At 35.8% G+C, this 72089-nt stretch overlaps 1 protein-coding gene across 1 annotated transcript; it reads right to left on the reverse strand.

The window, feature by feature from the left end:
• Positions 1-237: 237 nt before the first annotated feature.
• LOC140775299 (protein HUA2-LIKE 3-like) lies at positions 238-39162 on the reverse strand. The gene is made up of 12 exons (XM_073118501.1): positions 38748-39162; positions 36583-36659; positions 24963-27080; positions 18622-19096; positions 12607-12715; positions 12408-12520; positions 12141-12328; positions 1894-2368; positions 1349-1799; positions 964-1137; positions 740-785; positions 238-658 (listed from the first exon to the last, which is right to left on the reverse strand). Exons 1-11 carry the CDS (start codon positions 39159-39161, stop codon positions 760-762), a joined length of 4620 nt encoding a protein of 1539 aa, XP_072974602.1. The 5' UTR covers position 39162; the 3' UTR covers positions 238-658; positions 740-759.
• Between the last annotated feature and the right edge of the window lie 32927 nt (positions 39163-72089).

Here is a 72089-nt window from a genome sequence, read left to right on the forward strand (position 1 = left end):
AAATAGAAAAAGAAAGGCGAACTCGAATTTAAAACAAATCAAGTTTACCAATTGGAACAGTATAATTTAGAATAAACAATGCAAGCTTGACCCTTTGACTCAGGTTTAAAACTAATTTCAAGACAAGCTTGATGCAGCTGAATCGACCAAGCTCGGTTCCATTATACCCCCAACGACCCACCAGTCATTTTAAATATTTGAATCCAAATTCACAACAAAAAGGCTAAAACAAGTTCATAGTTCTAACCAAAATCTTGTATTAACTTAGGCTATGTATATAACTGAGGCCCTATCATTTAGGAAAAAGGCCTGATAAATTATGTCAAGAAAAAGACAAAGGACAATGAATAAATTAGAGACCAACAAGGACACTTCTAACTTCTATTAGATTAACAGAGTAATCTACGGAAGAATAGAGATTGATACACCAAGGTCCGTCGTTGTAACAGAGCTCTCTTCCCACAACCAATCAATCCTTCCGCTTCTGCATTTGCAGAATAGAGCTAAAATACCATATGTACAAGGAGGCGGGATGCAGCTTGCATCTTCCAGTGGGAATTTGCTGATTATCCCAGTTTCTGTGGAAGAGGTAAGGCTTATCGGAGCTCCATCAAAACATCAGAGCAATCCACTGAATTCGATCGCATGCCATCAAGACCTAAACAAGACCAAGTCAGAGAAGAGATGTATAAAGGTAGTTGCATTTATAGGTAAAGATCGATTGGAACTATAAATATACCATTTACAATGCTACGGTACTTATCTCGGTCTCCAGTAACCAGGTGCTGCCAAAGCAGAGAAAAGATTTAGAATGTAATAAACAAAGCTGTGTTAAATGTGCTTTGGCCATGTCATGCTACAGGAAGTTGGTACAGAGTAAATTTGGCTAAATCGCTGAATAGAAAAAATTGTAAATGTGATAACAGAATCATAAAAAAGATTTGACTTCCAAAATTAATCCACCTCCAGACACTTGTGAAATAGGACCCTCTATTGCAGGTCGAGAAGCAGGTAATGAGTAACTCGACATCCTGGGAGGAAGAGACCACACAGGGCATGTAACTGGTGAAGGATCTGATGGTGGTCCATAGTGTGGAAATGGATTAGGCGATGCTTCAATTTTATTAAATGAGGGAGCTGCATGATTCATCATGTGAATTTGGTCAGTATTTTATACATAAATAAATTCAACTAATACAACAGATTAAAGCCATAGCCTTTCATAATGTGATTAGAGGACAACTCAAACATCTGAGTGTTATATAGAAGACTTCCACAACTATACAACCGCGGAACAGATAACAGAAGTTCAATATTTATAATGCTAATTAACAATGAGAAAGACTACCTGGATGTATGGCAGGGTTAAACCTGCCCCCCTCAAATTCCATCGGTTGCCTGAAACCTCTGTCGCCATAGATATTTCCTCTATCATGCACATTATACTGATGATACCTCTCAGAGAATGAAGGACAACTTCCCCAAGGCTGTGGCCTTTGTTGTGGTTCAGCTTGAACATAGGAGAACTGATTTGAAACCATTGGTGGGGGTGGGGGTGGCTGCAAATGATAAGCATTATTTTGCAATTGTGGGGCTGGCTGAAAATTGTTTGCAGGATGAATAGCTGGATTAGGAACAGAGAAACTGCCATAAGATACAGGAGCATTGAGAGATGCGCCAGGGGGTGGCATCTGCACAGGGTTTCCTCCATATCCAGGATTATGAAACTGCAATGATTCTGACAGAGTCAAGTCTGAATTCAGGCTGCGACCAGACTGAGATTGTTGATTTTGGAAGGTCTGCACAGAAACATCATGTCAAAATGGATATAGTTAAATCATACCTCAGAACAATTTCCTTCCGTAGGGTAAATCATAAGGCAAAAAAAATTACCTGAGTAATGCTCGAACAATGCAACTTAACTGGATCAGCATGAGCTTGAGAATCTGCTACAGGTTGAGACACAATAGAAATGTCAGCAGGGCAAGTGGAAACTAGTGGTGGAGGAGATGATGGCAGTGGGGGCGGAGATGGTGGCGTCTCATTGGGTAGAGGGGGAGTGAAGTCTGGAGCCTGATGTTGATCTGATTGATTCTCAGCACATTTATCAGATGTTGCAAGTTGACTAACAGATCTCACTTCAGTTTCAAAGGGAGGAGCTACATCCTCCATCTCAAGTTCACCATCAATATCTTCCAAGATATGCCGATGCTTCTCGGAAGAATTTTGAGTTGTACCTTTCTCATTATTTATGTGAATATACCTTTCCGGAGTAACAGCCTCAAAACCCTTTTCCTCAGAGGGACTTCCTTCCTCGTCTTCAAGTACACTTGTATGAAGTAAACATGGAAGCTGAAATCCGGTGTTGCTGATCAAGATAACAAAAAGTGAGAAAAATATATTGAAAGCAACAAAAATCCCTAAACCTACCCATTCAAGCAACTTTAAGTTGAGCAAAAACACTATCAACCAACATTGGTACCATCATCTACTGTCAAATGAGCTCCCTCGCTCACTTCTAGCTCATCTCAATCTTGCACATGTATTAAATAAGCAAGATTGAGTATAAACTTTGTGGTCATTATTTATCGATCAACCCTCAAGGTGAGCTCTAAGCTTCATCATGAAGATACCACACATGAGACTTAATTGTTGCATCAAATACCACACCTGAGCTCTAAGCTTCATCATGCTATCTTTCTATCTTGAACACAAGACTGAGGCTCATGAAGATACCACACATGAGATATAATTGTTGCATCAAATATCATACCATTGAAAGTAACACTAACTCTTAAACAATACAACCAACATATATGAGGCTTATGCCCTCTTTAGTCACCATTATCACCAAAATATCTAATGTTGTCGTAACTTCTTGTCTTGGCTTATTGGTATGGACACTACATTAAGGGACGTGTACTCACACACAGGTGGGCAGTCTATCTAGTGGCGGTTTGGTTGGGTGACTAGTCGTAAGGGAGGGATTTTACATGAGAGTATTTTAGTCTTTTGTTCTAGGGAGCTTTTTAATCTTTTGTCCTTTTTAGAGTTTGCCTATAAAAAGGCATGTTATGTTATCATTTGGGCTTGATGAATATTTTAAGATTTTGAGCTTATCAAGTTTTCCTTTGTTGGTAGATTCCAATAATCCATTGGTGTATCCCGTGGGCTTGTCTCCTTTATCTCCATTGAAACTCTAGTTCTACATCAGTTATGGTATCAGATCTAAAAGTACTTAGTTTATGAACGTTTTGCCTCTCAAGTTCTATATTGCACCACATTTCCTCTTCGCTCAATCAATCGCCTCACGAACACCAAAGTGCTATGGAGTCCGATGCACAACGAGCATGATAAGTTCCAAATCCAAATTGCATGAGGAAATCACCATTAGCGAGGGACAAAAACATTGTTCTTTTCCTTAATTATCTCACTGTTTCCTTAATATTTCGTCAAGTCCTGTTTTATCAAAACTACCCAAACAACCAAACCTTCGAAATTTCAAATTGCCTTTTCTTCTCTTTTCAAATTTCTCTTTTCCCTCCAAATCAATTCCAACCCAAAACCAAAGTTTAATAACTAAACCCGATCATCCATTCAAATTAGACTCAACTAAAGTTTAATCACCCAAAAAGCCCAAACCTACAACCCAAACTTATCAACCCAACTTCAGCCATAACCAATGTTTTGAAAGGCAGCCACGAGTAGCGTGCAGTCACTCTACTGCCTAGCAACAACATGAAAGGCGCGCGACAAGGCGACTGACGAGGTCTAGAATTTTTAATTTATAAAAATAAAAATTAATCATATATAATATAGAATATATACTAAATTAGTAAATTATTAACATAGTATATAAAAATTTTTTAAGAGTGCACTACACCAATATAAAATACTAACATAGTATATAAAAGTCTAATAATATAATTTTTTAATATATAATAATATAGTTTATAAAAAATAATAACAACACTTGCTCTCTTCTCCTATTGTCATATTTTATTTCCACTAGTGTGACACACCCACTTAGTCCACTTACACCCTCCTCAACTCAACTCTATTTTCTTTTCACTTACATGTCAAAACCACCATCGGAACTTTCCTATCCTTCCCCTCTTCTTCATTTTCCGCTTCACTTCCTCTAAACCAAGCGCTTGCACGCAATACAAAACCAAGCTCTTGTAGGTAAAACAAGCTCTCAACTTTCCCTCAACCTCACTAGTGAGGAATACGAAGAGAGAGCGAGAAGAGTGAGAGTGAAATAATGAGAAAGAGATAAAGTCAGAGGTGGTGCCGATGGCCACTAGTTGGGATGTGAAAAGTGTAAGCAAGTGAGATTGTGAAAGAGAGAAATTATGGCCACCTTCTTCATGTTGTTTTGCCGCCACTTGTCGCCGATCGAGAGAGGAGCTTGCCACTTGTAGCCAATTGAGAGAGGAGGCTGGGTTAGGGCTCAAATCTTGGAAAGAGGAAAGGATGGACGATTGGAAATTTTTTTAATGGTTAGTTATCAAACTTGTTACTTGTACCCGACCTACTAGACCGATTAGACTCATTTATTCTGCCAAAGCGAGATGCTTGGCCCGCCAAGGACGCCAAGTTAGCCCAAATGACATTACACCACCACATTGCCACTATGCAGGGCAGTCAGTGCTCCTACCCCACCAAGGTGGCTGATAAGGCGACCACCATGGCCACCTTTCAAAACATTGGCCATAACCCAATCCCTTCTCCTCATTTTCTTTTCACTTAACCCGTTAACCCATTCACGTGCTTCCTAAGCCTTGCACGTGACCCTCTACCCAAACCCTCTCGTCTTCTTCCTCCAGCCAATCTCAATACCCATTTTCCCTTTCTCATTTTACTCCCAATCTTCATAGGCGCTGATTCACCGAGGTCTTTGTCAACACCAACACCACCAATACTCGGCCTCCACCTCTATGATCAGCACTACCGCTACGCAAGCCTCTATCCATCGGTCACCACTTCACCATGCCACCATAATCACCGCTCTCAAGCCCACCACTACAACTATCTTTTTGCCACCACCGTTGTTTCTAGCACCAGTATCGTCACTCCGTTATCCACACCTCCCCGACACTCTCTTGTCGATCCCTTTTGCTACGATCACCTTTGACTTTACTACCGTCGTCCGCATTGCCATCATAGCCAGGTCACCACATTGCCATTTCCTCTTACTACTACTACCACTATCAATGCTCACGGATCTTCATAGAGGCCTTCCTATAATCTACCACCGTTTGTTATCATGTCTATCATTGCCGCTACTCACCTACTATCACTACTCGCGCCTCTTCCACCTGCTGCGACATCAGCACCTCCACCTGTTGCTGTCACATCGACAGCTCCACCAGCTGCCGCCACTACCACTTTAGCACCTATTGCCACCACCAGCGCCTCCACGTATTGCCACCACCGCTATTTCCTCCACCTACTATCGCAGCCCCATCCTTCCCCTGCTGCTGCTGCTGCTGCAAGCGTTGGTCCACCTCCATCTTGCTATGATAGTCACGGTGCGCACCTCCAACGGGTACATCGAAATGGGTATCATCCTTCGTTGTCAATGTTACTTAATCATCTTTGAGCTTTGTCTTAATTTCTGTGGAAATATTACTTTTGAAGCATGAGAATAACTGAGTGCCACTACCACCAAGCAATAGTCATTTGCTTTACATTTTTGTTAAATACTAAACTTGATATTAATGACATTACTAGCTTGATTAGTAGGAAAATCTTAACATCCGAGTGACTATTTTTGTTACAAGGAGTGTACTACTGGATTGCAGTTAATTGTGAATTTGTAACATTTTCTTCTAGGTAGAAGTTTCTTTAAAATCAGCCTTAGTTTATTTAGTTGCTTACTATTTGAGATTCACTGCAGTCTCTTATTATATATTAGTATTAGTTTATCACATTTCTCCTTGCATTATCATTATAGAAAATCTATTTGTATGAACCTACATAGTGGTCGGGTAGTTTCAAATTCTCAATCCCAGTCTATTAAGGAACCTAACACCACAGATGATATTGAAAGATTCATTCAGGAATCCTTTGAGAAACATGCCACCTAACTTGACAATATCAATACCCCTCTTGAGGCTTTGGAAACTTGTCATGAGATATCTAGAAATGAGAGTGATGTGGAAGCTTCTAATATGGAGCTACACGTGCCAACCTCAACTTTGACATCCCATGACTTGATCCTCATCAACATTACCATGGAAGAGTTCCTAACCAATTCCCACAACAACGTCAATATCAATATGAAATTGTGGATCCGAATGTTAATAGATCTAAAAACAACACAACTTACGAAAAATATTGAGACCCTAAAGATCAAATAATGAAAAATATTAAGGTGGATGCTGCTATGTTTGTTGAGTAGATGGATCCAACGGGTATTGGATTCGAGAAATGGACCATTCTTCCGATGGTATAACTTGTCTAAAGATCAAAAAGTTAGATTTGCACAAATGAAGATAGTCAGATCTGCCAATTTACTTTGCCAAAGTACTGAACAAATTTTAATCCGAAGAAATCAACCCCCGAATATTGATTGGGTAGAAATGATAGAGAAACTAAAAGAAAAATATTTGCCCAATTCTTATCGTAGCTATTTATTGGACCAGTGGAACAATTTTAGGCAAGGGACGAGATTTGTAAGCAACTACATGCCTCAATTTGAAGAGCACATGTTAAAGTGCAACATCTCTTCCTAGAAACAACCCACATGCATCATCCTAGTAAGGCCTTAGACCTTGGGGAATAGGAAAATGTAGTTGAAGAAGACAACGCCGATGAACAAATTTATGAACCAGAACTTGATGCTATGCATGATAGTGGTGAGGAACATACCTTTAAGGACCATCCTGTTGGGGTTGTCAGATGCACATTGACTCAACCAAGGGAAACTGATAATTGGTGTTGCAACACAATTTTTCACACTTACTTTTAATGCGGGACTAAAGGCTGCAAGGTAATTATCAATAGTGGAAGCTGCATTAATGTAATCTCTTCTAGTGTAGTGTCCCGATTAGGATTAAAATCTACTCCTCATACAAGTCCTTACAAAGTATCTTGGGTCGACATAGAGTGTTGTCTTGTTCCTATCTAATTTCTTTCATACAAAGAAGATATTTGGTATGACATCATGCCAATGGATGTGGGGCATACTATCTTAAGTCGTCCATAGCTGTTTGATCGAGATGTGACATTTTAGCTTATCTAACTTGTGTTCTTTCATTTTTGAGTGTGCAAAAATCATAATTAATCCTATGCACCCCAAACTAGCTAATAAAGATAACAAAAAAGAACACTACCAATCAAAAGGGTTTGTACATCATAAATCTCAAATAATTTGAAAAGGAAGCGAACCAAGGTACCATTGTTTTTGCCTTATTGGCCTGCGAAGTAGAGAATCACATTATTACCCCAACTTCTGAAGAACTAGCTCCTCTTTTGGCAGAATTTCAAGATATTTTCCCTAAAGATTTGCCTGGCCATTTGCCACCCATTACGTGATATTCAACATGCCATTGATTTCGTCCCCAAAGATTCTCTTTCTAATTTGCCTCGCTACCAAATGAATCCCGCTGAACATGTTGAATTATAATGACAAGTAAATGAACTGTTAAATAAAGGATTCATTTATGAGAGCCTAAGTCCATGTGTTGCCCCTGCTTTACTTACAGCAATAACGGATGGTTTGTGGCGTATTAAAACGTATCGAACCTAATGCTTATATTATAGATATTCCCTCTAATTGTAGCATTAGTTCCACTTTTAATACCGAAAATAGTGGCCTATAAACCTCATGTATCCATCCCCCATGATCCAAATATATGTACTTTAAACCCTACCAATTACCCTTATCCATCCACACAAAAAGAAAAGATAAATGCTATTTAGAATGAACAAATAACATCTCACGCAAGTGTTCACCGATTTCTAATCTAATGGAGAGACCGCCAAAGTCTGATAGCATATGGATCACGCGTGAGGAGCTTCAGCAAATAGATCCTAACCGCTAGGAATTCTACTAGAGCCACCCTCAGCTACACTCAACAAAGACGAGGTTTTCTCACCCTAAGAGATTTGATGAGGACATCACATTCAGAGGAGGACAACCCATTCAGTGATGCTTTGGTTGGGTGACAAGTTATGAGGGAGAGGTTTTACATGAAGGTATTTTAGTCCTTTATTTGAGAGGTTTTACATAAAGGTATTTTATTCCTTTATTTGAGAGGTTTTTTTATTTTTTGTCCTTTTTACGGTTTGCCTATATAAAGGCGTGTTATATTATCATTTGGGATTGACGAATAGTTTGAGATTTTGAGATAATCAACTTTTCCTTTGTTGGTGGATTCCAGCAACCTGTTGGTGGATTCCAGCAACCTATTGGTGGATTTCGTGGGCTTTCTCCTCCTTCTGTATTGAAACTCTCATTCTACATCACTTATGATCATTATCACCAAGTAAAGTTCATCCACAATATAGGCACATATCATTGTTGCAATCACTGCTTTTCAAAGGCAGCCATGGCGGCAGCAAACATGGGGCAGCAAGCCAACTACCTTGCACTGCGCCTAGGAAGCCTGCTAATGGCGAAAAAGCCGCCATTTATTATACAGCAGGCTGCCTTGTCATTTGGCAGCCCGACTTGCGCTTTTGGCAACAAGAGAGGCTTACAAGAGTGAGTGGAGAGGCCACGTTCTTGCCGCCATCATCTGCTTGAGAAGTGAAGAGTAGAGAGGTTCCTATTCTTCTTTTTCTTCACTTCTTACCTCTCTTCTTTCTATCTTTCTTTTTCCGTTCCTATTCTTCTTTTTCTTCACTTCTACATCTTTTCTTTTTATCTTTTTTTTTCTCTTTCTGCCTTGGGAATCTATTTCTCCTTTTCTCTCTCTGCTTTAGGAACCCACTTCTCTTTTCAAAGCATTGTGGGTTCCCAATGTATAAGTTGCCATGCTCAATATATATATGTATACTTAATTTGTGACTTTTTGTTATGGTTGTAAATTACTAATAAAAAATTTATATATACTATATTGTCTTTTATTTCATATATATATAAAAATGCTAGACCAACTTGGTGCCCCGCCTTCCGCCTAGGCTTGCCAACCACAGTCGCCTTTCAATACACTGGTTGCAATTGCCTAACTCCCATAAATGTGAGGGGTTAGAGTTGATAAAAGCACAAAAATACATTATAAGAAAACTTAAATCGAAGTTCAAGACATTGGGTTACTAGTTATATTCTTAATTTTGAGTATGTATGTATTTTAGTCAGATTTTATTAGGGTTGTTCATTAGGATTTTTAGGTTAGTGGTAGCTTCTCTCCATAGTGTCCTATTATACAAAAGCAATTATCGGGCTTAAACATCCAACAAATGATAGATTTATAAAAAAGATTTGGCCCCCGTTCACTTTAAGATTAACTTTTTCCCTGTTCTGAAATAAAATATCTTAATTCTAAAAATAACAACTGAACATCAAAGCTTTATTCCATAATACAAACACAATTCATCAAATTATATCTTATTCCATACTAACTGAATTACTAATTTATTTTTCATTTAACTACAAATTCTCTTAAATGTTTTATCATAATTGATCACTCTTCTCTTCTCTCTCTCAAACATCTTATCATTGTCTTATCATTATTCATCACTCCTCTCTTTCCCCTCTCAAAGACCTATTTATGGTAGTTAGTGAACAGTACTATATTTGTATATAACAATTGCATACCTATTTTTCAAACATTATACACCAACCTTTCAATCATTACACACCTACTTTTATAATGCATAGTCAATGACAAATAGTTTAATTTGATATCTCAAGCAACGCACACCTCCCCCCCACATTACACAAATAGCAACAACTTCTCATGCATTGCACAAATAGCGATCAAGCATTGCATAGATAACAACCTCTAAAGCATTGCATGCGTGGGTAGCGCAAAACAAAAGCATTGCATATATATCGAACGATAATGTATTGGATGCATCCATTGCATACATAAAGCCTGCCTATATATTGATCTATCCCATAATCTAATTTATATTAAATTAAAGGGTATTTTTATAATTTTAGGAAAATACACATTTTTCTATCTTTTTCATCACTTTATATCACATCAAAAATAATTGTTACTTTTATTCCAAATATACAAATAATATAGAAATAGTTATTCCTATAATAAAGGCTTTCTTTTGAGAATAATAAACAAGAATACTTATTATAGAATTGCCTTTATTCTTGAAGTGAATGTGGCCTTTTTCTTTGGTGTAGTTGACCTCTCTATTTCTCTTTAGTTCTCTTTATCTTCAGCCATTTCTAATTTCTATAATATTTTCTATAATATTTTCTACTTGATAATCTACCGAAACATAGTAGGACCCTTTGCCTTAAGTAGATTTGGTATCAACGCAAATTTCCCTCATCACTTATCATTCTCTTCTCTTCCTAGGTTCTCTCGTTCTATATTTTCTTATTGCCATCACATTACTTAGTGCTCGGTTAGACAGTAAATCAGAATTTTCTTTCTCAAGACCATGAAGATTGAAGATATAAAACAAACAATAAATCATCCATTGTATTAAAAAATTTAAAAAGCACTATGAGCGATCACCATGGACTGCCCCACATGGCCTTATGCAGCCTAGCAAGGTAGTGCAGGTCACATAGTTGGGTTTTGGCATCCGATTAGGCAAAGGCAGCCCAATAGCATTTGAGGCACAGATTAGCAGGTGAGATGAGGGTTAGATTGGTGGTTTGGATTGGATAGTTACAGAAAGAAAGGACCAAGAAAATCTCTAACCCTGAATTCCCTTTATTGTTCAACTCAACAAACCTCTCTCTCCCTCTCTCCCTCTAACAGGGATGACTATTTAATGTTACTCTCCTCTATCTCCCTATCTCTCTGCCTTAACCACCTCCCATTTTCCATCATTTGCAACATGAAACCATTGCCCACATCTCTATCTATATCTCGCTCATTCTCTCTCCACCACATCTCTACGAGTCTCTCCCTACCAGCTCTAGTTTCCACCACCTCCAATATCCACCATCTCAGCTAGGTGGCTGTTTTAGGTTATGGGGGCTGCTTTACATTGCAAAAGGTAAATATATGGTGTACCAGAAAGACTTTGCTAGAATTGACATTTAGTCCCCGTTTGGTTCTGGGTTATCCTTCTTCATCTTCTAGATTAAGAAAAATTACTCTAGATTTGTAGCAAAACATCAAATTTTCCCCACTCTAAATTAAAAAAAAAAACTATTCAAATTATTCCACATATAAACCTAATTATAATTTACCCTTGATTTGGCTAAAGTTATTTTAAAAATTCTCTCTCCTCTCTCCTATCACCCACCTAGTCATTCTATATACCAAAAGTTTTCCCTCAATTTTCTCACATATCTCCTCCCCTACCACCCATCTATCTCATTCCTTATTCAAGAATGTATAGCATACTTACAAGTATGCAGTGCATACCAGCAAGAAATTCAAATACTTTAATTTAAATTTATGTCAAAAAAGTGTATTTGAGTTAATTTCACTTCTAATTTGTACTTTTAGCTCAACTTTATATCACATAAAAAATAATTAACATACCACTATTCTAATTTACAATCAAACATCAAATTACCCTACACTAAATAAATCAGAGGTACAATTTTAAAAGTAAGAAATTAGAATAGCTATTTTAGATTTGCACTTAACCGGGAACCAAATGGGTCCTTATGGTTTTCTTGCTTTCATAATTGCTTATCCTATAGATTACAATTAGATCTCCATCTTCAAAGTCTTCATGAAGATGGTTTCTATCGCCATATTACATTATATTATCCTCACCCAAATTATTAATTGTTTTGTTACTGATCAGTTACAGATATATAAGATTTGACCTAAACCATGGTTTCCAGAATATATCCAAAACTGCAGTAGTGTGAAGGAACAAGCCACAAAGGTCTATAAGTATAATGTCTAGGATTCGCATCACATAAAACACAAAGATAAGACAACTAGCATTCCCTTCAAAGATAAGTATATCATGTCTATAAGTATAATAAAGTAACATTAACATAAAGTGATATGAAGGTCAAAGAACCAAACCTTCCATATTCGTCAACAAGCATTCCCTCCATCTCTCTTAAAGGATCATTTATAGCCCTCTCAGTCCTTGTCGGGCGTCTAGAAGAACCAGTACTGAAAGATGATTCATTTATGGATTCAAGCTCCCTAATATGATGACGAATAATGAATTCTGGGAGGGTCTTCCTTTCAAGCCATAACCTCAGAACCTATAGGCCACAAATAGTAAGGTATAGATCACACTACAAAAAAAAAAAAAGAAGCAATTCATCCTAAAATAGCACTTGCCTTGAGGCACTGCCTACGGTTCTCCCATGCTGCATTTCCAGGAGGTGCAACAGCAGACAACAAACGCGGAAGTACTGATTGGACAAGAGAAGGGTAAACATCCGCAGCTCCACCTAAAAAATTTTACAAGATCCATTAGACACAAGGACTTGCAAGAATTACTGAAGGATGTAGATCCCAAAACAGTATATACGAGTACCTTTTTGGCTGCGAGAGCATTGAGTTATTGAATCCACAAGAAAGAATATATCTACCCTCTTGTAGAAGTTTGTTTCCCTTTCCACATTCTCAAGAAGAATATCAACTACCTAGATAATCGATAACATTGCAGCAGAGTAGAGGAAGGTCAATATCAAACAAAATAACCTCTTGCAGCCAAGTAATGCAATCATGTAGGGAAACATCTTGATGCTCAATATGCTCATAACTTTTTCTGCAGAATGCAGTCATCATATACACAGCTATTATTCAACCACAGAAAGCAAATACAGAAGGCAACATGTTACTGATAGAGCCGGCATAAATAATTAGGACTTACCAATAACTGTCAATACCAAAAGCTCAGTAAGACTCTTTTAACATATAAACGCAAAAAGCAGAATCATGTTTAGCCTCAAAAATATTCATAGGTTTGCAACAACTCACCTACATCACTACTCAACCACACGACAGTAGTGTGGTCCATCTAAGTATTGTAATGAAAATGAAAGAGGAGCCTCAACAAAAGTAAACCCAACGAGCTGGAGCATTTTCTAGATAACGGGAACAATATGCATTTCCTGGACCTTGACATTTATATTCAGAGGGATCACAGATCACTGTATTACTAGTATGCACCTGATGAGGTGCTTAAAATGTCAACTAGCCTAACAGTCAGCATATTTGTGCAATATTTCTCGGTTATGAAAAATAATGGCCATTTCAACAAAAGGAACTAAGTATCAATCAGAGATAAAACATAAGAACCTAGTACCAACCATTACAAATTTAGTATCACATTAGAATGACTAAGAGTTCTAGATCTCACAAAGATTGTTAATGTGAGTTATCCACCTGAAAGGCAACATCACATTGATGAAAAAAATATAGTGATACAAAAAAGAAGACAACAAAGTTACCTATCTGACTTATTATAAACGGTAATACTTTTTCAACATGATGTGCTGCTGCAGCAAGGATGAATCATTGAAGATGTACATGAGATGCAATGTTTAGTTTGTTGTCAAAAGTATTAAGAATCAAATTATGTGGGCCAAGTTGTTCATAGTACCAAATAGAAGTTGAATAAGAATGTTTGATCTTCATTTTGACTGAGTTTGGGCAGCTTAAGCAGTCCACATGGGCCTTTCTGAAAAAAAATGTTTGCACCTTTGATACGAATTATTTGGGTTCTCAATTTTGGTATGGCCCAACAAAGGCTGTGCCGACCACCAGCCGACACAGTAAGTGCCACGGCACTTGTCAGCCATGCCACAAGAGAAGGAGAGTAAAGAAGAAGAGATTCAACCTATAGTAGCCATGCCATAAGAGAAGGAGACTTGTCAGCCATGCCACAAGGCTAACAGCACTTCACTCTTCATTATCATCGTCGTTGCTTGCCATCACCGCCGACCTCGTTGTCGATCATCGCGAGCAAGTCTGAGGTCGCCGATCTAGGCAGCGGCGGCAACAACGAATAGTGAAGCCTGCTAGGAGGGGTGCCATGCGGATCAGCAATATAAAGTTTGAGGAGATGTAAGACAAAGCCAAGTATTGAAACCTACTCAAAGTCGACCTAACCCCAAGCTATTCATGTCACCAATAGACAACAAAGAAAAAAAAGCTACTTTATAGTTTGGCATGCTCATTGACTCATAGGCAATGTTTTAAAAGGCGCCCACAGTCGCATATGCAGATGCCAAGACAGTCTAGTATTTTTACTACAAAAAAGTATATAAAAATTATATATGATCCATAATATATACTAATATAGTAAATATAGTAATTCAGTGACTATTGATAGGGTGGTTGTCGGTGGGGAGGCAGCCGTCATTAGTGGGATGGCCATCGATGGGAGTGGGAAAAGAGTGAGTTTGTATGAAAGTTAGAGAGAGGAACCTGCCACCATCTGCTGCCTTGTGCTGCTCACTACAACCAACCATGGAAGCTTGGGAGAGGATGACGATAAAAGATTTTAGGGCTCGAGAGTTGATAAGATGAATTAATTTGAGGGTGTATATATATTCTCACATCCCATAGCATACCTAACTCGATCCAACTCGCTTCAATGTCAAGGCAGGCTAAATCGTCAACACGCCAAGCATAATTCTTTTGCTAAGGTGGCACGCAAAGGCAGTTGGGCACCTTTCTCTGCCACATTTTCAGTTTGCAGGGTAGCCAATGCACTGCCTCTTTAAAGCGAATGCCCTTCAAAACACACTCGTATGGATGCCTAGGCGATGTGCAAGCACCTTGGTGGTCTAGCATTTTAATATAATAAAAATTAAAAATAATTATGTATGGTGTATAATATATATGATAATAGTATATGATACACTAATATAGAATATGTGAACACCTAGGGCCACAAATAATTATAAGTTATATAAAATATATTAATATAGTATGCATGCTTGTGTATTTATACTATAAGTTTAGAAAAATATTTCTTTAAACATATCGATAATATATATAATGCTTTTATTTATTTATTTTGCCGTGTCCTAAACGTATCGTGTCCTGTTTTTTTAAGATTTGTCGTATCCTCGTGTCCGTATCGTGTCGTATCCGTGTCCCGTATCCGTATCTGTGCTTCTTAGTTCTCCAACAATCTTTCTGTAGCTTGTCTTATCTGTAGTTCACATGGACAAAGAATACGGTTCAACTAGACCAAGCCGCTGCAAAGGATCTGATCACATTAGGCTCAAGTTAGGGGATTTACACTTAGCCCCATAACATTTTTCTCTTTGCTTATTGCTTCGTCTTAGCTTATTAGTCATTGTATTTCATATTAGACCCTATGGACTCATTATTTGCTTATTTGTACTTAATTGTTATTGAGTTTAGTCAAGCGCAAGCCAGTCGAGCTAGGCCAACCAGGTCTCATGTAGGCACCTACTTATACTTGTGGTGTGCACCTATCTAAGGATCTTTTGATCAATTAGAAATCTTTCTCCTTCCTCTAATTCGACCCTTTCTTCATGTTTCATTCATCCAAGCTTGGCTAACCACCATTGTTGATCTTGTTGTCTACGTCCTTGATTGGCTTGCCTCTCAACCCAAAGAGACGGTCCATAATCTCTGCCCTCCCCTCTCGACCCAATTAGAAATGACAGACGAAGCTATCTCTTTTTTATCTTGTGCGAAGATAGAACAAAAGATTAGTCCTTTTTCTTTCTCACGAACCACTAATTTCCACTATGCCACCATCTCCTTCACCACCACCAAACCCTAGCCGAGCTCCACCACCACCACTTGGCCACCACTTCGTCGATTCACTCTGATAGAATCGTTCCTCCATCCATGATCCACCAACCTTCCAAGTTACATCCAATTCCAATAGTCAAATCTTTGTTCAGCCACCCCTACCTTCTATGGACAATGCATCACATACTGAATTCCAATTCTAAGACTAGATTCGGACTCTCCTTAACTTTCTGAGTTGGATTATGCAATTAATTTTTGATTCTGGAAGCCTAGCGTATCACAACATCAGGGTTTTCTACTCCTAGTGATGCTTCAAGTCAAATATACTCGAAAAAAGTCGAGACATAGTTATAGTTATGTAGATTATAGTGTTATTTAATCTAATGCTTGAGACACATATCAAGAGCATCATTAGTCAACTGCTTCTTTGTACATCATCAACATTATTTTCATTATTGTGATGAAGACGATGACGAGAATAGTGTCGCCTACAAATATTTGTATGATCCTCAAAGAAATTCTATCAAGTGGTAGCGATTATTAATTTGCTTCTTCATAAAATGCTAGTAGATTTTTTGTGATTTATCTTAATTTTTGTAGTTTTTAAAATTTTATGTTATTTTTCTTAAATTTGTAGTTTTTTAATTATTTTATTATTTAAAAAGGACAAAACCAAAAAAATAGAACTCTAAAACCGATTGAAACTCTAAAATGCTTCATTTTTTATGGATCAAAACTGAAACTTAGAACCGTGCTTCTACACTTATCTGATTGCTTAAGATATAGTTGAGAATGATCTTGTAGCATTGAATAGAGCTGAAATGTTCATCAACATCAACACACATGCTTTTGAAGATTGATCCGTTGCTCACGTGCTTACCAAAGGGACACGATTTTCTTCAGAACGATAGTTAATCATGCGGTATATGTTTACGTAGTTACTTAAACACTACGATATTGGAGTGTTGGAAGGGGTTTTGTAGGTATTGTTTCTATCACTTGGTGAAATATGGTCAATCGACTTTATACGGGTTCGTAGTTTTTTTTCCTCTCTACGCAAGAAAGGTTTTCCACGTTGAAAGAATGAGTCTTGGTGTGTAAAACCCTGTTTACTTTTCTTATTTGTACTCAGTTTTGCATTTCCTACTCTTACTCGAAATTCCACACAAAGACTTGAGTTTGGTTTACATAATTAGAGTAGGCTTCAGATTTCCAAATTGACTTCGACTTTGACTTAGGATTTTTATTTTCATATCTCTAGACCTAATCAGCGAAAGACTCCTATCTTCCTACGAATTTTCAAACCAAAGTCTAGTAATCGATCCATTGTTCTCTTTGGCCATATCTTTTGTTATAAATTTCAGACTTGCTAGTTTGTTAAGTTTAAGCTGAACTGTATTTAATCGTATTTACATATTAATAGAAGACTTTATGATCATTTACTCTGTTTGTTAACTATATTGCTGAATTCATTTAGCTTACAGTTTGTTAATTATAGCTTGTTAAGTTTAAGCTGAACTGTATTCAATCATACTTACATCTTAATAGAAGACTTTATAATCATTTACTCCGTCTGTTAACTATATTGCTGAATTTCTTTAGCCTACATTTAATCACATGATCACCAACATTGCTTGAAAGTTAGAGCTGCATTAAAAGTATCAAGTGGATCTATTAATTATCTAACAATAAGGAATCCATGGAGAGGGGAATAGCATAAAACCATACACTAAATAAACAAACTTCTAGATAAGACTAATCTGATTAGACCTTCTATAGTTCTATGTCCCCCTCATCAATAGTTGTAAGCCTTCTATTAAATTAAACAAGAAATCCAGAAAAAAGGAAGGAAAATACAAATTTATTCTCACTTTATATCTTTTTTTAATCTTCTTACTATATTCTTACTGTATGCTTTGAGAGCCTAGGAGCTAGGTATCAGTAGTATGAACTATGAATATGGGGTGCCCCTTTTCTTCTTACAAAGTGCATCTGAACAAAGTCAACACCATGTCTTCAAAGTTCAAAGATATAGCTAATCAATACATGTCAAGGTTGAAGTTTCAAGAAAATGGATTAGAAGACACAAGATCGGAGAAGAAAAAAGAATCAACATGAACCTAATATCTTTGCATCAACTTCTCAATATTGAGAATCATAGGATAATAGAAGAGGAAGGGTCTAATCTCAACAATATTTCTATCTCTAGTGATGACAAACTATGTAGTATTTTCCCCATCATCAGATCATTTGTTTGTTTCAACTATTTAAAATTGAACTCTAGAATTTCTTCCTTTATAAAGATGTATCTATCTTCCAATATCGGAACCAAAATTTTCCTCCCGCATCTACCACTACCATTATGTACCTAATTATAGTATAACAAGGAAGATTACAAAGACCTTTTATGGAAAGTGTATTATCTAGTTTCTAATAGCACATTTGCCATCATATACCATCACCATTTATGAATTTAGAAACCAAATTCTATAAAATCTTTAAGAGAAATAGAAGGCTTTCTATAATTGAGTCAATGGCTTATGTCAAATTAGATCTTCACAGCAGTAATCTCCATAGAATGTTTTACCATCCTGTAAACAACCAAAGGTCACAGTAACAAGCAATCACAAAATTGCATGCTTATCAATCCACTGAATCACCAAATATTGAACCATAGTTTTAAGACAAATGAAATGAAACCAACTTAAAGAAATAACAACCTTACTGCACTAACTGATATGAATTCCTTTTAGGGCCACTCAATGATATTATACAATGGAAAGAAGGGATAATTAAAAATAGTTCATACCTCTCCAGCAATCCCATATTTAGCGCACTCAATAGCAAGACGCGTTGCTCGGCCTATACTTTCTTTCGTTCTTGATAGTGTACAAAGCAAAGCTTCAAAAGCCTTTCGTGCTGCATTTGCTTCAGCATGCCCTGCTAATTTTGTTAAGCCTTTCTGCCGCAGACCATCATAAGGACTTCTGCTACAAATCTGTAAACTGCGAATCCTATCAACTGTAGAACAAGTCCTGGAATTTGAAGGTGAAGCCTGCCCAGAGCATCCTTCCTTATTGAATGGAGATGGGATTACCGCAGCCTCTGGCATAACCTTTGGATCTATAAAATTATCTGAAAAGGAAGTAGACCGAGACAGAAGTCTCCTAGCTTGAGCAGCAGCAATCAAATCTTTCATAGGTGCTGAATCAGGAGAGATACACCAATCTTTGAGAGTTGCTTTATGTTTAACCTCTTGCAGCATTGTATCTGGAGAACTATGCCTACAAGATCAAAATAATGGATGTCATTGAGTTTAAATCAATAGAGTATGTAAATCAGTTAAGCACCAAATAAGATGAAAGTGTACAATGCAAATTTTGAGTACACACAGATGCCAAACAAAGTTTCTTATTTCTCACTAACAACTTTGAAAATTGCTTATATTTCTCTATAATCAGTAAATGATGACCATGTTGTCCATCGCATATTGTGTCAAGAATATTAGCACATGGCACGGGATCTGCCAAAGATTCCCCCCCTGTGCTACTATGTCAAACTTAATTATTAAAAGTTAAAGAAAGATAAGGAAAAAATACACAAAATTGGAGCCTAATTAGTGTAATATTAAGTAGATTAAATGCAGGTTCACGATACCCAATTGCATTTAAAGATTGAAATTTCAGCAATAAATATAAAATTAGGGTTTTCCTCAAATTTTCTACCCTACTTCCAAAAGTGCAGAAAGTAGGATAATATGAACTCTATATGGTTTCCAACCATTTTGACTTATTGGCTAAAATTGTAGTCATAAATAAAAAGTTAGTGTTTCTCCAAGCTTCTACATCTATTAGAAAAAAAATAAAGTAGAAAAATAAAGTGGAGAAAATCTTCAAATTGGCTTCTAAATGATACACCTTTTTCTTGATAATGAAGTAGATCTACTTGCTAGACAATTTAACTTTCTGCTTAATGACACTTTTATGACTTGCCGATGGCTAAGGTTGAAAGACCAACACTTTTACTTATATTTCTACACAAAATTGGATGGTTACACCAATATCTAAGGGTATAATACTTCTATTTAGTGACTAAAACCTAAGCTAAGCTCTAAAAACCCTAAACATCTAAGAGTGTGCCTACACTCGGCACAGCACAAGCAACAACATGTATCATGCTGAACCAAAATCTACACGCCCCGTTCCAATGGCACAGCAATTCTTGGAACCAGTTACTTTCTTTTACATTGTCATAGGGAATGAGAAGCTCCAATAAATATAGCAAGTAACTTTCTAGCTTTACCAACAGACTTGGACACCTAATATCATGCGAAATTTGAAGTAGATGTGGATTTTACATAACTTTGGTCCTTATCTCGTAATGTTTGAGAGAAAGTCACAAATGAGATGTCCAGTTGTTACAGTCACCCTCGTAAAAGATAAATGCCTATCTGAGTTGTTAATCTGGACAAAACTCAACACGACGCTTTTGAAAGCAATAGGGATCAATCCAACAGTTGAAACAATTTGAAATTCGGATATGTTATTCCAACGCAACAAAAATCTCATCGATCAGCCAGATAGATCAAAGTTATGAAGAAAATAGTGACCAAAGGTCAGAGGATGGCGGGATGAGCATGGATGATATGGTAGAATTATAGAAAATGATTATGCTATGGTAGATGGATTAGTATCTTGAACAAGATGAAATGAGAGAAAGGAGCTTCTAGGTATGACTAGTCGCTGGAGTGAGGAGGGAGAAGCGACGAAAGATTATCCTTGGCCGTAGAAGGAAGCTCGGGTTGAATACCAACGGAGAGGAAGGAGAAGGGAAAAGTTTAGCTCAAGGCTAGATGCAAAATAAAGTTCAATCTTCAATAATACAAAGATAGTTGCTTTTCCACAAATTTGAAGGCTAGCCAATCATCCAAAAACTCTAAATAAATCCTAATACGAAACAACTTAACCGACATGCATTTGAACGGCCCTCGACGCATTCAAACGGCCAAAAACAAGGCTCTAGATATGCGAATGCTATTCAGACGTTTGAACATCGCGTTCAAACAAACTTCGATCACGTTCGAACGCAACCGCTAGAAGTCATCTTATTTTTTTATTTTTATTTTTAAACAAAGATAGAAAATGATACAATTCGAAGCGATTTGATCATGTCCAATCTTTAATCAAGAACCGTAACACTAGTCATATATTCTAAATGATAATAGTATTACAACTTCAATCACACTATTTTTCTATATATTGATTTTCCCATACTCAAATCTCATCTAATTAATATCCAATCTCTTTATGACATTCCATTTAAAGAGTGTTTCTAAAGGAAGTTTATACAAGCGATCAAAGGGACTGCACAATATACACGTGCAGTTTTGCAAGCACAAGTGAAGTATGAATTTTAAAATTCTAGCATCATAGGAAAATAGAAAATCAAATGAAACAAAATGAGGGCATCAATTATAGGTTTGCCACATGTTCCCTACATGAAAGGTGGCGCACTCTTCCCAAACCCCGTATCAGAGGACTCATCCACTAGGACAAAACAGTAATTATAATATGAAAAAGAATAAGAAAGGACATAAGGAACTTCCTTCTACGCAAACCCATTTATTTAAGCATACTAAACAAATAATAGTCAACCAGTTTTAAATAACAAATTTTGCATTATCTATGTGTATCGGCAAGTTGCCAACAAAGCGATAGGCCATATACGCATATTAGTGCGCATAGTTTGAAAAATCATCAACTCAGTTTGAAGTAATATTTCCTTGGCCTCCCCTTTGTTGATATCTTTTAACCAACGGGCCACAAATCTCTATTAACAAACTTTTGGTAGAATTTTATATCCCTTAGTTTCAAATAAATGTAAGGGAATTGAGAAATCTACTTCAAATATTATAAGCCAAACAGAGGCAATATAGGCCCAACCAGAATAGCCAACTAATTAATGATTAACCATCATACTTGTCAGTGCTATTATCTAGGTAGAAAATTCGTGTACATAAAATACACTCTAAATCATGTGTACAATCTTATCGTTTATTGTTCTTAGTCAACGCACACAACACTTGGGTAATTGGAGTGAAGAAATAAGATCAGAATTCAGTTTTCAGCATTCATGTAGCAGATTTACAGAATGTGTAGGATCGAGCTGTGCCACTGTTCAAACAGTGATTGAAGGCTCAAACATTTTGCGAACACCAGCTTTGAAAGGTTTGCAGAAACCCTGAGACAGAGCCCAAGGATGAACAAACTCTAATGGTCTATTAGTACTGTTCGAATACGGCAGAACACATTCAAATAAAAGGTGGCACTGAGCTGAGATGGATTGAGGAAGTTTAGTGAAGAATTTAAGCCATCTGAGTCTCTCTCCACTATTTAAGAGCAACCTTAGGGGATTTCAAGTGATCATTCTCACATCCAAGAAAGCCCTAAATAGCCACAAGGAGAAGAAAGGAGAGATCCATTTCATATGCAAAGGTCCAATCACCGTTGTTGAGCTTTGAAGAAGACCTCGAGTAGCTTGAAGCTTGTTCATCCATCCATTACCACCACCAATTTGCGGAGGAGATATTGCGGAGCTTGAAGCTTGTTCATCCATCCACCACCACTACCACTTTGAGGAGGATCTGTAGCCGGGATGGCATACCAAGGCAGAGGTGAGTCTACTAGCAAGCACCATGTTAACCGAGGATTTGTAAGCCTTGTATCTGATTGTAGTCCTCTAATAGATAGATATGATTGGGCAGGTCCACAGTTTTTTCTTTTTTTGTGTCTGATAGAAAAGTTTTCCACGTAAATTCTGTGTTTATGGATGTGGTTTGTAAGCATGCCTTAGTAACTTAATATTGTTCATCTTTATTAGAAACTCCTTGCATGCTAGACCTGTGGTTACTTATTCTAGAATATTCTGCCTAGAGATCTAGGGATAGCTTGTAGCATAGCATAAACCTTACTAACACATATATGAGCTTGTTTGGGATTTTCTCAAGTCGTTTCAGTGCAAGACATCCTAGGATTAATCACTTTGAAGTGGTAATCTGCTTGCATAGTTTATTACTTTCTAGTCTTGAGCACTTTCTCTTAATTTATTTATTGTTCTTGTGCTCTTGCTTTTCGTTTTGTTACTATGGATATGTCTAGATAGAGTCAGCCAACCATGAGACTTCCTCTTATGGATCGTTCCAATTAGCCAAGGATGAGGGCTTCTCTCAAATCCATAGACAAGATAGCATGGCTATCGGTCATCCAGGGATACTCAATCCCTCCTGCCTTCGTGAGTACGATGCCTTTAGAGACAAATTGATAGAACAGTGAAACAAGACCGACTACGATAATTCAAGGTGGAATAGTGAGGCACTAAACATCATTTGTCAGTGGTGTGACCTAGGATAGTTTCGTACGATTTGTACCTATAAAGTTGCAAAAAGGATGCATGAGACATACCAGAAACCACCAATGCTACAAAGCTCTCTAAACTCCAAAGGCTAATTACCAGGTTTGAGAGGGTACAGAGGATAATGAAATCTTTGATTAGTTTTACACCAAGTAGAGCGATATTGTTTCTAGTTTTAATCTTAGCAATAGAATCACTGAGAGTAAGGTTGAGGAAAATACTTAAATCTATACCCGAGGGTAAGGCTGAGGAAATCTCTTTCCACTATTAAAGGGCAACCTTAGAAGATTTGAAGCGATCTCTCACGTCCAAGAAAGTCCGAAGGAAACACCAAGAGAAGAAGGGAGGAGAGATCCATTTAATATGCCAAGATCTCATCAACACTGTTGAGCTTTAAAGAAGAACTTAAGAACCTTGAAGCTTGTTCACCCATCCACCACCACCAACACTTCTTAGGAGAAGACCTATCTCCGAGGCGGCATACCAAGGCAGAGGCAAGTTTATTAGCAAGCATCATGTTAACTGAGGGTGTACTCAGGCCAGAAACTTGGGAGTCTACCACCACCATGTGTGATCGGCATATCATGTGTGATCGGCAAATCATGTGTGATCAATTTGAGAGGCTATATCCGATTGTAAACTTCTAATATATCGATTTAATTGGGCAAGTCCGTAGATTTTCCTTTCTTGTGTGATAGGAAGGTTTTCCACGTAAATCTTGTATCTGTGGATGTGATTTCTGAGCATGTCTTAAAAGCTAATGATCTGTATTAGACATTGCTCTTTGCATGCTAGACCTCTAGTTACCTATTCTAATATGCTCTCCCTAGAAAGTTATCCCTTTCCACGTAAATATAGTATTTGTATATGTGATTTCTGAGCATGTCTTAAAAGCTAATGATCTGTATTAGACATTGCTCTTTGCATGCTAGACCTCTAGTTACCTATTCTAATATGTTCTCCCTAGAGATCTAGGGATAACTCGTAGCATAGCATAAACCTTAGTAGCACATAACTTAGCTTGCTTGGGATTTTCTCAATACTATACACAGAGGGAAAAAAAAAAAGTTTATTACCCAAGAAATCCACCAAACCAATTCAGCATCAATAAAAATACTGATTGCTTTAATTCAGAAAGAAGGCACGGAAATTTTCCAATATATCACATATTCTACCTCCCCAAAAAGTCCGAATTCCATTTTCATCTTGCTTATTCCCTAACCAAAAAGATCTTAAAAAATATTCAGCGGGATGTGGATACACAGTTGATAAAGCAATCCTATTACAATCTGTTATTCTCCTTAACAGGAACAGCCATGCATCTTCCTTGGGTTCTAAAGGTGTCATGGTGCTACAAGATACATCTCCTTAACAGGAACAGTCACTTGGCTCTTCAAGTGGCAATAGTGCCAAAAAAGAGGAGGAAAAAAATGATGCAAGTAGTTAAGCTAGATTAAAAAAATAACAAACTATTACCTCGAAGGCTGGAAGGCTCTAAGATAAATGCATATACTCGGCAGTTGTGCAAAAAAAGAAAGAGGAAAAAAATGATGAAACTAGATGAGCTAGATACAAGATAAAATGTCAAGTGGAAGGCTATAAGATAAACTCACATACTGCCTTGTAAAACAAAAGCAATAAAAAATTTGGCATAAAGAGAAGCAAAATAATTTATCTCCTTAGTCCAGGCTGCTGTATAGTTAAGTGGCCAACAAAAAGAAGTCTGAATTAAAGACTTACAAGTTAGATGTTCGGGTGTGTGCATCAAGTTGAATGTCGGAAGATTTTGTAGCCACAGAAGATTTACTTGTTGAGGAACCCACATTTCTAACAGACACAGCTTGAATGGATGCCTCGAGGACAGAATCACAACCATCCAAACTATTCAAAATAGAATCCCTCTTTTGTCTGACTGGCTCAACAGATCCATCATCACCTCTTTCTATGTGGAAATAAAGGTATTTCTGCTTCGGCCTCTGTACTTCATTCTCGTTTACTTTATCTAAAGATGAAGATAACTGATCGGGCACCACTTCAGAAAAAGTAGGATTGACGTGATTCCCAACAACCTTTAAGGAAGAAGGTGGCAGATTTGTATCTTGAGCATCAATCACACTCATTGTAGACATGTCAGCCCCACCATAATTTTTGCAATCCAGAGGGATTTCTTTCCAATCTTTTTCCTGAGAACAGTTAAGGGTATCATCTTGTTTCACTTCTGAAGAAACCAATGTTGGTGAGTGGACATTTTGTACAGTCAGGGCAGATGCACTTTTACCTGCAGGACTATCCGAAAATTCTATACTGTCAGATGTCATAGGGCTCACAGCATTCACATCAGCAGAATGATGGAGAGAACTTGTCATTGGAGAGCTAACACAACCATTAGGGATCAAGTCAACGGACCTTGAGGCCTCATGATGATCATCAATAGCTTCAGCATTGGCAGACATAGCTTCTAAAGCACGATGCAGGCGCTTTGATGGAGGCAAAGCTGCTTCCACATCTACTGTTAGAACCTTTGGTTGAAATGTATTAGTCTTCAATATAAGATCTCTTCCCGAAGGAACAGAGCAATTATTCATGGGTGAAGTATTGTAGTCTTCCTTGACCCAACAGGACATTGCATTGGTGGAACAATGATTTCCAGAAGTAGTGACTGTGTCAGGTTTATCACAGTTATCATCAATTATTGTCATTTCCAATTTGTTATTACCAGAAACAAAATCAACTACTTGTGTTTCCTCTGACAAACTTTTGTCCATCCTGAGTCTCGCTCTCTTAACTGGAGGAAGATGTTCATCTCCATCTGATTTATGAATACAATAATTAACTGCATTCTGACAAATTGGAGACTTTGGACGAATTTCACACAACTCAACCTTCAAGTCTGGCTCCTTATTCAATCTATCAAATTCTGCAGAACTAGCTAACCTCTTTCGATTTGGTTTCCTTTTTTTCTTAAAATAGAGCGTTTTTGTTGGGAGATCAAATTTGTCATTCAATATAAGTTCTGTCTCCATGGATCCATCCACAGATACTTTAGATTTGCAACTACTTTCTGGCATACTCCCAGAACTTATATTATTAGCCTCATGGTATGTTTTACATAATTCAGACAGCCTGTAAATTTGGATTTCATTAGAAAGCAGACCAGAAGAATGAGGCAAAGTGTCATCTATATTTGATGCACAGTAGTCATCTCTTACATCATTATTTTGTGTGGACTCTTCCTGCACCTTGTTAGCAATTAAATCACCAGAAGCTACATCTGAATCATTTAGTGCCATGGTGGATGCCTCAACCTTTTTGGGCTCACCATTTGACAAACTTCTAGACCTCCAAAGCAACGGTGACCTATTTTGTGTGGTAATATTTTGTTGTAATGTATCCACTAGTCTTTTCTTTCTTGTAGTAGTAATAGTAGTAGTCAAATGGTTATGACCAAGTTCATCAAGAGTAGATACTTTTTCAGCTGGCTCATTAGGGGCTGAATTCCCATTGCAGTGTTCACCTTCCATCAAGGTCATAGAAGTTTCTTCAGAACTGACCATGTCACAGCTTCCTATTGAAGCACATAGGGTTTCTGACTTATGGTTATTGGCCATGAAGGAGCCAACTTTTGGACTTTCTCTACCAGAACTGCTATCAAGAGATTCTAGGTTTCCAGTTTTTGGTCCACTACAATCATTGGCCAAATTAAACTCATTATGTTTCTGTTTCTTCAGTGACTCATAGATATCAATTATCTCATCAACTGCACGAACAAAATCTGACCCTTTGCCCTGGCGCTTCACTAATAGACTTTTCTTCTTTTCTTCAGTGAATGCTTCAATATCAGCATAATTGCAAAAGGCACTACATAAATAATCCAAGGTCAGATAGAATTCAGTAGAAAAGAAGGCTTGCAGTGGTCCAATGAATTCAGAAAAGAGATTAAAGGAAATTTGACATGCCAGGATAGCAGCTAGAAATATTTAAGTAATGCAAATTACACTACTATAATATATGTATACTGATCTAAAGAACATAAAGATGTACCATCATGGTAAATCATGGAAGATAGCTAGTCAAGACAAACTCCAATACATTAAATGTTGAAAAGCTCAATGAATTCAAATTAGTTTTTCAATTAAAAAGATAATATGCATATGCATCTACAGAATTATTCTGAAATAACTTCTTTTCCTAAGTAAACATGCATAAGACATGTTCATTAACTAGCATTTTGAAAAAAGAATCAAGACCACTTTAATTATTGTAAGCTAAGCATATGTATTAGTTCCATTAGAAAGAATTATAAAAAAATAAAGGATATTGAAACCATAAAGGCACAATTTACCACCGCAATAACATAGATCAAGTCAAGGATTCTAGTCAACACAAACTCCAATACATTAAATGTTGAAAAACTCAATGAATTCAAATCGGTCTTTCAATTAAAAGGATATATGTGTATGCATCTACAGAATTATTTTAAAATACTTTATTTCCTAGTTCAGCATGCATAAGACATGCTCATTAACTAGCATTTGTAGTAAAAATGTTGACAAAAGAATCAAGACCACTTTAATTATAGTGAGATAAGCATAGGTATGAGTTCCATTAAGAAAAAACTATAAAAAGAACTAAAGGATATTGAAAATGTAAAGACACAACTTATCACCACAAAAATATAGATCAAGTCAAGGATTCTCATGCCAGTGGACACAATTTATGACTATGGCAAGTTCTAAAATATATAATATGCCCTTTTAATGGTTACAAGAAAGTATTTTAGCCCTAGATATTGGTGTAACATGTCCAATTTTCTATAGAAATAGGAAAATGTGTTATCTTCCACGCCATAAAACTATGTTGAGGCTAAAAGGTGCAAACATGCTAAATAAAGTTAAGGACAAAATTATGGATATTTGAAGTAGATGACTTAGAAGGTGGATCTACATATGCAAGTGGATCTACATATGCAAATTAGGGTTCACTTTTGATCATTTTATCAAAAAAAAATTCATTTTTAAATTAGCACAAAGAATTTGGGAAAACCATAATTAAAGCTGAAATTTCAACAAGTAAATCATTAAATTACAAATTTGGGTTGAAAATAACCATTTCAAACAGTCCTCATGGAGTTAAACTTGGTTTCCACATGAATTAGACTCCAATTTGATGACTTCCCTGCTTTTTGCACTTTCTAAATTGTGGCAGAGAATCTAAATTTTGTATTTATTGGTGAAATTTTGACAAAATGTTCAAATCGGTTGAGATGGATCCATATTGTAGTAGATCCATTTTGATCTTACAACTAGTAAGCTCCAATTAATGGTTTTTCCTACCTTTCCTTAAATAAGTCTTAATCATGCTTGCTGCTCAATGGGCCGTGAAGTATGTTTAGCCACTTTATGATGCCCTATCAACACAATAGGAGCATATTAGCACTCTGATATGAATCGAGTCAAGTTAGATCATATCATGAGGATATTGAACTCGATGAATCGAGTTTTATCTTATCTGCTTATATAATTTAGTCAGAGTCCTAGTAGGTTAGAATTTATTTAATTTGCTAAATATAATTATGTATAGTTTTAAAAAAATATTCAAAAGATATTCATCGAACGTCCAAATATTACGAAATCAATTGAAAAAGACCGTCATGATCTAGAACTTTCATATTCAAAGTTTTTTTCATATTTGAACTCTATTTACAACAGAATGAAAAACTAATCTGAGAAGGATAAGGAAGACTAAGTTAGCTAAATTTATAAGTTTGTTTATTATTTGGTTTCGGATTTTTTTGTTTTATTTTCTATAAATAGAGTCTTATAGCTTGTATCTTAGGCATGCTTTGAAATAAAATAAAGTTATCTTCCTTAATCTCTTGGTCTCTCTCTATCAATCTTCTCCCTATCATCTAGTAAATCATTTTCTCCCTTGCCACCCCTTTCCTTTTAGCGATTTTTACCCTCACAGTGATAATATTCTTTCTCACCATATGCAAACCTTCTATCTTTAACTTCTCCTTTCATCTCTGTTTGCTTTAACCGTCTCTACCTCCCATACAGTTTTCACCTTTGTATTTGTTTGCTATCACAATTGTAGGCCAATCGTAACCTTCAACCATCTATCACATCCACATTTGTAAGCCACCACTACCATCTTTACCGACGCCACCCTATCACTATCGACCCATCACCTCCACCCAACACCTAGGAATCCATGCCTCCACCTACGAGGTTCATTCTTCTTTGGCCTTCAGTAGCTGTTCCAAAAATATCTCAAGATCTAACCAATCAAATATCGCAATCTCAAGTTCATTGGAAAGCTCTCTTCCAGAGCATTTATATATCCATATTACAAGAAGATTCAATGGGTAGATTTGACAAAATCGTCCTCACAAGTTTCGTCCTTGAATCTACCTAAAAACCGTTACGAATCGGATCAAGCCAACTCGTATCAATTGGTGTCAGAGCAAATTTGTCATTAGCTATGAACAATGGCAAACAACAATCATCTACATCCTGACAACAAGACATGGCAATCACAATGCCCACCAATCCACCACCAAGCGACTCGCGGCAGCTACAAAAGCGAATCCAGCTTCTATTTTCATGGAACGGATTTTGGATCAGATGGAGACATACCACCAACAAATTATGATGAGAATAAAGGCATCCCAATGGAACATTGAGGCGCTTATGCAAACCCTCCTCAACTAGCAGCATCAATCGCTGGTCAAAGATGAGCCAAGGCATACATCACCGTCAAAGAAGACCTTGCTGACCACACTGATGGCTAGAAATCCCGAAGCAGCCACCAATTATCACCGACCGCCACCCGAGCTGTCGATCGACGATATTGAAGATTAGAAAGATTTCGACGATCCAATGCCTCGACGTTTTGATCCTATTGTCATGGTTGCCTACCAAGGTCTTCCCCAATCTGATCGAGTGACTCCTTTGACTCTCGACGTGAGCCAGCCCGCATGTGGCTTAGGCCAAACCTAAGTCCATTTTGGATTGTGGGTGAGTCTTAGTCCTAGCTCTAGACCAATTGGTCAAGCACCAGCTAGCAGGCCATATTAGGCTGCACTTGGTCAAGTCGTAGCTTCCTCCACCAGTCTTACGCTCTTAGACTAGGCTCGAATGTCGAAAGAAATAATTCGACAATTACGGAAGGTTTGGAAACCACCATGGACATCTTGAGGACAAGGTGGTCGAAAACGTGTTGATTTGATGCGAACCAAGTCAGGTTGATCACATCATGAAAATATTGGGATTGATGGATCGAGTCTGTCAAAGTCCTTGTAGGTTAGAATTTGTTTAATTAACTAAATCCAATTATACATAATTTCAAAAAAAAAATTCACCCAATGTCCAAATATTACAAAACTAATTAGAAAAAATCGACTACGTAATGATCTAGAACTTTGGTATTCAAAATTTCTTTAGATTCAAACTCTATCTATAGCGTAACAAAAAACTAATCCTATAAGGATAAGGAAAACTGATTTAGCTAAGTTTTTACTTTTTAATTAGCTATCCACATTCTCTTCCACAACAATAATATTCTAAGTTTCAAGAGGATCCAATGGGTAGATCTAACGGAATCGTCCTCGCAAGTTCCGTCCTCAAATCTATCCAGAAACCATTATAAATTGGATCAAGGTTCATATCACACTTCTCATGCCGATTGGAAGGGCAATCCTAGAATAAGGTACACTATGAAAGAACTAATTGATGAACATATGCAGTGATCTCCTTAGCTAGGAGAATTATTTGTTCTATGGAACTACTGCTTACGAACTTATCGGGCAGGATGATTCATCGCCAGAGATGGATTAGAACCAATAGTTCATTATCTAATAGATCTTTCCATTCTAATACTCTATCCAAGAGTTATCAGTATTTATCAAATCTGTTCCTATCTAACGGAACGCTATTGGATCAAATGACAAAGACATTGTTGAGAAAGAGATGGCTTTTCCCGGATGAAATGAAACATTTGATTCATGTAACAGGAGAAAGATTTCCCATTCCTTAGCCGTAAAGATATGTGGCCATGAAAAAGGGAAGGGATTAAGTATCTGACAACTGAGATTGGGAGCTTCGAGCGAGGCAAAAGTGCCTAGGCCACTATTAGAGGAGCTCAAGAGATGAAATGGTTGCGTGATTGATGACAGTGAGGGGGGATTTGTTGGAAGAGGGGAATAGGTAATGGAAGTAATGCATCCTAACTCGTGTCTTAGTATGACAAAGTCAAACCTAATAAGATAGCTCATGTTCTTTAGAACTCGTAACTTAAACCAATTTTAATAAGATAGGATAGCAAAATATGTTTTAGAAAAAACTGTCTAAAAACTCAGCAACCAAACAAAGCAAGTTCTCTCACACAGATAGAGAAAATTCTGTTGTAAGTCCTCATGCATGATCACCAACTTCCAATGACTACCAAGACAAGTTTGAGAACTGGGCATCTGTACAGGGAGGAAAAAGGAAAGAAATCCACAGCTGAACAATTCTTTCTTTGCCAATAACTACATAATCCTTCTCTCAAGCCTTCTTAGCTACAAGATATGCTTCATACCACACCCATGACAATAAAGAAATTTCATATCAAGGACTTATTAGTTTGTTTTAAATCAATTTAGGTTTTATATGCTTCAACATTTATTTTGGGCTGTCCACATCGAAATTGGCCCCTAGATTAGGAATTAACTAGAATTTAATAATAAATATATTCCTAGTACTACGGTAAAAGTTAGCCACTTTGTAAGGTAACCTATTTGGTAGGAATTCCCTTCCAAATGGGATTCCAAGTTGCTTCCTAATTGAACACCTAAAGCTTTTCTTACTTAAAAACAAAACCATGAATCCAAAAATTGGCCGATCCAAAATGGGATCGGTTGTACCCGATCTTATTCCAAGTCCAAATTGGCTAGTACTGGATGGGTATTGGACTCAATATGGATCAGTCAATCCGAGTAAGGATCAACTGATTTAGGTCGTACGGGTCAGATCTGTTATTCAATAATTGATGTCCTTATTGTTTTCTTCCTCAATCTCTCTCTTCCAACTGACGCCAGTGCTTCTCCAACGCAGAAATCCAGCTCCGGCAAGTATTTCAAACTCCGGCAAACACAAATACAGCTCCTACAAACTCTAGCAACCTCAGGTATGTTGTCTTTTTATTTATCAATTCTTCCATCCTATCTCTCGCTTCTTCACTGCATAAGCAGATATTTTTTTCTTTTTTACTTTCGACTCTTCCTCTCTCTCTCTCCTTCATTCCATAAGCAACAAAATAAAATTTTTGTTCTTTTTCTTTTCGATTCTTCCACTCTCTCTCCCCTTCTTCACTGCATAAACAGCAGATTTTTTTTTCTTCTTTTTTCCTTTTCAGCCCCCTTCCTCTCTCCTTCCTCTCTCTCTCTCTCTCTTTCCTCTTCTTCACATTAGAAGCAGAACTTTCTTTCTTTCGGTTCTACTCTTTCTCCTCTCTTCTTCTTTATCGTAGATGACGCAGAATAGCGATTTTAATTATCTTTTTTCTTTACTATCATTTTTTTTTAAAATTGAGATAATATTTAAAATTTACGTAATTAAAAATAATCTGATCAGATATAGGCAGCCGATATATATCATTTTTCTGGACAACCAACCCCGATCCTGAGTTCCAAAATTTCAGACAAAACAAACTTAGAATTTGGGTTCTAAATATATTTACATCTTTACATCCCTATGTACCTAAAGCACGAGAAAAGAGAGCCTATGAAAAAACTATAAAGCAGCAATAGAACCAAAAGAGCTAATAATCATCAGAAGGTCTTAAATTATTATTATTTTATTTCAAAGAGCCCTATTAGGTGTAAAAGTCATTTTCTTGCAATTGAAGATAGAAAAATACAATGGATTGACAAATGTACTTTGGCCAAGTTAACTTATTCTTTACCAATGGTTCAAAATTTTCCACAATATTGTAACAGCCCAGATGATTACTATTGGAGACTCCTAAAAGCCAAAACTATTATTACAGATTTAATGAATACCTCCAAATTTTGTTCAGGAATGTCATGCCATTAGCTCAATAATCAAGAGCTACCCTATTAAAATGTGTAAAGTTAAATCATTATCTTCACCTCCTGATGTTCTTCGAGTGTCTTCTGAAGATCTTCAGACAGCAATTCTAGATCAAACTCTTACAAGAGATGCTTGTGACCAGATATTCATCTAAGAAAAATTGGAACAATCTTATTAAAGAGATTGACATTACTTACGACTAGAGAAGATCGCTGCAGAGATAATCAGATTCTTGCCGATCAATATGAAGATCTACTATTCAACTCAACAAATTCACCCACTTAATTTGTGATGCTGGCCATCCAAAAGAATATGATCATTGAACTATTGATGGATAGATTCCTTACTGCAATATACTATGCTGAGAGAAACTACATTGGTCTACATCAAATTATGAAGATTCAATGGCTTATTTGATATTTAAGGAGGATTGGGTTAGCCTAAGGATGAAATCAGTACAGTGTAAGCATATGATGACGATGAGAAGCCTAGAAAGCACTCAAAAGTCATAAAAGGTGGTTTCTTTAGGGCAACTTGCTTTTTTCAAGCTTTTATTCAAGGTTTTCATTTTCGGCAAATCTCGATCGAGATCAACAAAAACAACTCAGGATTGGCCACAACCAATCCCGATCCCACCTCTTGACTGATTTTGTTGGATTATCAGCTAGATTGGCCGATACCCGATACCGATTGGACAAGTTCCAACTATCTCGACCGAAACTAACTAAAATTGAGAGAAAGAAAGGGAGAAAGTAAGGGAGGATAGTAAGAAAGAAAGGAGAAAAGGATAGAGGAGAGTAAAAGAGAGAGAATAGTAGAGGCTAAGAAGCTTGTCGAAGAAAGAGAATAAAGGAAAAAATTGCATATCTAAGGTCGTCGGAAGTCAACGAAGCCAAATCTGCATCAAAATAGTTCGTCAGACATTGATGGAGGCGGAAACTACATCAGAGAAGCATTGGCTTAGGAAAGAGGAGCAGCAAAGTTAGAATGCTAAAGAAAAGTCAAAGAGGGTTTTAAAGGAGAGAGCATCAGTTTGGATTTTTTTGCAGTGAGGTTAGAGATAATGAGATAGTAGAAAGTGCTGATAAGAGAGTTAGTGAGAGAGAAAGTGAGAAAAGATTTTTTACTTGTGTAAGAGAGGGAAAAAGAGTATATCAGTGTAGAGAGGGATAGAGAGATAGAAATTGAGAAAAAGATATTTTTCTTATTTTTTAGACTTCATATATGACTCATTTATATTCTATATTATTATTATTTTCTATTATTTATTCTGAAATTTTTAGAATTTTTCTGTATTTTAAAAATTATTTTAAAATATAAGCCGATATGAACGGCTGATACAACCGATATGTATCATTTTTTTGGACGGTTGAACCCGATCCCGATACTTGAGCCCTTGCTTTTATTTACTTTATTTAGGAGTTCTAAAGAGTCCTTATTAGACATTTAGAAGTAAAAGTTGCTTTATTAGAGAGCAAGTTAGGGTTTCTATACGAACTCCATTAGAGTATTAAAAATCAAAATAAATTATAAATGGATTAATGAAAGAAGAAGCTTCTTTCGACAGGTTGGTTTGTTTATCCCTTTTCAGAATCTTGTTCTCTCATTTCCAATTTTTCTACTCACTATTTGCCTCTACCAAATGGTCCATCATCACATCATAGGACACCCTATACACATTCCTATATCACCTTCTATCTCCTATGGCCAAGTAGATTATCATTCTCTCAACCAAAAGCTATGTAGGCCTTCTTTCTTTCCTCAGTTCATCTCCATAGCCAGTTTGGCCATTTTTTTGCTCACCTTTCTTTTCTCCTTGCTAAACTGAGGCTTTAACAAAAAAAATTAGTTGTTACCCTGGGTTCTAAATGTTGAAAGCTTGTCTATGAAATAATCTTAAACCGCACTATCTAAAAAACTGAAATTGAATTATAGAAACAAAAATGCAATATCTTTGTAATACAATCGCCTTAAATCAAATAGGGAAATTTTTATTAAACTCTCTTCTTATAGCATATTCTAATATTTACATATATAGGCACTTTATATCTATCAACATTTTGGAAGGTGGCTGAAGTTTGCAAGCAGCCAACCGATTGCAAAGCACCTATAAGCGATATGTGAGCGCCAAGGCGGTCTAGCATATTTAATATATAAAAATTAAAAATAATTATATATAAAATATACCATATCAAAAATTAACAATAATTCCTATAGAAAATAGCAACTAATTCATAAACAATAATCATAATTACAAACAATAATCAGCAAACAATTTCACAAACATTAATCCACAAATACCAATCACATACTTGCATAAAACAAATAGTAATCTCTCAGGCTCATAGTAGAATAGTAATTAGCAAACATATATGCAAGAAAAATAACAGCAAATAAAAATTTATTTATAAATTATAACAAAACCATCAAGGCAGTCAACCCGCCTTTGGGGGACGCCTTCTTTGTTTGTGAGGCAGCACCCCCAACCGCCTTTCGATACACTGATATCAATATCTTCATTATTCCATATTCCAAGATTGTAGTGATACGTCTTGTGATCTTGACAAATACTTTCTAAATTATGATTGGGCCAAACCATTGTTTGACAAATTATAGATAATTGTCTTTGTCTCATAACAAAACCATGTAATAAATAAACAAGTAATCATTTTCTTCTTAACCTATTGAGGATAATCTCACTATTTCTATAAATTCGGAGATGCTACAAACAATGAAGAATCTATAGGCACTCATAACTATTTCATGATTGCCCTATAAAAAAATAAAAATAAAATAAAATAAAACAGAAGGCTAGAATTCCATCTTGCTAAATATTATACTTTGTTATTGTTCATGAACAATTGAACATATAAGAAGTCTCACACCTTAGGTGAACTTAACACTAATAATCTCCTATCAAGTAGATGTGTAATTTAATCATAGTTTCTTTTCCTTAAAAGATTAAAAAGTAAAATAAAGTACCTGATAGAGAACAGCTGAACCAATTGATCCTTAAAAATAGCTGTATGGAGAAGATATTAAATGGTAACAAAAACCACCTAATAAATCAATTGATGATGTTCAGTTCAAAATTGAAATCACAAAACCCTCCCAAGATGGTTTGTTTATTAAAAATTGAAAAATCCATGTCCAATAAATACTTCTCCAATCCAAGACATAGGTAATACCAATAGAATAAGAGGAAAAACCTTTATAGAGTTGGAACTTGAAACTTGATTTTAAAAGTAAAGCCAAACAACATCAAAATTAAGTGTCACAATACTCACATCTGTTCAGTTCCATAGAAGTAGACAAGCATCTTCTTTCTAACAGATTTAAGGCCCCATCTCTCTGGCTCACTTATCTGCAGCAGAATTAATATCCACGAATAAAAAGTCAGTACTTGGTACTGTATGCAACAACCATCAGCCAAGTGATACTGTGATACAACTTGATACATGAAGCACAATATTAAGAAAAAAGATTACAAAACATGAAAGAGGAAGCAGAATAGCAAGATAAAAATGAAAAATAGAATACTAGAAGGGAGGATGAAGTGTAAGAAAGATGGTGCAATGGTGTACAAAGGTAGAAACTGCAATCAGGTTATATTTCTTTTTTTAAGGAATTAGGCATTCCACCCTTTTATGTATTTCAACAATTGAACCTGTAGCAAGGTGGGTATACAGTCAATCCTCCCTAGATACAAGACCCAAATAGTAGCGCCACATTACAGTTGCACTCCAAGCATCCAGCACAATCCTATCATATCTACAAAAACTCTCCAACACACTTCTACAAGGAGGGCCAGAACCCAAGGCATAGCTTCATAGAACCAATGCTTTGCTATTGAGGTTCCGCCTGGGTGGTAAGGCATCTTATTGGTTATTCAATTGGAATGTTTACATATACCCTAAATCAAGCGACATCTGAATACCTCCTGATAAAGTCACAGAGACAAAGAAAACACCAGAAGTTTGAAAGTTAAAAATACCATGAGAAGAATGCGTGGTTGTCTGGAGTTCAAAAGGAGACAAAATCAAAACTAAGTAAACAAAATCAAAACTAAGTACATGATAAAAGCATTGCGATATCATCCATACAAAAAGAGATCTCCATAAATATGAAGATCATGATCCATAAGTGGTCAAGAAATGGTCTTTCACCCACAAGTACATCATCTTTCACCCACAAGTACATCAACTCTACAAGGATTTCCGCCTAGGTCAGAATCTGGATTGACAATCAATTAATCATTGAACATCGCAAAGGCGCAAACAAAAGAGGGCACAAACACAAGCAAAAGGATAAAATGGATAGCATCTCAGATAATATGCAAGAAAAATTCTCTCCAAAGACTGATATAACAAAGATCTTTCTTATCCTATACCAAATTTCACAATGATAACACACCCTACAAAGGGTATCACTTCATGTACATCCATTCAAGCATACACAATTCCAAGCAAACAAAAAGAACTAAAGAAGTGGGACAGCAAGAAAAGGACCACAAATAAGTCACTCTGAACAAGGAAGCTCAGCTAGGTTACCGACTAAACCATTAACCAACTAACAAAAGTAACAGAAGGGAAAGGAAAAGAAAGGAAAGGAAAGAATTGGAGAGCAAGAGGATATATGAATCGAATGTAACACTAAGAACAACAAAAGGAGAAACTTTGTTGCTATGCAGGCATAATTTTCTAGGAAAACTGGTGCAATATTTTTCATCCTAACCAAATTCAAAAAGACAGCAGCCTGAGTTAATCATCAACATTCACCAAAACAGGTCCAAGCAAGGTTACCATCTGCATCCATAGTCGATTAACAAAAGGAAAACAAGAGAAAGGGTTGGAGGAGTAAATAAAAAAAAAATCAAATGAAAAATATCCAAAACAGAAAGAAGCGCCTTGCTTGGCATGCAAGGACAACTTTCCTCAGGTCTGTAAAAATAAGATCTTTTTTTTTACCCTGTCCCCATATTTCTCAACAATAGCAGCCCCAACAAAGGAAATCATCCACATCCACGCCCCACACACGAACCCTAGGTAAACAGAAAGAACTAAAAGAGGCGGCACGACTTAAGGAAAAAAAAAAACCCTAGATCAGATGCAGAAGAGGAACAGGAAAGGGTTACCATGGCCAATAAAGGATCCCAAAAATAAGTACGCCACTATGACAAGGAGGCATAAGTTACAATTTGCATCCCCAATCAATTCATAGATTGAAGAGGCCATCAGAGGGATTATAACCCAGAGAGAAACATCAAAAGGAGCATCTTGGTTTCTATGCAAGGACAATTTCCTCTACAGACCAATAAAAAGGAATTTCCTAACACAAACCCCATATTTCACAATACCACAAACCCTAGCAAAAACAAAATGAACAAAGAGGCAGCACCGCAAAGAGAAAACCCCAGATCAAGATGAAGAGAGGACCAAGAAAGCGCGCCTACCATGGCCGGCCAAGCCGGGAAGCCCTTGAGCTTTGCGAGGACAAGATCGCCGACCTTCCACTGCTGCGCGGCGGCGGCGGCGGCTGCGGCGGCCCGTGCAGATCCCTTCTTCCGAGCAGGAGCCATGGCAAGAGCAGGGAAGATGAGTCTCAGGCCACCTATCTCGTCCGCTAGGGCTAGGTCATGCGATTCGAGAAGACCGTCGGCTCCTCCTTCGTCCTCCCTTGGCCAAGAGAGAGAGAAGAGCTCCTCGTGGTTCCGACGGCGGTGGACACGGTGGTGGGGTTTGCAGGCATCGAATCGGCGACGGCGGCAAGAGAGGAGATTGTTTTTTCTATTTGGGGGAAAGGGGTAAAGAGAGAGACGGGAGAGAGCTTGGTTTGGTGGAGGGTGTCGTATGTGGCAGAAGCACATTCACATCCCACCTCTTCCATAAATCGTAGTGGTAGTAATACGTGGTAGAATGCACGTATGGACGGTGGATACGAGACACTAAACATATTACATACATCATTGCGTGCATGAGAGATTGGGATTGTGGGCTTTTCCTTCTTGAAGTGGGCTGGCATATTAGTCTAGGGCTCTAGGCCCATTTAAGTAGTAGAACGCTATTGGCTTCCCTAATGTTAACGAGAGTGAATTTTTGGCTGAATGACGTACCCTTACGGTATCTCCAACCGAGCTCCAAAACTCTAAATTTGGAGCCCGGTGGGAGCCAGCTATATTGGAGCTCTAAATTTGGAGCCCCATCTAAAAATTTGGAGCCCAGCTCCAATACTATTCAACTTTTAGAAATACCAATTTTGCCCTACAAAAGCTTCATTTAAAATTTTAAATTTCGTCCGTATCCTTTATTAAATAATCTAATTAATTAAACTGAATATATAATTAATTTTGCTAATCAATTTTTAACAAAAATAGTACCATTAGAATGCTCTCATCGAGATCTTTAAAATAAGTCTAATATTAAATTATTTAAGTTGTGTTTAAATATTTAATTTTTATTTTATGTAATATAATTTTGATGTTTTTAATTAAAAAAATAGTAATTTAAAATTATTTGTGAAACTATTGAATATTAGTCTTATTATAAAGATATCGATGAGAGTTTTATAAATATATATTTTTTATTAAAAAATAATAATATTAAGAGGTCTTATTAAGTGATTTAGCATATATATATATAATATGTTATATTAATTAAATAATAAATATGGAGCCCGGTGTGTTGGAGCGCATCGGGCTCTTAGCTTTATATTTGGAGCCTTTGCCTCCCTTGGAGATGCTTCAAGGATTTTCCTTTTAACTTGGCAAAAAACACGAAACAAATGTAACAAAAATGGTAGTTTATTCCCAACTATGTTTAAGAGGTGATAGGTGATAGTAGAGAGAGAAAAAAAATAGTTATAAGTTTAAATTATTCTTAAAAACTATGTTTAAGAGGTGATAGGTGATAGTAGAGAGAGAAAAAAAATAGTTATAAGTTTAAATTATTCTTAAAATTATAAATTTGCCTATGAAATGATTTGTAATTAATTGTGTTTTCTAGATTTGATAATAATATTTTTGTATGAACATTCAAACTATAAAGGGCATTTTGATTTATTTACATAACATATTTTTAACTTTTCTAAAGATATTTCTCGATTGAAATTGAGACTTGGTAGCGCTTGGTATATTGAAATCATCATTGATGGTGCTGTGGATACTCGAGGTTAAGATCTCATTTCTATATTATACAAATCATCGTCTAACACAATAGAGTACAAATATAATCAATAACAATATAACTAAATTTCTATCTAAACTATCTTTTATACTATCTCATGTCTATAGCTTACCTCATCTTTGCTTTAAAATATTTTTTTAGAATGTCTCAAGTCATTATCATATATCACATATCTAAGGAGTTAGAAAAAAAATAAAAAGAGTCATCAGCTAAAGGATCAATGAATATACCTTACACCGAATCAGTTATGTCAAATAGAGAGTAAATCATATATTAGATAATATAAATAAAAAAAGCATTATGTCATGAATGAGTATATAAATGTATCCTCAAACCTCAATAATATATAAATATTTGGTAGATGTAATAACTGATCAAGTACATAATTCTCAATAATGTATAAATAAATCTTCATATCATATCATCATCATAACTCTCTCAAATATGTTACATATGATGCATGTCAACCATAACCATAATATGATATCAAATGCAAATACATATAATGCACAATGACTACTCGATCATTCATATATATTAGATGATAATAGAATTATATGTAATTTTCAACATCATAATCATCAGTGTTATCTCAATATAACATCATCATACTAGACCACTATGCCTAGTCAATGTTCGATATCTAATCTCATTATTCTGCTCGTAAGCTCAAAGCATATCCTATTATATGATAAGGGTATGTCAATCATAATTATATTTTACCATATGCTAAGGGTATATCAATATCTATCCAGATCAAATTCTCTACTAATTAATAGAAAACACATGAGGGTAACTTGTCACACGCATGCCTTAGTGAAACGGCAGGTGTTCAATTGTCTATGCGCACTAGACTCAACTGATTCAGACATGGGCCATGAGATATCGCATATTAGTGATCATAATCATCACATCATGCACTCCTAACTTTAGCGCCTACTCAAGTACCCTTATGCTTTTTGTATCAATTTTTTTATCAATGAGATTTATCTATCTCCTTGTATATGATAAATCATGTGCATTTTTATCTAGTACTATAACAAGTCAATGCATATTAGAAATTTATGTGGAAGAGGAGTATGATGTGATACAATCTCCAAACATATATTTTTCACATGCATACTCATACTAAACATTATCTTAACATAAAGTCGTAACAGTATAGTCATCTCTAATCATCTATATATATCAATGACATATTCATATCTAAGATCAGTCTAATCAAATGAATGATAAAATATCATTGACTGAAACCATCTCTATATAAGATTATATAATTATGTTGGAAGCCAAAGCAGATTGTATATAAATATAAGTATAATATATCAGCAAAGCTCTCTATGAGATAAGACTATTCACAGTTAGTTTAGAAGACACAAACCACATATCTCACATCTGTCAACTAAGTGTCGACTCAACACTAACAGGGTCTACTAGGTCTCACATAAGAAATTTGAAATCTAAAAATATTTAAGTAGTATGAATTTAGTTATTTATCTAATTAGAATTTGTTCATGTAACATATAATGGTTTTTTAGACTTTATTAATTAATGAGGTTTACATTATAATGATAGCCTTAACATGTTGTCACTATAAATTGTATTCATTTACTGGAGACTCTACTTTCTTATTATATATTAGGTATACAATAATATTAATCTCTTTTAATATAACACATAAAAGGATCAAATATACAATAGTATAATTAAAAATAAAATTATATACTATATCTAATTACCATTCAATTAGTTTACAATTACATATAATAATCTTTATCCATTAATATAAAAATAATTATCAGACCTTAGCATTTTTTTATAGAAAATAATATATATAACAATAAGGTGCTAGAAATGCATTATATATATATATATATATATAAGTATACATGAACATTAATAAAACTTATATAATTTATTATTTTTAATAAAATTAAATATATTAATCTAATAATGATAATTAAGCTATAAATACCAAAATACTTATAATTACAATTAATTATATTTGCTCTACCTAGCATAACTAATAATTATATTAGTGAGTATATATAGATATATCCTTAAACTAATTAAGTGATTACTTAGATTTAATGTAAATAAAATAAATAAAAGAAAAAAGGAGAGAAACTCTCTCTAATACAATGCTAAGCCGAGCTCAACACTATCACTACTTAGCTCAGCCCAGCATTGTAGATAGCAACAAAGAGAAAGAGAAGAACGAAAAGGGAAGAAGGAGAGAAGAAGAGAAAGAAGAAAGGAGAGGAGACGAAGAAGAAAAGAACAAAGGGAGGATGGAGCATACTCGAACCGGCAGGGAGGGTACTGGCTACTGTTGGCTAACGAACGGCTCGACTCCGATGCTCGAGCCCAAGGGCAAGAAAGAGAAAGGGAGAGAGAGAGAAAGAAAGAAAAGAGAGAAAAAGAGACTCACCTTGGTGGTGGCGATGACGATAATAGTGGCAAGCCAACAAGGAGGGGGAAAAGAAAGTTTGAGAGAGAAAAAGAGGTGGTGGGTGTAACACCCAAACCCTAAACACGTGCATGGCATGAGCCCACATGACACGTGTGTGATACCTAACCATTTGGTTAGTTACTAACAATTAAATAAACCTGTAGCAACATCATAATTTTATCCACAACATCTAAATTAAGAATAACTTAAGTCTAACTGTCAATAGCATACCCTACTTGCGCCCCACATAGGCCACAACACATCATCAAGAGCTTTTTACAACTACATATACACAATGGTGGTATATATATAATTATTCAAGTACAAAATCACCTACTGCTACTAGCATATAAAATAAGGATAAAGACACATTTTGGGGGATGTCCACTCATACATCAGATAAGATAACTCATCTAGTGTATAACACTAACCACAGTCTACTCTTCACCCACTAGCAAGACCTCCAAGGGAGTATCCTGCTCCACTCATATACCTAGGTTTTTGGAAAGGAGAAAACAAGAGAGTCATGAGTTAATGCTCAGTAAATAGATCTTACCCCGAATCAGTGAAGCCAAATAAAGAATAAATCAAGTACTAGATAATATGAATCAGAAAGAGTATCTTGTCATGAATAAGTAAATGAATATGTCCTCAATAATACGTAAATGAAATATAGATAACATGTCATAACTGATAAAAGTATATAATCCTCGATAATGAATAAACAAATCTCTATGTTATACTATTATCATAACTCTCTCTCAAATATGACACATGATGCATGCCAACCATGACCATACTATAATATCAAATATAATCATATATGATGTATAATGACCACTCGATAATTAGGAAATCAGATAATAATGAAATCATATGCATTTCTTAACATCTCAGTCATCAATGTCAACTCTATATGTCATCATCATACTAGACCACTATGCACAGTCAACATCCGGTACCTGGTCTCAACATCATGTCCGAAGGCTCAGAGCATGCTCCGCCACCCGCAAGAGTATCTCAAATATAACCATACCCCGCCACCAGCTAGGATATCAATATTTATTCAGACTGGGCACCCACATAGTTGATAGAAACCTCATCAGGATAACTCACTACATATGCCCCGGCGAACGGCATGTGTTCGAATGTCTGCTGCGCACATAGACTAACGACCTCAGACGTAAGGCCAACATGATCACGACTATGTCGAGCGATCAATTATCTCCAAGCATACCCTAACCCTCGCGCCCACTCGGGTATCCTCACGTTTTCTATCAACTATCCTATCAATCATATTTCATGCTTTACTTCTAAATGACAAATCATATGCATATATCTAGTACGATAATAAGTCAATGCATAACAAAAATTTAGGTGGAATAGGAATCAAGAGAAAAATGATGTAATGCAGATTCCAACCATGTATCTGACATATGCATGCTCATGCTACAGATCAACTAGACATAACCTTACAACAGTATAATCATCTCTCATCATCTCTATTTATCATCATCATCTTTATTTATCATCATACTCATATCCAAGATCAGCCTAATTATATGCATGATAAAAATATGCTCGATTGTAATTATCTCTAGATAAAGTTATATAATCATGCTGGAGGCCAAAACATGCATGTACATAATATATAATATAACTGAATTTGAGAAAGACATCTAGGGGATAAGACTACTCACCACCATTGCAAATACCAAACAACCACTCATTCACGTTGCTACGATAACGATCAAGCCTCGATAGCTAAGTCCATGGGGTCTTGAATAGGGGGGTCGGGATCTGAAATTATTTATAACAGATAATGTCAGTCTTTCTATTCATTAAAATTAACCCAGCTAAAAGATAATTTCTTGTTGTAATCATGTACTCTTCATTTCTATATTTGTTTTATTATTTATTAACCATAATTATATTATTTAATAGTGTATTTAAAACATAATTATCTACCTATTATTCTCTTTAATAATTAAGAAAATAATAATTAAGTTATTACAAATAATTACACAAGAATATACATACGTAACCCGAATAATTACTATACCTACCTAGGATTAAAGTAGTATTTTATGTTGTAGGTATTTTGCTAAACATGATATAATTAGATTTTTTTACTAACTATGATATAATTATATTTAGTTCATATAAATTAAATACATTAAATTAACTAAACTAATTGAATAATTAATAACATAAACAAATATAATTAGTAATCAATAATATGCATATATATATAGCACCATGTGCAGCAAGGTGCAATCCAAGAGGAGGAAAGAAGGAAAGGAGGAGGAGGAGGGGAAGAAGAAGAAGAAGAAGAAGAAGAAGAAGAAGAAGAAAATGAAGAAGAAGGAAAGGAAGGAGAAAAAAAGGGAAAGGGGGTTGGGTCGCACGGGAGGGGTTGGGCTGCTGGTGGCCACTCAGTGGCCGGCCTCTCGCTGGCGGCTCAAACCTTCGACGTCCCGAGAGGAAACTGACAAAGAGAAAGAGCAAGAGAAAGAGAGAGAGGCTCACCGGCGGACAAAAGGGCCAACGGTGGCTTTTTCCGGCAGCCGGTGACTGTTGGTGCATTAGAGGGAGAGAGAGCTGGTCACGCGGCGGCGGCGGAGTGGCCGGTGGGCCGAGTCCCACCTCCACGCGTCATCGTGGCATGGAGAAGAGTGGCTCGGTGGGGGTGCGTGGCACCCCCACTGCTGCCATGGCATGCTGGGCACGAGGCCGGCCACAGCGTGGTCGGTCACGTCGTGCCCAGCAAGCTTTAGTTTTTCTTTTTTACCCTACTTGGGTTATTACAGTGGGGCTTGCGGTGTGCATCTAGTCGCAGGCAGTTGGCCGCGGTAGTGGCGATAGGGCGTGTGGCACTCCTCCACACAAGCTGCTAGCACATGGTACGAGGTCGGCCATAGTGTAGCTAGCCACGTCATGCCAAAAATTTAATTAACTTTTTTTACAATTGGGTTGTTACAAAGAGTATCTTTGGAACCTTTGGTATGTACTCATAATTGTTCAATAGAGTAGATCTAATCAGCCCACTGAATTTTAAAAAATTTAGTTGCATAATTCCTCCTTGGATCCCCATTCCATGTTCTTCCTCTTGAGGATATGCTCTATGTCATTTGTACTCATCACAAACAGCCCTTTGTTGAGGGCAACGAGGCACTGGTTCCTCAAGATTTGCCCATGAATTGTCCTTCATGAAATGTGGAATTGCTGGAGGCCGATAACAATTTGTTATTGCCTCAGCTCTTCTCGATGCTGGCACGGGCAAGATTGGGCTTTTATGATACGGTTCCCTTGTCCCCTCTAGATCTTCCTCATATTCAAGAGGTTGTGGAAGTAGGAGTGTCACTGCTTGGGCTGGAACAACCGTGGTAACATGATGGGTTACGGTACCAAAAGATCGGCTACAAAACGATTTCTTCAAAATCTAGATTTATTGTAGGAATCAGTCCGCGCAACCATGGAAAAATATTCACCAATTGGATTAGATTCATAACTCCCCGATTTACAATTTTCATATTTATGCCCTTCACAGATTTGAACTACAATTGGGACTAAAAGATGAAATAATGCACGCGATGGTGGTGGTGAAGGGTGGAGTGGATATTAAGGTTATGGATGATTATGGAGATGAAGGTGAATGGTGGATGTGGTTAAGGGATATAGAAGAAGAGGAAAAAATGCTCGAAATCCTAAAGAAGCGGGAGAACTCGATAGATAAGGGAGATTAGAAGTTAGGAGAGACATTGCCAACGGTAGAGGTGGATAGATGGTGAGAAGGAGGAGAGAGAGAGAATAGAAAGAAGATAGGAGGCAAGAAATTAATAATCTAATACACTTAGTTAGGATCTTTTCTTATTGTATTAGGTGTTTATTTTCTTTAAAATAAAATTCCTGTAAGTCGTGTTCGAACGCATGAGGGGTCGTGTTCGAACGCCCTTGTGAATGGCTGCATTAGGTTCGCAAATATAGAAAACGCATATCGTATGTTTGAACGTGGTTGGGCGAGTTCAAACGCTCGCGTTCGAATGCCTGTATCACGTTCGCACATCTAGAGATGGAGCTTTTTGAGTGCATTCGAACGCGATTAGGCGCGTTCGAACACGATCGACAAGAATCCTCTAGAATTAAGGTTTTATATTATTTTAAGACTTATTGACTAGCCTCTATAATTTATTGAGTATGATCATGTGTGTTGGCACATAATACATAATAATAATGTGTAATCCATTATACTTATTGTGTTGTATAATATCATGCCACTTGCACACATACATGACTATAAAGAAGGTGACTACTACATCTCAACAGTACTTAATACCTCTCTAGCTAGCGTTAGGGGTGAAGTAGTTTTTTAGGTACCATGGCACGCTCGACCATAAAAGGTCTAGCTCGCATCATTCCACTTAGAAGGCATGATGATTAGGTGGTACAAGTCAGCTCCACTATAGTGGAGCTAGGGGTACCAACTGTATCCACTTGGTAGGACCTCACTGATGGGATCTATGCTTGGTTCTATCTGACACAGTACAAGGACTTTTAGGCTATGTTGATGACTAAGTTAACTCAGCTAACAACCGTTCGAGCTTACTAGGAGGAGTCTAAACAAATCTGCAATCGAATCACCAATTGATTAGACTTAGCCCTAAAAAGTACCTTCTTAGTGGGCTCACACCTAGCATTCAGACTGAGGCCCACTAATTCTGATGAGGCCTTCTCCCTAGTTGTATTGATGGAGTTAAAGTTGGGTCAGTTGAACCGGCTTTGTAAAGAGGAAAGAAGGAAGGTAACTCACACCCAAGACCCACTTAAGTGGACTCCTTTTGAACCCAATGACTTGGAGGAGCGTAGAAAGAAATACTTGTGCTTTTATTGTGATGATTGTTTTACCTTGGTTATAAATGCAAAAGTCAGCCAATTAACGTCATATTCTTCAATGGTCTCAAAGAGAATGAATCTGAGTCCACTGATTTGCATGATCGACTATACAAGTACAAGGATGTGAAGGACTAGTCACCTTATAAACAAGGTGTCGAAAGTGTGATGGATTCATACAATTCGACCATTGTGAATTAGTCGAGTCGAGTCGAGTTAGTTAGTTGAATATATTTATTGATTATAATTTCAAATAAAGTGGATGTAAGCTCAATAAGGAAAATAGGATCTGACCCACTATAATTCTACTACTATAAATAGGAGATTGTCTTTATTGTTTTATTACATTTACTGTTTTATTGTAGCTATTATATTATCTTTATTTTTCTAAGAGTAGATCTTAACCTTAAAACTCTTTCAAGCTTTATAAACCCTAGTCACTACCTTCCTCTATAAGCCACCTTACCTTATGGCCATCTCTTACTACCCTTGGTCGTATACCACCCTCTGACGACCATCGTAACATTTGATAAATATAAATTTATTCAATTTTGACCTTCCTTTATTGTTTTAGTTTTAACTTTTCATTCTGACCTTAGAATAATATCAAACAAAAGCCAAAAGAAGCCTAAGTCGTGAGACTACGATCCATAAAAATATTATAATTTTCTCACAAACAAATCGATCCAGATTTGGTTTGTATCAAAAAAGAAGAGGGGAAGAAAGAGAATAGAAAGGGGAAGAAGGGAGAAGAGGATCACCAATGTTGCTTTCTAACAGCCGTTCAGGGTGGTTGAAGGTGATGTTACCATTGACAGTAAAGAGAGTTTGAGGGGGAGGAAGAGGCAGAGGAAAATGATAGAGTGAGATAGATATAGATTTAGAGAGATATTTAGAGAGGGAGAGAGAGAGGCGGCGAGGGGCGTCGCAACTATAACTGCGATGGGTCCACTGCGACTAGTTGGCTAAGCTTGATTGGCTGAACTAGCAGCTAAGGTGAGTGGCACCCTCGCGTTCCTCCCTCTATGGCACGAGGTCTGCCATATCGTGCCATGAATTTTTTATTATTTTTATTTATTTTATTTTTTACTTAGGGCTGGGTTGTTACACCATGCCACCATTGATCTAGTTGTAGTTATGATTTTGACTATGGTTGATGTTAAATAATGGTGGAGTTGTAGTTTGAGTGGGCAACAATAGTGGTGTGGCTTGATGATGGTGATGGAGATTCTGGGCTAGATGATGATGGTGATGGAGATTCTGGGCTAGATGATGATGGTGATGGAGATACTGGGCTTGATGATGATGGTGATGAATAAGTAGATCGATACTTTAGAAAGGAAGAGGGGGGAGAAGTGGGTTGACCCTATGGGACTAGAGTGATTGGTAATCAAAGGGAGGAGAAGCATCAGCCTTTAGAGGATAGGGCATTGGTTTGGCTTGAAGAATGTGGAGAAAGGGGAGGACGAAATAAAGTTAGGAGGCAATAATGATAACCCTAATATTTGATACGATATAAATAGTGGCTAACCCTAAACCGACTCAAACTCGGATTTTTGTTACATCAAGAAACTTGACTACTAGATCAAGTAATACTCATACTCAAACTATATCAAATGTCTTGATTAAAATAATTAATCAATTTGTCCAGACCAATTAATCATTTTAACAACTTGAGTACATAATTAGTGGGTACTTACGTCTAAAACTCAACAAAATTGTAGGCGAAATAGAAAAGGACTAAGCTAAGATAAATGCCTTGATCTAGCAAACCCAATGTTTCTTTCATGAGGTGACCCGATCAGACTCAGATCACACTAGGTCTCCTTTTCGCCAATCCTTAGTCCAGCCCTTCTTAGGGCTTTTCTTATCCTAGTCGACCACCTAACCCTTCTAGATGCACATGGAATGTGACAAAGTCCCAACTAACCAACATAGGTCCCATTCGATCAGTTTTCCCACACTTCTTGAATAGACCTGAAGGTTCATAGCGGCATTCGATCTTGTCCCACCAACACAACTAATTCAAGTCCTAGTATGATCACTCTCGGGCCTTTTCACTTGTAGGTTAACCCACTCCTTGCTAGAGACGCACCAAAGCTTAACTCAAGAACAACCTTCAGCTGATCCAAATTACTTTTAGGTCTTGCCCATGCTCAAGCTCGAGCTAACTCTTGGCCCAACCCTTACTATAACATCCTAAAAACAAAAGAAGTTGAGACGCACGTGCCGAGGACATGCACTACAGTGCCTTCTTCTTCGCCACCTCGCACACCTCTATTTGAATAGAAATTGATCTGAAATCTCCAACAAGATTTTGGATTAGGTCATTGCTTAATCCCTAAATTTTCTTATATATCTCTCCTCCTCTCTCTCGTAGTCAATTGTGTTATTCTTTTCCTCTATATTTTTGTCCTCTTTCTTATCTCTGTTTGAAGGAGGGCACTCATTGTCGATGAACCACCGGACACCTCCGAGCACTCAATCCTTCTCTTCGATTAGTGATCTTAGCCTCTTGCATTTAATTTTGTTATATCAAAAAAATTTCCATTTCTTCTTGTCTGATCAAATTCATCATTAATACACTTAGTTAGGATTTTTGTTATTGCATTAGTTATTTATTTTTATTAAAATAAAATTTCTGTAAGTCGCGTTCGAACGCAGGTGGGGTCGCGTTTGAACGCCCTTAGGAATGCCTACATTAGGTTCTCAAATATAGAGAATGCTAAAAGCACATTCGAACACGTTTGGGCAAGTTCGAACGCCCATGTTTGAACTCTTGTATCGCGTTCGCACATAAAGAGAATGTCTTTGGTGTGTTCGAATATGATCGGGTGCGTTCGAACGCGATCGACGAGAATCCTCTAGAATAGGGTTACTTATTATTTTAGGACTTGTTGGCTAGCATCTATAAATATGTGGATGGCAGCCAAATTCATTATGCTATTGGATTATTAATTTTCTTGCCTCCTATTTTCTCTCTAGACTCTCTCCCTCCTCCCTCTTCACCATCCTTCCATCTCTATCGTTGGCAAGGTTTCTCCTAACTTCTAATCTCCCTCGACTATTGAGCCATCCCTCTTCTTTGGGATCTTAACCACTTCGTTCCCTTTGTCTATATCCATTAAGCACATCCACCATCCACCATCCACCTTCATCTCCATACCCATTCATAACCCTAACATCCACTCCACCCGTCACCTCCACCATCACCCATGTTATTTCATGTTTTAGTCCAATTTTGTTCGAATCTACAAAGGGCATAAATACAAAAGTTGTAGATTAGGAAGTTATGAAGCTAATCCACTTGGTTTTGTAATTTTTTGACTACCGGAGAATATTTGACAAATATTTTTCCATAGTTGTGCGGATTGATTCCTACAATAAATTCAGATCTTGAAAGAATCCATCAATTTGGTATCAGAGCAGGCGAACCTAAGACCTCCATTAATGGTTGAAACAAGGAAGATGACATTAACAAGGAGACCTATGGAGAGCACACCGACAAGGGAAGACTCAATCCACGATGACCTTAATTATGAAGCCAATTTCTTTAGAGCGACCACGGTAGGACCGAGTCAACCAATGTCCATGGGTGTGAATATAAGCTTGGCGGATGAACTGAGGGGCATGTTCCAAACATTGCTGCATAGAGTTAACGCAATTCAAAAGGATCATAATGATTTCAAGGAATATGTCATGAGCCGATTCGGTTCGTCATCTCCTTGACGACGATCAAAGCTTCAAGAAAGACCAGTGGAGGGACCTCATTGAACCAATACCCCATAGATCTAGGTGCGTAGTGTGAGTGTCAATGATCCCCTCTTACCTATGCTTACACATCATCCCTTATCTCTATTACAAAACCCAAGATCGGCGGTGGTGGAACCTGAGAGGCGTACGGCACTAGTGCGCTTCGTCGATGAGGAGGATTGGCACTTTGAGGATGAAGTTGATCCCTTTGGAGATGATGATAGACGTGCTCGAGGATTTAGAGAAGGTGATTAACATGCACAAAGGTTTAGACCTGAACCAAGGATCTTTCATGAACCCGACAACACTATTTGGGGAAGAACCGCACGCTTAGACTTTCCAAAATTCCAAGGCGATGATCCAACAGATTGGGTGTTTCAAGTTGAACAATATTTTGATTGTCAAGGTATAACGAAAGATGCAAAAGTCCAGATGGCAAGCTTTCACCTCTAAGAAACGGTATTGCATTGGTATAGATCTATACATGCATATTTGGGTAGTTTCGCACTAAGGACGTTACGAGTAGACGGACTCGTTAGAAAGTATTATGTGCACATCCTCATCGATTCTGGGAGTACACACAATTTTCTAGATGAGAGGTTAGTGAGGAGATTGGGTTTGGATGCCGAATTGACCACGGCATTTGACGTTGCTATTGAAGACGTCACGAAGGTTAAGGCGGAGAGCTTGTGTCGTTGGGTCGGTATACGGGTGCAAGGACACGACATCATTGTGGACTTGTATCCGTAGGCGTTGTGAGGAGCGGACATTATCCTTGGTACTCAATGATTACAGAGCTTGGGACCCATCCCTTTTGATTTCCGGAGCATGTGAATGAAATTTAAGCAAGGAAACAAAGATGTGCGGCTTGATGGCATTCAGTTTTCGCCAATTCCTACGATGCAGCCTATGGTGGGGCTGCCTTGTGCGTATGATTTGGCCTATCTTCTCCAGTTAAGACCAGCAGGAGATGAGCTCAAACGAGTTCAGGTACTACCATTAAATTGTCTAATTTATTAGATAACTTTTTTGGATTGTTTGAGGAACCAAAAGAGTTGCCACTAAGGAGAACGGCGGACCACTGCATAGAGATTGTGCCTGGGGCTGCACCGGCATACGTGAGGCCATATTGATATCCACATGTGCAAAAAAGAGTTATCTCAAAGTTGGTAGTCGAGATGTTGGAGCAATACCTCATTCAACCAAGTCATAGCTCATACTTATTCCATGTGCTATTGGTGCAAGAAAAGGATGGGACAAGACATTTTTGTGTTGACTATCGGGCACTATATGCCATTACCGTCAAGGACCGGTATTTCATTCTGGTTAAGAGGAGCTGCTAGACAAGCTTGAAGGGGCGACTATATTTAGTAAGCTTTACTTGAGGGTTGGGTATCATTAAATTAGAGTTCATCCGGCAGATGTGCATAAAACTACATTTCGGACTCCGGATGGGCATTACGAACGGGTGATGCCTTAGTCTCACCAATGCTCCAGCTACATTTTAAGGCCTCATGAATTATTTCGGCCTCTATTGTGAAGGTATGTCTTAGTATTTTTTGACGATATTTTGATGTATAGTAGGACTGAATTGGAGCATTGACGACATTTGGAGGATGTGTTGAATTTATTGAAGCAAAACCAATTGAAGATCAAGAAGTCCAAGTGCTTATGGGGAGTACCAAAAGTGGAGTATTTAGGCCATATCATTTCAGTAGATGGTGTAGTTGCAGATCCTCAAAAGGTTGCATGCATAACTGCTTGTCTTATTCCTACTACTACCACTAGATTGAGACGATTTTTGGGCCTGACAAGATATTATCGCCGATTCATCGTCGGATATGCAAGATCGCTACTCCTCTCACTTCTTTGTTAAAAAAAGACTCTTTTAGATGGACGGATGAAGCCACTATAGCATTTGAAAAACTAAAAATAGTAAAGACAATAGCACCTGTTTTAGCACTACCGGACTTCATCAAAGAGTTCATTGTGGAATGTGATGCGTCGGGTGTTGGCATAGGAGCTGTACTAATGCAAGGAGGGCGTCCCATTTCCTATCTTAGCAAGGTTTTATCATAAAAATCTCAGCAATTATCGACTTACGAGAAAGAGATGTTGGCAATTTTGCATGCGGTAACAAAGTGGAGGCCTTATTGCATTAGGTGTTTATTTTCATTAAAATAAAATTCCTGTAGGTTGCATTCGAACGCAAGTGGAGTCGCGTTCGAACGCATTTGTGAACGCCTTGTGAATGCCTTGTGAACGCCTATGTCGTGTTCACAAATCTAGAGAAGGGGCTTTTTGAGTGTGTTCGAACGCGATTGAGCGCATTTGAACGCGATCAACGGGAATCCTCTAGAATTAGGGTTTCATATTGTTTTAGGAATTGTTGGCTAGTCTCTATAAATATTTGGATGGCAACCAACTTCATTATGCTATTAGATTCTTAATTTCTTACCTCCTATCTTCTCTCTAGACTCCTCCCTCTTCCCTCTTCACCATCTTTCCACCTCTATCATTGGCAAGGTTTCTCCTCGCTTCTAATCTCCCTCGTCTGTCAAGTCACCCCTCTTCTTTGGGATCTTGACCACTTTGTTCCCTCCGTCTACTTCCCTTAATCACTTCCATAATCCACCCTCATCTCCATACCCATCCATAACCCTAACATCCACTCCACCCGTCACCACCACCATCACCCACGTTATTCCTTATTTTTATCCCTACTACAGTTTGAATTTGTGAAGGGCGTGAATACAAAAGTTGTAGATTAGGAAGTTATGGATCTAACCTATTTGGTTTCGTAATTGTTTGACTACCGGAGAATATCTGACGAATATTATCCCACGGTTGCACGGACTATTTACTACAGTAAATTCAGATTTTAAGAAATTATTCCATAGCCGATCTTTTGGTTTCACATCCTATCAATTTGGTATCAAAGCCTATTAAATTGGTATCATAGCTTATCAATTGGTATCAGAGACCATCAATTTGGTATCAAAGCCTTAATAGCTTTTGATGTGTTCCAAAGATCTCTTAGCTTGTCCTTCATCACCTGAGTAGTGGGGAAACTTCGAGAAGGATAGCTGGTCTGGCCGCTTTCACATCAGCTTGGATGTCTCATTGACGGTCGCCGACTAAAGTACTCTTCAATTATGAGTCTATCCAACCCTAGACTCGGTTGCTTATGCGCTTGAACTCCTCTTTATATGCCCTCACCATGGTCTTTTGAGTGAGTTTGGTGAGGGCAGCTTGGAAGTCCTCATAATCGGAGGCCTGAACCACATGCAAATAGCATTCGCAAATTCTTTCCATGATCATAAGGTCTAAGCCCTATGGGTCACTTGGTACCAACTTATGGCATTCTCCTCTAGGTGGAATGATGCTAATAACACCTTTTGAGCCTCTAGTGTCATTGTACTAAAAAAAATTTCTACTCAATAGACCCAATTGAACAAATCTCTCCTATTGAATTGCAAGAAAGTAAGGCAAACGGTTCTTACTTAGATGCTGATTTCTTCTCTTCATGTTGGAGTGCTCTTCTTCCCCATAGGTTCATACCAAAAGCCCTAGGATGAAATCTTGGAGTTGCTGGTTCTTCAAAGTCAACCCATTTGTCATCCTCCTCATGACGAGAATGGGTCATGGCCAGAATGGATCAGCGCTCGGTTATAGGGAAAACCCGACGTTAGTTCAGCTTGCCTCTCTTGTGGCGTGGGCGGCAAGGGGCTTCTGGGATGGCCACCCATGAAGCCCCCATAGTCTTCCTTAGGTCTAGTATGGAGCGATGGTGGAGGAGTCCGGTTGTGAAGGGATGATTTTGACGATGGTGCAACCCGGTGTGAGCGGAGAGCTCGATTGCTGCCATGTTCCTTGGTACACCTATAAGGACTTGCATCATCACTTCCATCGATGCTTGCATGGTTCACTATGTCTCCATCATGTCAACGAACATTTTAATCAATCTAAGTTCACTAAAGAAGAAGGCAAGGGAGAAGCCCCCATTGGTGTGCTTGGGTTCGACTCGAACCGTATCGGCTCAGATCGATTAAGATTAGATCTGAACATCTCCACTGCTTACCCTTCAACTGAGGTGCCTTTATGTGGTCTCGATACCATTGATCTGGTAGTGGGCATAGTGTCCGAGGAACAATGGCTCTGATACCACTTGTTATGACCCAATATTAGCTACCGGTTCAATCTTGGGTATAGGAAGACAGCCACACAGTCAAAGGAGAATATTCACTAGGTATTCCTTCATAGGAAGAAAATTATGAAACTAGATGATTTTGTTTCCTAACCTCCTGATATACACTTTTAATATTCAAGACTTTCTCATATTTAGACTGTATCAAGGGACAAAGTTGGAAAAGTTCTGGTGGTAGTGTTGGAGGTGGGTAAAGTTTATCTCAGGTTGGAGGGCTAAAGTTAGAGTTGCAAGTCCCTAATGGAGTCCAGAATGTGATGGGCTATGAAGGGCTGTTCATACGATAGCTGAGGTATTCTAGAGTGAGAGAGGGATAGTGAAATGAAGAGGAGAGATCGGGGATGAAGGTGATAGTGGTGTGGGGCAGCTAGGTGGTGGTGTTTGGCATGGTGATGATGGTGGAGATGGAGGCTTGGACATAGGGGCTTCTAGGTAGGGTTTACATGTGATAAATGGTGAAGGAAGAGGGGGGTAATGTGGCTGGTGCCCAAGGAGGAGGGGAGGCCAATGGAGGAGGAAAAGGAGGATAGCCAGTAGTGTGTAGGCACTTGTGGCTAGGGATTGAAGGAAGGGGGAGGAGACCCTAGGTCAAGAGGGGAGAAGAGAGACAGGGAAACATAATCAATTTATCAAAAAATGACTAATCCAGGTTGCATTCCACAATTTATATTAGAGGCTATCTGATTAACTCAAACCACAATTTTTAACCAATCAACATTAAGTACAATGTTAAACCAACTTGGCTAACATAATTTAAAAATAACTTAATCTAAGTGCTGAAATTAATCCTCTAACTAGATTAGTGACTCAAGTCATAAGATTAATGTCTTTTGCCATATGCCTAATGTCCACGAGGTGGTCCGGTCTGACTGGGATCGCATCGGAAGAAGATGAAAGAGGTGGGGTTGGGCTGGGCCATGGGTGCAACCCAAAAGCTTGGTGAAGGTGGGCTATGGGCAACCTACAGCCAATCCCTTCATTTAGGCTATGGCCAACCCAAATAATTACTTTTAGTTTTTTTAAATTTCCTTAGGTATTTTGTTTAGTTTGACTTTATTAAATTGAGCTATATATATTTAATTATTAGAAATTGGTAATTCATTTTTTTATAATATTAGGGGATATGAACTATAATATTGCGAATGATATTTTATTTAAATTTAATTATATATAATATTTATTGGGCTTATTATTCTTAATAGTTATTTTGACTAGACAAATAATTGGGCCAACCTAGGCCCATGACTAAATTCTATGTTATATTTAATTAAATAGATCTATGTTAGATTCTTTTACTCTTCCCCTAAGTGCATTCTCTCAGTTTGGGCCAAACCCAAACCCTTGTGGTATGTTCATAGGGTGCACCATCTGCTGTTGGGGTTAGTGTCTTTGCTATGGTGCATGCCATCTCTATCCTTCAATCTCGTGCTGGGACTCAAACTCGAGTCTAGCTCACATATCAACTTCTTGGTTCATCCAGAGTACTTCCTCAGCTGGATTGAGTAATGGTGGAATCCCAGTAGCAGGTCTCGACCCCAAGGATTGTGGTAAAATTCCTAATTCGGGCGTAAGAGCCCGATCACGTAGGATCGACTTGATTAGGTTGCAGTTATCGATTTAGTCCGGGCCATGAGCAATTCGATCAACTAATCTTGCTTTCAGTCTTGGTCTATATCAACTAGTCTTGTTTCCACTTGATGGCTCTCATGAACTCCAGCATCAAGGTCTTGGTAGTTGAGGGTGGATCAGGACTCGATTAGTCCCTAGCACGTCTAGGAGTTTCAAGGGTATCGCCCTTTCACTCTTCTCCACATGCTGATGACTCTGGTATGTCCTCCTTCGTCATGCACCTTGAGGCCATCAATCTAGTCATCTCTGTGTGGTGTCCAAGGATCAACCTATGCTGATACCAATTGATCCGATCTCACCTCGAAAAGCTTTGATCCGACTTAACCAATTCTGAACAAAAATTTGCATAGAACTTTCGAGAGATTTTTTGATGGATTTAGCCATTGGATAGATGTGAAATGTCGATATTTTGTAACTCTAATAGATAACTTTCCAACGAATCTAATTTTAATTAAACCAGTTGGCTATGTAATGCTCTCGCCCGGCACGAGCACATGCGTGTCCAAATGCGCTCACACGGAATAGGCAGTGCACATGACAGGATAGGTGGGGCCCGTCATGTACTAGATATACATATGTGCTAACATCATCCATCTCAAGATAAATAAACATGTTAACACATGTTTATCTAAATCTACAAAATTCATCATAGACTACTACATAATCTAACAGGACTCACAACGGCCATGACAAACTATCAAGACACAACAAGTACAACTAATGCAATATCATCCCACATTTATAATATTTCCTATTATACAAATTATGATCTAATATAATGAAATATAAAAATATACATCAATACTACTCAATTTCTAAATAAGCTACCTTCTGTACCATCTTATGTCTCGCTTGTCTTATCTTTGTTCTAAAATATCTCTTCATAATATCTCAAATTACTATCAGGTGTCTCATATCTTCGATGGGGAGGGGGGTTCGAAAAAAATAAAGAAAGTTATAAGCTAAAGACTTAGTGAATAGATCTTACTCCGAATTAGTGATGGTAAATAAAGACTAAATCATACAAAATAATATGAATCAGAATGGAGCATCATATTATGAATGAGTGTATAAAAGTATTCTCGATGTATACATAAATTTCTAGTCATACCATTATTATAACTCTCTCAAGTATAACATGAATGATGCACGCTGACTATGACCATATTGTTATACCAAATGCAATCACATATGATGTATGATAACTACTTGATAATCAAGTAGATCAGATGATAGTAAAATTATCTCTAAATAACATCATTCTACTCGACCACCTCCACCATATCCAATACTCGGTCTAACAAACTTGCCTAAAGGCTCAAGCACACACCATCAATCATATGGGTATATCAATCATCCATCCAGAACGGTGTACTAATCTAGCTGATAGAAAGTATATGAGATACCTAGCATCTCAATAATTATTATATCATATAGCTAACCCTCATGTATAGTGAGCAATGTTATATATCATATATATATCTAACCTTTGCATATAGCGAGCAACGTATATATCATATAGCTAACCCTCACATATAGCGAATAATGTATATCATATAATAACATATATCTAGTATCAACATGTGTTCAATCAATTACCCCACTATACTATTTTCATGATTTTCTTATAAATGATAGGTCATACATATTTATCCAGTATTATAATAAGTCATGTCTTAGGAATTTAAGTGATAAGGAGGTCAAAAGAAATATGATGTAATACAGTTTCTAATCATATATCTGTACACTCATGCTATATCTCATCTTGACGTAAAGTATAGGTAACCTATTCATCTTCGATCATTTTTATATATCATCAGCATATTCATATCCAAGATCATTCTAATTAGATGAATGATAAAATATGTTTAATTATAATCATCTTTATGTAGGATCATATGATTATATAGGACACCAAAATAGAATACATAAATATAGTATACTATATCCTAATATGGGAAGCTCTCCAAGAGGTAAGACTACTTATAATCAGATCAGGTGACACGACGAATCCCTCATGTCTGTCAATTGAATGTCAACTTATAGCTAGCAGGGTCCACGAGGTTTCAAATAAAATTTATAGGTAGTATAAAGTTAGTTGTTTATTTCAATTAGAATCTATTCGTATAAAATATGATGATTTATTAGGTTTAGAGTTACTAATTATCTTTAAATTTACATTATAGATAAAATTTGAATATTATAAATATACTATTATTATAAGATGTCGATTATGAAATAAGAATGAAAGGGTTGCTCTTTTTATATAAAAGGTAGTCTAAGTATAAATATTATTGTACATCTATAAATCTAATAAATATATATATCTATAATTATATGACTATATCTATTAATCTAATATATATATATATATACACACACACAAGTATTACCTATATTTATGTGTAATAATTTATAACATAATTAATCATTAATTATTGTAATTGTAAGTAATAATAATCATATTGATGAATACGTATATTATTTAAAAATAATTAATGTCTAAATAATCTATTTGTATTAACTAAGAACGAAAAAGAAAGAAATACCTAAAATATATAATAATAAAAAATCTGAGCCTAGCACTATTATAGCTAGGAGAAGAAGAATCGAGGGAGAAGAAGAAGAAAAGAAGGAGAACAAAGGAAGAAAAGAAAGAAGAGAAGAGAAAGGGGAGGGAAGGGAAATCGGGCTGATGGGAGGGGCTCGACCGATGTTGGTCAGCAAGCGGCTCGGGTTTGTTAGAGAGAGAGAGAGAGAGAGAGAGAGAGAGAGAGAGAGAGAGAGAGAGAGAGAGAGAGAGAGAGAGAGAGAGAACTAGGAGAGGAGAGGATGAGGAGCTAGCAAACTTGACAGAGAGAAAGAGAGGAGAGAGCTCACCTTGGCCATGGCAGCGATAGCGATAGGCCGGCATTGGAAAGAGTGATAGAGAGAGACCGAGAGAGAGAGGGAGAGAGAGGAAGAGGTGGTGGGAAGGAGGCTATAGTAGTAGCGGGGCTTGTCGCTGCCAGTTGGATAGGTCCTGTTAGCCGAGAAGGCGGCGTGTGTGGCACCCCCACATAGTGCCAAGCTGCATGGGCATGAGGCCGGCCACGTCATGCTCATGATTGTTTGAACAAGGGCTAAGGGTTAAGTTGTTACATTTTCCTTCCCCTTTATAAAAATTTTGACTCAAAAATTAGATTATACATGTATTGTAATTCAGCATTCCTAGTTTCATAATCTTCAAACCAAATCGATAATTGTCTCATATAACTATTTTAGATTCATAACTATTACTTCATTTACTACTTTTACCAATTAACTCATAACCTTACATAACCATAAATCATCCCCTATAAGAATTAAATACTTATATCTAGGTCGATCAGGTAACTATAATATTCTTGTACAGAACTCAATAATAATATTGATCCGTAAGAAGTATTATAATTGTTCAATAATCGCATACACTAGTTCTATAATATAAAGAGCATTATCATCTGTTAAATCTATCATTTTCTTTTCCAAAATATCTAATTTTATACAAATCTATCACTGTTCATGCTAGCTACTATATAACAACGTAATGCCACAATTACTTATGATAATGCAATCCAACTAATTTTAATTGGTTATCTTTGAAATCTATTAGATGCATACTCCAATCCCAACATGTTAAATGAGCTAGTTCTCAGTACCATCAGTATTACTAGGTAGACTAGCAGATACATACTAAATCATGGTGTACTTAAATGATGTGATTCATACCAGATCGGATCACCTCGAAAAATATTAGGCTCGATAGATTGAGTCTAGTTATCTTATTTATTATACTTATGTCGTTTAATCAAAGTCTTAGTAGGTTAAAATTTTATTTAATTAGCTAAATCCAACCCTACGCAGTTTTAAAAAAATATTCTCAAGATATTTCATAGATGTCCGAATAATATCAAACTAGTTGGAGAAGATCGGTGACTTTTTGTCACTTTCATATTCAGAGTTTCCTCAAATTCAGTATATATGTACATCAAAATGAAGGGTTAATACGAAAAGATAAGGAAGACTGGTTTAATTAAGTTTGTTTAGGACTTTTTGATTTAATCTTTATAAATAGAGCTTTATATCTTGTATCTTAGGTATGCATGAATGAAAGATTAATTGGCTTTTGTCTTGCAACCTAGTATCTTGCCTCCCAAGTTGGTCGTCTCTACCTCCCATACAGTTTTCATCTTTATCCTCTACCACAGTTGTAGGCCAATCATAGTCTTCAACCATCTATCTCATCCGCATACCCAAGCTAGTTCGTAGCATCGAAACACTATATTCATACTCATTGTCTTAAATACATTTTTATTGACCAGTAAAAATATACTAGCCATCCATCTGAAGTCAACATGGATTTGGGCAATAGTACAAATTCTCTTAACTAAGAGTACCACTCATATAATTAAAATACTATGCAATTTACTATATAAGTCAACATGAGAAAGCACACGCATTCACATAACACTACATCAATCCATGACACTAAATTACAATTTATATCCAAAATATATTCTTCAAAATAACATCCAGCTCATCATATCCAACCTATCAATAACATCCAATCCATTAGATCCACTAGAAGAGAGATTTTCAATGAATCTAATTTCACTCAAATCGCTTAGCTAGATCTGAAGATATTTTCATAATAGTGGACGAAAGTTAGAGAGTCAGACTTGTGGAACCCAGGTCCAAGTAGGATTTGGGATCCATGAGTAGAGGCATGGACTCCTAGATGAAGTATGGTGGTAATAAGCCGTCGGTGATGGGGTTACACCTATAGGGATAGTGATGGTGTAAGTTTAGGGATGGTGGAGAGGGTTAGGGCGATTGAGAGAGATTAGAAAAAGAGAGAGGAGTGGGCCACCTGCCCCTAAGGGACTAGGGTGGTTTGCTGGTCAACGAGGGCTAGAGGTAACAGAGTCAGGGTGGTCGCTGTTGTTGAGGAAGGAGAGAACAAGGGAGAAGGAGAGTAAGAAGATTTAGGGCAAAGAATTCAATTCATTCAATTTGATAATCTAATTCGGTGCACACCACAATGCTATATAGGTGGCTACCGTTGATCCAGTTCAACTAGCCCATCTGGATTTAGACTCATATAGCTTAAACCACTAGACTTAGTCGGATCGAACAGACTCGAGGTCGACTAATCCATATAAGCAAATGACTAATACACATAATCAAAGGACTAGAAAGCAAATACTCTAAATAGAAGGATTAAAGTGCAAAAGCAAAAGATCAAAATAGATTAAGGGGTTTCAACCCCTATCAAGTTAGCCCAAGATGACTGAGTTGGTGCAAGTAGTATCACATTACTAATATGATATAAATTTCAAGGTCAAAATGCTTATAAGGGAAAAAGAAAAATGTAATAACTCAACCAATCCCCCCTGCCACCTGCCAACTCCACCAAAAAAATTAAATAATAATAATAATAATAATAAATAAATAAATAAATAAATAAATAAATAAGAAATAAATCATTTTTGGGCATGATGTGGCTGACCATAGTGTAGCTAGCCTTGTACTCATGCAGTTTGTGAGCGTGGTGAGAGTGCCACGCACCCCCTACTACCGCCATCGTAACCGTCGCCATCCGCCCTCCCTCCCGACTACTTCTCTCTCCCTCTCTTGCTCTCTATATATATATCTCTTGATCTACTCCTTCCCTCTCCTCAAACTCTCTCTCTCTTAGTCTTGTTCTCCTGTCTCCTTTAACTACCACTAAATACTCTCGTCAGCCACCTCGAACCATTATCACCCTCATTGTCGAGCTTCCATCACCGTGAGGCTTCTCCTATCCTCTATTTTCTTCTCTCTCTCTCTCTCTCTCTCTCTCTCTCTCCCCCTCCCTCCTTCCTCTGCTCAGGTTCTTTGAAACCAAGCTGCTAGTGAGAGGCTGGCAGCTGGATAGCTAGCAGTGGCCGATCCCCTCCCCGCCGATTCGAATCCCCTCCCTTCCCTTCTCTTCTTTGACTTCTCAGTCTTTCCTTATGTTTCTTCTTTTCTTCTTCCTGCTTGGTTTTTCATCTCCACTGCTGCAATAGTGCTGGGCTTGGCCTAGTGTGGGTCGAGCACAGCACAGTAACAACATAGGGAATTTCCCTCATTTTCATTTAATTATGTATTTTATTTTCTTAAGTTAAGATAAATTAGTATATTTAGATAGATAAATGTTTTGATAATTTACACATTAATCTAATTCGACCTAAATATAATTATTAATTAACTATACTTACAATCATTTACATGTATATAAATATGTATAACTTATATATTATTAATAGATTTAATACTTATAGTTTTTTGAATTATAATCAAATTTAGGTATATTTCTATTCATGCTCATAGTTATGTAATTTTATTATTTAACAAATATTATTATGTATAAGGTTATTTAAACCGAAAACCCATTTGGTTTTCGATTTGGCAAGTCAGGGTCATCTTGGGTTTCTCTTATACTTGAGACTTTTTTCTTACTTTTATTTCAACTTAGCTATTTCTGTTATTTAGTGCCTCATTAAATATTGACAGGACACTATAAGAGAGAGAGAAATGACCCGTACTCATCTTCTTCTTTATCTTCTTTATCTTCTACTTTATATGATGCTAGTAATTATTCTTTTTTTTCTTCCTTTTCTTCTTCTTTTTCTTCTCCTTCTTCTTCTTCTCCTTTTTCTCCTTCTTCTCCTTCTTCTTCTTTTATACAAGTCTCTAATCACTCTCTAATCTCTAATATTCATCTTATACAAGTCTCTAATCGCTCTTTCTACTTCACTATTGAAGTTGTTAAAAGACAACGAAATGTATATTAAAAAAAAAATGAAAGTTGTCAAAAGACAACAAAATATAAATTCATACCACTATCTCTAATTAATCTCTTATTTTATTAATTAAAGAGCGATTATAGATACTTGTATAGAAAAATGATAATGATTAATAGAGACTTGTATAGAAAAAACAACGAAAGTTGTTATTATATTTGTGAAAGTTGTTATTATATTTACGAAAGTTGTTATTATATTTGCAAAAGTTATTATTATATTTACGAAAGTTGTTAATATGTTTCTCCTTCTTATTTTCTATTGTTGCTTTTTCTTCTTAATCTATTTCACCACTGAAGTTATTAAAAGATGAAGAAATGTGTATAGAAGAAAAAAAAAATGAAAGTTGTTAAAGGACAACGAATGTAAATTTTTATCGCTATCTCTAATTAATCTCTTACTTTATTAATTAAAAGCGATTAGAGAGACTTGTATAAAAAAAAAATTAATGCATAGAAGAAGAAGAAGAAGAAGAAGAAGAAGAAGAAGAAGAAGAAGAAGAAGAAAGAAGAAGAATAAGAAGAAGCAATAGTAGAAAAAAATAGTAGAAGAAGAAAACTATATATTAACTTTCATAAATATAATAACAACTTTCACAAATATAATAACAACTTTCATAAATATAATAATAACTTTCGTTATTTTTTCTATACAAGTCTCTATTAATCATTCTTATATTTCTATACAAGTCTCTATAATCGCTCTTTAATTTATAAAGTAAAAGATTAATTAGAGATAGTGGTAAGAATTTATATTTCATTATCTTTTAACAACTTTCATTTTTTTTTCTACACACATTTCGTTGTTTTTTAACAACTTCAATGGTGAAGTAGATTAAAAAGAAAGAGCAACAACAATAAATAAGAAGAAGAAGAAACATATTAACAAATTTCGTAAATGTAATAACAACTTTTACAAATATAATAAAAACTTTAGTTATTTTTTCTATACGCTTTCTATACAAGTCTTCTTCTTCTTTCTTTTTTTTTTTTTTTTTTCTGTTTCTTCTTTTTCTTCTATGTGTTAATTATTCTTTTCTTTCTTCCTATACAAGTTTCTCTAGTCACTCTTTAATTAATAAAGTAAGAGATTAATTAGAGATAGTGGCGTAAATTTACATTTTGTTGTCTTTTAACAACTTTTATTTTTTTTATTCTATACACATTTCATTGTCTTTTAATAACTTAATGATGAAGTAGATTAAGAAGAAGAAGCAACAATAAAAAAATAAGAAGAAGATGAAATATATTACCAATTTTCACAAATATAATAACAACTCTTGTAAATATAGTAACAACTTTCGCAAATATAATAACAATTTTTATTGTTTTTTCTATATAAGTCTCTATAATCATTTTTTAATTAATAAAGTAAGAGATTAATTAGAGATAGTGGTGAGAATTTATATTTCATTATCTTTGAACAACTTTCATTTTTTTTCTATACACATTTCGTTGTCTTTTAACAACTTTAGTAGTGAAGTAGATTAATAAGGATAAACAACAATAGAAAAATAATAAGAAGAAGAAATATATTAACAACTTTCATAAATGTAATAACAACTTTCGCAAATATAATAACAACTTTCGTTATTTTTTCTATATGCTTTCTATACAAATCTCTATTAATTGTTATCTTTTTTTTTTTCTATACAAGTCTTTATAATCACTCTTTAATTAATAATATAAGAGATTAATTAGAGATAGTGATGTGAAATTACATTTCATTATATTTTATATACTTTTCCATATATATATTCTTTTCTTTTAACAATGGTGAAATAGAAAGAGCAATTAGAGATTTGTATAAGAAGAAAATTAGAGATTAGAGAGCGATTAGAGACTTGTATAAAAAAAGGATTAAGAGATAAAAAAAAAAGAGCAGTAGAAGAAGAAGAAGAAAAAGAGGAAGAAGAATAATAATAATCATCAGTAGCATATGATGTAGAAGATGAAGAAGATGAAGATGAGTACGAGTCATTTCTCTCTCTCTTATAGTGTTCCGTCAACATTTAATGAGACACTAAATGACAAAAATGGTAAAGTTGAAAAAAAAGTAAGAAAAAAGTTTTAAGTGCAAGGGAAATCGAAAATGACCCTAGGCTGCCAAATCAAAAACCAAGTGGGTTTCGATGCAAATAACCTTTTCATTTATTTGCACCGAAAATCCACTTGGTTTTTTATTGGCAGCTTAGGGTCATTTTCGGTTTTCCTTGCACTTAAGACTTTTTTCTTACTTTTCTTTCAACTTTGCCATTTCTATCATTTAGTGCCTCATTAAATATTGACTAGACAGTATAAGAAAGAGATAAATAACTAGTACTTATCTTCTTTCTTATCTTCTTCATCTTCTTCATTTTCTATTTCAATGTTGCTGCTAATTCTTCTTCTTCTTCTTCTTCTTCTTCTTCTTCTTCTTCTTCTTCTTCTTCTTCTTCTTCTACTGCTCCTTTTTCTATCTCTTAATCCTTAATCCTTTCTTTTTTTTATACAAGTCTCTAATCGCTCTTTAATTGATAAAATAAGAGACTATTTAAACATAGTTTAAATTATGAATTTTTGTCAGAATTTCATATTTGAACTACAAATTTCATGAATTTTATCTAATTGGTTCCATAATTTTTGGATTTCAAATGATTATCTTATTAATATTTTTTTAAAACTGTACACAACTAAAATTTTATAGTTTTAATATGAAATTTGTACTTAAAGTATGAATTTTAGACTTAGCAAAATATTCAAAAGATATGAATCTAACATCCAAAAATATTAAACTAATTGGATAAAATCCGTGACATCATGATCTAAAACTTTTGTATTTAGAGTATTTTTATATTTGAAATTTATCTACAGTGAAACAATGAATTTGACAAGAAATTCGTAGTTTAAGTGATAAGATTCGGGCTTCACCGATGTCATCTCGAGCATGGATACATTTTACGGGTGTCTTTTATTTTTCTTTTAGTATTTAATTCATAGAAAAATAAGTTTTCTATATGTCGCGTTGCGAACACCTGCATCAGGTTCGCAAATACAAAGAGTGTGAAATATGCGTTCGGATATATAGAGAACACAAAATGTTCGTTCGAATGCGATCGGTGAAAATCTACTGTTTTAGGGTTAATAATTACCATTTTTGAATTGTTTGGTTAGCCTCTAAAGGTGTGGATGGCAACTATGGAATCATTATTAAATGAATTAAGTATGAAATTCGTATTTTAAGTATGAAATTCATAGTTTAAATACGAAATTCGTAGTTTAAGTATGAAATTCTAACAATAGTTCACAAGTTTTCAAGTATATATTATAATTTACTTGCAATATTAGATTAACCTTTTTATTCAGAGTTTCTTCATATTCAAAATATTTTTACAGCGGAATTAGGAATTTATAGTTGAAGTACGAAATTTGTAGTTTATGTATAAATTTTTGACAAAAATTTGTAGTTTAAACTATCTCTAATTTATCTCTTACTGTATTAATTAAAAAGCGATTAGAGAGAATTGTATAGAAAAAAATATCTCTAATTTGTCACTTTCGTAAATATAATAATTACTTTCATTGATTTTTAACAACTTTCGTTATTTTTTTATATTACAGAATTTATATATTTCACCATTTCAATTTATATACAAACAAATTAGAAATAATTTAAATAAATAAAAACTCTTTGATCAATGTTCCAAAAATATAACTTAATATAATATTACAAGTAAATTATAATATATATTTAAAAAACTATGAATTATTACAAGAATTTTATACTTAAACTATGAATTTCTTATCAAATTATTCGTTTCACTGTAGATAAACTTCAAATATGAAAAAACTCCAAATACAAAAGTTCTAGATAATAATAATGTCACAGATTTTATCCAATTAGTTTCATATTCTTGGATGTCAGATTCATATCTTCTAAATATTTTGCTAAATTACGGTGCGTTAGAATTTTATAGTTTAAGTACGACATTTATACTTTAAGTACAAATTTCGTACTTAAACTATGAAAATTTTATTATGCATAGTTTTAAAAAACATATTCACAAAATAATCATTTGAAGTCTAAAAATTATGAAACCAATTGGATAAAATCTATGACATCATGATCTAGAAATTTTTTATTTAGAGTTTCTTTAGATTCGAAATATATCTACAGCGGAATGAAGAATTTATAATTTAAGTATGAAATTCGTAATTTAAGTATGAAATTCCTATAATAATTGACAGTTTTCTAAGTATATATTGTAATTTACTTGCAATATTAGATTAACTTATATTTTTGAAATATTGATTAAGGAACTTTTATTTATTTAAACTATTTCTAATTTGTTTATATGTAAATTATAATAGTGGAATATATAAATTCTCCAATGTAAAAAAAAAATAATGAAAGTTGTTATTATATTTACGAAAATGACTAATTAGAGATAGTTTAAACTATGAATTTTTTTCAGAATTTCATACTTAAACTAGGAATTCTTCATTTCATTGTATATATATTTCGAATCTAAAGAAACTCCAAATAAAAATGTTAATATAATATTATAAGTAAATTATAATATATACTTAAAAAACTATGAATTATTGTCAGAATTTTATACATAAAGTACAAATTTCGTACTTAAATTAGGAATTTCATACTAAAACTATGAATTTCTTGTCAAATTCTTTGTTTTAGTGTAGATAAATTTCAAATATAAAGAAACTCTATATACAAAAGTTCTAAATCATGATGTCACAGACTTTATCTAATTAATTTCATATTTTTTGGATGTCAGATGCATATCTTCTGAATATTTTGCTCGCAGAATTAGAATTTCATACTTTAAGTACGAAATTCATACTTTAAGTATAAATTTCATACTTAAACTATGAGATTTCAGTTGTGTATAGTTTTGAAAAATTATTTACAAGATAATCATTTGAAGTCCAAAAATTATGAAACCAATTAGATGAAATCTATGACATCATGATCTAGAACTTTTTCATTCAGAGTTTCTTCAGATTGAAAATATATCTCCAGCGGAATTAAGTATGAAATTCTAACAAAAATTCATAGTTTAAACTATCTCTAATTAGTTTATTATTTTATTAATTAAAGACTGATAGGGATTTGAATAAAAGAACGAAAGGACTAAGAGATAGAAAAAGGAGCAGTAGAAGAAGAAAATGAAGAAGAAAGATATTACCAGCAAAATATGAAGTAGAAGATGAAGAAGAATATGAGTACGGGTCATTTCTCTCTCTCTCTTATAGTATCCTGTCAACATTTAATGAGGCAGTAAATAACAAAAAGGATAAAGTTGGAAGAAAAGTAAGAAAAAAACTTCAAGTGCAAGAGAAATCGAAAATAACCCTACCTCGCCAAATCGAAAACCAAGTGAGTTTTCGGTGCAAATCTAAATGAAATAATAATGGAACTTATTTATTATATGTGATTGAATGTTCAATGACTATTATACTTATATTTTATCTATAATTATACATATTTAGCCTCTAACTTTTATTTTATATTATATATGTAGACTACTTTTATATAAAAAGCGCAACCTTTTTATTCTTATTTCATAAACTAGTATTTTATAATAATAATATATTTATAGTATCATAATTATATTTATAATGTAAATTTAGATATTAAATAAAAATAAAAAGAGGAACTCTAAACCTAATAAATTATCATGTTTTATATGAATTGATTCTAATTGAATAAATGACTAACGTCGTACTACTTAAACATTTTCATATCTCCAACCCTTTATTTGAGACCCTGTGGACCCTGCTAGCGATAAGTCGACACTTGTTTAACGGACATGAGGGATACATGTGTTGCATCTCGACGCTTACTTGATGGACGTGAGGGATACATGTGTTACGTTTTCTTATTAGACTATGAATAGTCTTATCCCCTAGACAACTCTCTTATATTATGATATCTTATATATTTATATATACACATTATTCTTTGGAAATGGGATTTCCTTTGTGTGCCATATTTCGCTTTTTCTTTACTTTTTCCAAGATTTTGATTGGATACGAAATCACTAGTGCTTGATCTAGTGATATTTTTATGGGGATTCTATCTATCATTGTAGGATCCCTATTCAAGATCATTGCAGTTCCTCTTCGGGTGGCTGTAGGACGAATGACCCCCTATAGGATAGGGATGGAGGTAGGCTTGCGAGTTTCCTAACTACCCTACAGTTTCTAGCATGATTATATGATCATATATATAGAAAGATGATTCTAATGAGCATATTTTTTTCATTCATTTATTAGGTTGATCTCGGACATGAGTATGTAGATGGTTTAGAAATAATTAGAGATGGATCTTGTGTACATTTTACAAGTCAAGTTGATTTGTAACATGAGCAAACATGTGATTGATATACGATTAGAAACTGTATTGCATCATATTTTCTTTAACTTCTTTATCACCTAAACTTCTAATATGCTTGACTTGTTATAGTACTAAATAAATGCATATGATCTATCATTTATAAAAAAAATTATAAAATTATATATTTGTGATGTGATTGCTAGAACGGTATCCAGTTTAGGCTAATAGTAGACATACTTTTAGTATATGACAAAGTATGGTTGTGGCTAATGGTTGTGCTCTTAGCGTATGATATTATACAACTATCATTGATATACTCTTAACATATGATAGAGTATACTTATTATTGACATACGCTTAATGTATGACAGAGTATAATTATTATTGAGATATCGTTAGTATATGATATGATATGATTATCTTCAGAGATACTCTTAATATATGGCTACATATGCTTTGAGCTTATGGTATGATGGCAGGGCGAATTTGTGGGTAGGTACTGTGGTCCAACATGATGGATGATACTCAGGGTTGAGACTGATGACTGTGATAATGAGTGATATATGAATTATATCTGATTCTAATATATATAATTATTGAATGGTTAACATGCATCATTATTGGTACTATTATTACTTGATCATGATTGTTATACATCATATGTTTATACTATGATTTCATTATAGGAAATAATTTTGGTTGAGGATATAATATGCCCATTCATAGAATAATATTGATTACATATATATATATATACATACATACATACATGCTCATATATGATATCATGTTTCTTTTTGATTCATATCATCCTATACAAGATTTACTCTGTATTTGGCGTCACTAATTTGGGATAAAGTCTATTCATTATGCCTCTATCTCATGGCTCATTTTATTTCTTCTCTAACCTCGACCCCTCAAAGATATATTGTACCTGATAGCGACTTGAGATATCCTAAAGAGATATGTTAGACCAAATATGAGGTGAACTAGACGTGAGGTTCTATAGAAGATAGTTTATATAGAAATTGAGTATCATTATTAAATATATTTATGTATTAGACGATAATTTATATTGAAATATATTTTACTTATGTATTAGTCATTTTAGTTGTATCTTGATGGTTTGTCATGGCTTATATGGGTCATGCTAGATTCTGTAGTAGTATAGTATGATTATCGTAGACTTTATTATTGATATGTTAACATGTGTATCTGAATGATAGTATAATTTATCTTAACATGAATTATGTGAGAATAGGTGTACCTGTAGGTGATGGCCTCACCCGTCCTATCACATACAACGCACGTGTCTGCTAAACAGAGGCATTACATGAAGCATAAGTTTCATCCTTATTGTTGTTGGCTAATCAAAATCGTTGGTCACTTTCCATATTTGCAAGCACTTCCACCATCCTTTACCAAGTCAATACCATTAACTTACTTGGTTACCTTACCACCTTCTCCACCACTAGCAAAGTCAACCTCCACCCTG

This window comes from Typha angustifolia, chromosome 14, assembly GCF_048772165.1.
Source record: "Typha angustifolia cultivar Huaian chromosome 14, ASM4877216v1, whole genome shotgun sequence".
NCBI lineage: Eukaryota > Viridiplantae > Streptophyta > Magnoliopsida > Poales > Typhaceae > Typha > Typha angustifolia.

Coding starts and splice junctions, on each gene's coding strand:
- LOC140775299 (XM_073118501.1), bottom strand. CDS start 39,161: ATGTGCTTCTGCCACATACGACACCCTCCACCAAACCAAGCTCTCTCC. Junction 12,521..12,606: donor ATGCTCTCGCAGCCAAAAAG/GTACTCGTATAT, acceptor AAAATTTTTTAG/GTGGAGCTGCGGATGTTTAC. Junction 1,138..1,348: donor TAACCCTGCCATACATCCAG/GTAGTCTTTCTC, acceptor TGAATCATGCAG/CTCCCTCATTTAATAAAATT.